Here is a 71300-nt window from a genome sequence, read left to right on the forward strand (position 1 = left end):
GGGAGAGTCCTAAGAAGGAGTCTGTCAAATTGAGATATCACTGACACACAGAAATGTGCACCGAAACATACAGGGACACACACTCAAACACATATACACAAAAAGATGCACAGGGTCACACACATTCAAACATGCACACATGCATGCACAAAGATGGATGTGTGTGCAGATTCATTCATTCAATCAATCATATTTATTGAGCGCTTACTGTGTGCGAGCACTGTACCAAGCGCTTGGGAAGTACAAGTTGGCAACATATAGAGATGGTCCCTGCCCAACAACGGGCTCACAGTCTAGAAGGGGGAGACAGACAACCAAACAAAACATGGACAGGTGTCAAGTTGTCAGAACAAATAGAATTAAAGCTAAATGCATGTCATTAACAAAATTAATTAAACAGTAAATATGCACAAGTAAAATAGAGTAATAAATCTTTACAAACATATATACAGGTGCTGTGAGGAGGGGAAGGAGGTAGGGTGGGGGGGGATGGGGAGGAGGAGAAGGAAAAAGGGGGCTCAGCCTGGGAAGGCCTCCTGGAGGAGGTGAGCTCGCAGTAGGGCTTTGAAGGGAGGAAGAGAGCTAGCTTGGCAGATGTGTGGAGGGAGGGCATTCCAGGCCAGGGGGAGGACGTGGGCTGGGGGGCGACGGCAGGACAGGCGAGAACAAGGTACAGTGAGGACGAGGTACAGATGCAGAGAAGCAGCGTGGCTCGGTGGAAAGAACCCGGGCTTTGGAGTCAGAGGTCATGGGTTCAAATCCAGGCTCCGCCAATTGTCAGCTGTGTGACTTTGGACAAGTCACTTAACTTCTCTGTGCCTCAGTTCCCTCTTCTGTAAAATGGGGATTAAAAACTGTGAGCCCCCCATGGGACAACCTGATCACCTTGTAATCTCCCCAGCACTTAGAACAGTGCTTTGCACATAGTAAGCACTTAAGAAATACCATCATTATCACTATTATTATTATTATTATTATTATGCTGCACTCTCCCCTACTCCGGGTGCTGAGGAAATCCTGGCAAGAGCCCTGGGCCCTTTTCCCTTTTGGGAACTTCCAGTTGAGAAACTGTCTGACTTCCAGCCTCACCTGTAGTGGACAGGGCACAGGCTTGGGAGTCAAAGCACCAGGGTTGTAATCCCGACTCCACCACTTGTCTGCTGTGTGCCCTTGAGCAAGTCACTTAACTTCTCTGTGCTGCTACCTCATCTGTAATATGGGGATTAATGCTGTGAGTCCCATGAGGGGACATGGACTGTATCCTACTTGATTAGCTTGTATCTACCCCAAAGCTTAATTGAGTGCCTAGCACATAGTAAGCGCTTAACAGATACCATTAAAAAATCTGTCCTGACAGCGACGATGGCTTACCCCATTGCTTGGTGGGGAGGGCTCTTCTGCCCAGAAATGAAGAATGTACATTAGGGGTGGGGCAAGAAGCCCCCTTGGACCCTCTGGGGAGGGTTCTGCCAGGGAGGGTGGCACAGTAGAGAAGTAGCGTGGCTCAGTGGAAAGAGCCCGGGCTTTGGAGTCAGAGGTCATGGGTTCAAATCCTTGCTCCGCCAATTGTCAGCTGTGTGACTTTGGGCAAGTCGTTTAACTTCTCTGGGCCTCAGTTACCTCATCTGTAAAATGGGGATTAAGACTGTGAGCCCCCAGGGGGCCAACCTGATCACCTTGTAAACTCCCCAGCACTTAGAATAGTGCTTTGCACATAGTAAGCACTTAATAAATGCCATTATTATGATTATGATTATTATTATTATTATACCAACCCCCTCTGATCTCTGATTCAGGGGAACGCCCTCCACAGAATGGCTTCTCTCTGGCCTGATGCTGGTGAGAGAGAAGGAAATTGATTTAGGAAGATCCACGAGACAAGCTGCAAGGCCCCCCCAAGGTAGATCCTCCCAGGGCCTCAGTTTTCCCCATCTGTCAGATGGGGCTGTAGCATTGAGTGTCCACTCCAGAGGATCCCTGGGAGGGCAGAAGAGGTTGAGCAAGGGAAACGGCAGGGCAAGGGCCAAAGCCGTCTTTTGCCATTCGCTTCCCAAGACCCGCTGGGTCCCCTCTACCCCTTCTTTCCTTCCTCCGCCGCTCCGCCGGGGACAGCCATGTGATGCAGGAGGAGCGTGGGGATGCTATGGAATGTGGCCAGCTGCCGTCCGACCTTCTGCGACAGGTGACGATCGAGCGCGACCCCTTCCATGGCTTTGGCTTTGTGGCTGGCAGCGAGAGGCCAGTCGTGGTGCGATCTGTGACCCCAGGTAGGCGCTCCCTGATGCCGCTTGGGGCCGGGGTCGGAGCCGGGGCTCCTAGGGGTCCTCGGGGTTGGTCATCCAGGATGTTCCCACGAAGCCTGGCCTCCTGCCGACTCCACATGGGAGAAGGGAGATGGACTCTACAACTCTACATGGGAGATGACTGGTCCCCCTGGAGCTGTCAGAGTCCCCGGCTAGGAATGCTGAGGCAGCTTCCCCCAACACCCACCTCCTTCCCAGGCATCTCTGGGATGACCTTAGCCAATGGGACAGGAGGGCAGGGACCGTAGAGTTCATCTAGCCCATCCTCCTGCCCCCTCCCCAAGGCTGCACAGCCTGTACTGCCAAATCCTCTTTGGATCACCTGTTCCAGCCCCCCTTGGCCCGGCGACTGACTGCTACATTGAGATGATCGTGCAAGACATTGGGAAAGAGCTGTTTAACTCAGCTCCTCTGGGTTCTTTCCCAGGGGGAAGGAGTCAGATTAGGGTTCTGGTGGCCTGGGCTCATGGAAGGCTGGGGTGACCCCCTAGAACAAAGTGCAGCCTCTCCTGTTCACCCTGGGCATGTGACATGTGGGCATGTCTTTTAGACTGTGAGCCCACTGTTGGGTAGGGACTGTCTCTATGTGTTGCCAACTTGTACTTCCCAAGCGCTTAGTACAGTGCTCTGCACACAGTAAGCGCTCAATAAATACGATTGATGATGTGCATGCCTGTCTCCCATCTCTCCATCTACTCCCCCTAAAATGAACACACACAGACACACCCCTCCCAGCTCAGCCAGGGCTGCACCCAGTGATGACCGGGGCTATGGTGTGGAGGCCAGCTGGAGAAGGGGTTGTTGGCAAGTCCCTCCCCATCCCCTGCCCAGGCCCTGGCTTGTATCCTTTGGGTTGGCAGGTTAAAGAAGTTCTGGTTCTCCCTGCACCCCCTCCTCTGGTCCATCTCTCCTCCCCATTGTTCCTGACTCACCCTCTCAGTATGGGGGAAGAGATGGAGGGCTGGACACTGCTCTCAACCCTCGCTTCAGCCCTCGCCCCATCCTGAGAAGAGCCCACGCCAGCCCCAGTGCAACTCCACCCCAGCCCCAATCCCAGCCCAGCCCCAGCCCCTCGATCCTTGGCAGGAGGCCCCTCTGAAGACAAGCTCCTGCCCGGGGACCAGATTGTGGCCATCAACGAGGAGGACGTGAGCGAAGCACCAAGGGAGAGATTCATCGAGCTGGTCAGGTAATGGGACCCCCAGCCTCAGGGTCCCCAGACCTAGACTCCCCAGGCCCAGGCCCCCTCAAGCCCGGGCTGCCATCCTTGGCAGCAGGGGCAGGCACTGGGAGGAATGGGGAGCACTTAGTCCCGGACAGCCCCCACTGCTTCACATTTTTCAGCCAGTCAGATGGCCTGACCAGTCTGCAGGATGTACTGAGCGCCTACTCTGCGCAGAATAATCAATCAGTCAATCAATCAATGGTGTTTAATGAGCGCTTACTGTGTGCAGAGTGTGCAAATCCATCAGTCGATCAATGGTGTTTATTGAGCGCTTAATGTGTGCAGAGCACTGTACTAAGCACTTGGGGGAGTACAATACAACAGAGTTTGTAGATACCACCTGCTCCCAAGGAGCTGACAGTCTAGTGGGGGAGAATGGCATTAAAAGAAATAAATGAAAGAGGAAACAACGAGTATAAAGCTTTGTCCGTAAGCCCCGTGGGGAGAAAATGGGTGGGGTGAGCCAGAGGGTACGGGCTCAAATGTACAGGAGACGGAGTAGGGAGGAAAATGGAGATGAGGAGGTGAGGGTGGGGTGTCTCTGGTCCAGCTCTGCAACTCAGCTGAGTGAGTTGCCAGTGAAACGCCAACAAGGCAGAGAGGAAAAGGGGCCAGGGGAAGGTCAGCGTTTGCCAACTGGCCTGGCACTGGCACACAGGAAACTGGCACGAGGTGAGTCCAAGCCTTTGGCTGGTGGAGCCAGGGAGGGAGCTAGCCAGCTGGCCCTTGCCAAAGGCTCCTTCTCCTTTCCCGGAACAGCCTAGAGTGTAGGGGGGAGTCTCCGAGGCAATACCCTGCCCTCAGCATGGAGCCGGAGCCACCGGGGCCTGCTACTTGGCACAGCCCTGGAAGACAAATCAGGATAGTCAGTCGAGTGTCTCTGATTCCAGGGTTCTCCAAACAATCCCTCTGACAGACCCAAACAATGCCCTCTCCCCCCGCCCACCCCACCCAACAACCCACCCCTCTCCACCCCCAAAATAAAACAAGGAATCTTGGGGAGCTGGATTTTCATCACTTCTCTCTTATGATCATGGTGATGAGTACGATATTTTTAAGCACTTACTCTGTGTCAAGCACTGTTCTAAACTCTGGGGTAAATACAACATAATCAGGTTGGACCGTCCCTGTCCCACTCAGGGCTCGCAGTCTATGTAGGAGGGAGGACAGGTTTTGAAACCTTATTTTATAGAAGAGGAAACTGAGGCACAGAGAAGTTAAGCGACTTGCCCAAGGTCACACAGCAGGCCATTGACAGAGCCGGTATTAGAACCCAGTCCCTCTGACTCCCAGGCCCAAGGTCTTTCCACTGGGCCAAACTGTGTCTTACAATCTGTGTTTTGATTTTCCCCAGTTATCAGAAGGAGAGGATGAATATAATTGAGAGGGGATTTTCTGGATGATCAGTCAATCCATCAATCAATCGTATTTAAGTGCTTGGTAGAGTGTTGTACAGACAGTAAGCGCTCAATAAATACGATTGACTGATTAAGCGCTTAAGGTGGGCAGAGCATTGTCCCGAGAGCCTGGGAGAGTACAATAGAGTTAGCAGATATGAACCCTGCCCCGAAGGAGCTTACAATCTAGTGGGGAAGGCAGACACTAAAATAAATTACCAGTAAGGGAAGTGCAGAGAAGAATGATACGTACCCTAATTTCATTCGTTCATTCATTCAGTCGCACTTATTGAGCGCTTACTGTGTGCAGAGCACTGTACTAAACGCTTGGGAAGATAGGGTAACGAATGAGTTCATGGCTATGAAGAATACTAAACTCCTTGTAAGGAGGTTGCTGGAATGCTAGGCCAGCGGGAGTTTCTGGGTATTCCTTGGGGTGCCTCTGAGTCCGACCACCATTACCGGGACTGTCTCTATATGTTGCCAACCTGTACTTCCCAAGCGCTTAGTACAGTGCTCTGCACACAGTAAGCGCTCAATAAATATGACTGAATGAATGAATGAATTACCCCTTCTCCTTCCAAGATTCCTTCCCTATGCTTTTTCAAGGGACTCTCCTGCGGAGGGGTTTGGGTCAATGAGAAGCGGTGTGGCTCAGTGGAAAGAGCCCAGGCTTTGGAGTCAGAGGTCAGGGGTTCAAAGCCCGGCTCCGCCACTTGCCAGCTGTGCGACTTTGGGCAAGTCACCTCACTTCTCTGGGCCTCAGTTCCCTCATCTGGAAAATGGGGATTAAGACTGTGAGCCCCCCGTGGGACCACCTGATCACCTTGTAACCTCCCCAGCACTTAGAACAGTGCTTTGCACATAGTAAGCACTTAATAAATGCCATTATTATTATTATTATTATTATTATTATTACCATTAATGGGGAAAAGGAATGGTGGAGTGAAGAAGAGTCAGAAAATGGTGGCCTTAGGCATAAGCTATTTTGGGGCTCCCAGAAAGTGCTAATAACTACCATCATTAAGGGCATCGGTAATGCATTTTTAACCTTGAAACACACCCCCAGTTCCCAGCTCCTGGAAAGCAGAGTTAATTTATATCAATCAATCAATCGCATTTATTGAGCACTTACTGTGTGCAGAGCACTGTACTAAGCGCTTGGGAAGTACAAGTTGGCAACACATAGAGACAGTCCCTACCCACCAACACCAACTCTCTCCTCAACCCCCTCCAGTCTAGTCCTTCTCACTACTTCTCACCCTTACTACTTCTACTACTTACTACTACTTACCTACTTCTTATGCTGAGAAGCAGCGTGGCTCGGTGGAAAGAGCCCGGGCTTTGTAGTCAGAAGTCATGGATTCAAAGCCCGGCTCTGCCAATTGTCAGCTGTGTGACTTTGGGCAAGTCACTTCATTTTTCTGGGCCTCAGTTCCCTCATCTGTAAAATGAGGATTGAGACTGTGAACCCTTTGTGGGACAACCTGATCACTTTGTAACCTTCCCAGTGCTTAGAATAGTGTTTTGCACATAGTAAGCGCTTAATAAATGCCGTTATTATTATTATTATTATTACCTGGAGGAGGGGGCAGGGCCACGGCGTCCTGTGTGCCATGTGACTGTCTCCTCCGCTTCTCTTCTCTGTAGGAACGCTCCAGAATACATTGTCCTCACTGTCCTGCAAACCCACCAGGTGAGCTGCTTCCTCGTCAATCTGCTTGCTCGTCCGTCCGTCCGTCCGCCCGCTTCTCCCTTGACTTCCTGAGCCGTGGCTTTTGGGGAGGGAAGGGGAAGACAGTAGAAGTGGACAGTGGAAGTGAGGGATGACGCAGCACCACCACCACCCCAGGTCTGGAAATCGAGGTAAAGCTCACCCTCTGCCTCGGCCACTCTGTTCAGACTTTCCGGGAGAGGTGTGATTATGAAGCCAGAATGAGGAAGCAGAGAAGTGAAGTGACTTGCCCAAAGTCACACAGCTAAGTGGCAGAGCCGGAATTAGAACCCGTGACCTCTGACCCCCAAGCCCGGGCTCTTTCCACGGAGTCATGCTTCTTCTCGTAGAGAAGCAGTAGAGACAGGTGTGGAAATTCATTACAGGTAGGGCAAGGGAGAGGACTTTGGAAAGTGGGAAGAGAATCAATCAATCGATCGATCGTATTTATTGAGTGCTTACTGTGTGCAGAGCACTGTAGTAAGCGCTTGGGAAGTACAAGATGGCAACATATAGAGACGGTCCCTACCCAACAGTGGGCTCACAGCAACATGATATAGGGATAGAGCACAGGCCTGGCGGTCAGAAGCACATGGGTTCTAATCCCGGCTCTACCGCTTGTCAGCTGTGTGGCTTTGGGCAAGTCATTTCACTTCTCTGTGCCTCAGTTACCTCATCTGTAAAATGGGGATGAAGACTGTGAGCCCCACCTGGGACAACCGGATCACCTTGTATCCCCTCCGGCACTTAGAACAGTGCTTGGCACATAGTAAGCGCTTAACAAATACCATCATTATTATCATTATTCTCTGTGTCTCAGTGACCTCATCTGTAAAATGGGGATTGAGTGTGTGAGCCCCACTTGGGACAGGGACTGTGTCCAACCCAATTGGATTGTAAGCACCCCAGTGCTTAGTACGGTTCCTGGCGCATAGTAAGCGCTTTACAAATGCCGTTATTATTATTTCAAAGGGTGGAAGGGAGAATGGACGATGAGAAGGAGGGGTGGGAAGGGTCTGGAAAGTCATCATCAGCCCTAAATTTTGAGGTCTGCAGTCTGAGAAGGGAGAAATAGGCCTGGAGTCTGCCCAGCGGTAAGGTGAAGGTTGAGTGTGAAAGGGCAAATCAGGGGTTTGACACCCTCCTCTCAACCAATCAATCAATGGTATTTTTTGAGCAATAACTCAGGTGCAGAGAGCACTGTCCTAAGGTCTTAGGAGAGTGAAACACAAGTGTTGGTAGACATATTCCTGGCACAAACGGAACTTACAGTCTAGAGGGAGAGGTAGACATTAATATAAATGAATACATTTCGAATAGGTAAGTGCTGTGGGGCTGAGGGTAATATCAATCAATCAATGGTATTTACTGAGTGCTTGTTATTTGCAGAGCTTTGTTCTAAGCTCTTGGGAGAGTACAGTGCAACAGAATTGGCCGATCTGTTCCCTGCCCATAATGAGTTTACAGTTTAGAGGGGGAAACCGACATTAACGAGAGTAAATACACAATTTATCATAAATAATTTAAATAGATGTATATAAGTTCTGTGGGGTTGAGGGTGGGGAGAATATCAAATACGCTTAAAGAAGCAGCTTGGCTTAGAGGAAGAAGCCCGGGTTTGGGAGTCAGAGGACGTGGATTCTAATCCCGGCTCTGCCATTTGTCTGCTGTGTGACCTCGGGCAAGTCACTTATCTTCTCTGAGCCTCAGTTCCCCCATCTGTAAAATGGGGACTAAAGACTGCGAGCCCCACGTGGGACAACCTGATTATTTTGTATCTACCCCAGCGCTTAGAACAGTGCTGGGCACATAGTAGGCACTTAACAAATGCCATCATTATTATTATTACAGATCCAAGTGTAGAGGTGACGCAGAAGGGAGAGTCGTGGAAGACCTCTTGGAGATGTGATTTGAATAGGACTTTGAAGGTGGGGAAAGTGGTGATCTGTCATACACGGAGGGGGAAGGAATTCCAGGCAAGAGGGAGGATGTGGGAGAGGGGTCTGTGGCAAGATAGATGAGAACAAGGCACAGTGAGCAAGCCTGCAATAAAGGAGTGTAGTGCGCAGGCTGGGCTGTAGTAGATCAGTGAAATGAGATAGGAGAGGGTGAGCTGATTGAGTGCTTTAAAGCCAATGGTAAGGAATTTCTGCTCCATGCAGTGGTGGATGGGCCTCACTATTGGCTTCAAAGCACCTCATCATGATGCCCCCTCCTACCTCACCTCCCTTCTCTCCTTCTGCAGCCCAGCCCGCACCCTCCGCTCCTCTGCCGCTAACCTCCTCACTGTACCTCGTTCTCGCCTGTCCCGCCGTCGACCCCCGGCCCACGCCCTCCCCCTGGCCTGGAATGCCCTCCCTCCTCACGTCCACCAAACTCTTCCCCTCTTCAAAGCCCTACTGAGAGCTCACCTCCTCCAGGAGGTCTTCCCAGACCGAGCCTCCCCTTTTTCCTCTCCTCCCCATCGCCTTCCCTCCCCCTGCTCTACCTCCTTCCCCTCCCCACAGCACTTGTGTATATTTGCACATATTTATTACTCTATTTTTTATTAATGATGTGTATATATCTATAATTCTATTTATCTATTTTGATGGCTTTGATGCCTGGCTACTTGTTTTGCTTTGTTGTCTGCCTCCCCCTTCTAGACTGTGAGCCCGTTGTTGGGTAGGGACTGTCTCTATCTGTTGCCGAATTGTACTTTCCAAGCACTTAGTACAGTGCTCTGCACACAGTAAGTGCTCAATAAATATGATTAAATGAATGAATGGGCAATCACTGGAGGTTCTTAAGGAGTGGGGAAATACAGACTGAATATTTTTTTAGAAAAATGATCCTGGCAGCAGAATGAAGTATGGACTGGACTGGGGGGAGATAGGAGGCTGGGAGGTCAGCGAGGAGGCAGATGCAACAGTCAAGGTGGGATAAAGACAGGGCCTTGTGATCCTAAAGCCCTGAGAAGTGAATCTGCTGTGGCTGATTTGTGGAAGCAGATTTAAATGGCTACTCAGGTCCTCTCTCCTCTGCAGGGAGCGCAAAGTGCTGGGGAGTGCTCAGATGTGGGAAGGGCTCGTCCTGGGGTGAGCAAGCAAGGCACAGCCAGAGAAACTAGACTGTGAGCCCGCTGTTGGGTAGGGACCATCTCTATATGTTGCCAACTTGTACTTCCCAAGTGCTTAGTCCAGTGCTCTGCACACAGTAAGCACTCAATAAATACAATTGAATGAATGAATGAAACAAGGGGCAGAAAGCGGTCCTCCCAAGTCTCCCAGCCCAACAGCACTTAAGAACAAATCTGTAATTTATTTATTTATATTAATGTCTGTCTTCCGCTCTAGACTGTAAGCTCATTGCGGGCAGAGAATGTTTCTGTTTATTATTGTATTTTGCTCTCCCATGTGCTTAGTAAAGTGTTTTGCACACAATAAATGCTCAATAAATGCGATTGACTGATTGACTGTCAAGTCCACAGTCCTAGCCATCTGAAGAGTTATTTTACCGGAGCTGGAAGATGAGATCCCCAAACAAACAAAAGGAAACCCTTCTTCCTCACCCAGCAGGGGCGAGCATATAATAATGATATTGATGGTATTTGTTAAGTGCTTATTATATGCAAAGCACTGTTCTAAGCGCTGGGGAGGTTACAAGGTGATCAGGTTGTCCCACGGGGGGCTCACAGTCTTAATCCCCATTTTACAGATGAGTTAACTGAGACACAGAGAAGTTAAGTGACTTGCCTAAAGTCACATATCTGACAGTTGGAGAAGCAGGATTTGAACCCATGATCTCTGACTCCAAAGCCCGGGCTCTTTTCCACTGAACCACACTGTTTCTAATAATAATGGTATTTGTTATAGAGGAGGTAACTGAGGCACAGAGAAGTTAAGTAGCTTGCCCAAGGTCACACAGCTGGCAAGTGTCAGCTTGTCAAGCCTGTCAGCTTGATTAATAAATGCCATCATCATCAAGTGGCTGAATCAGAATTAGAATCCACAACCTCTTACTCCCAAGACCACACTCTTTCCACATATGGAATCTGTCAGCCAGGAAATTAGAAGATAGTAACGGGTTCAGAAGTGCTCTGAATCAATTCATTCAACCATTCACTCAATCGTATTTATTGAGCACTTACTGTGTGCAGAACACTGTATTAAGCGTTTGGGAAGTGCAATTCAGCAACAAATAGAGACAATCCCTGCCCACAGCGGGCAAGTGATCCAAAATGGGTCACTAGAAGGGACAGTTAGGGATGGAGAGGGAAAATCTTTAGGCAGGTCCAAGTGTTTGGAAAGAGTTAACTAGGTTCAGGGATAACAGGCAAATAGTGTGGCCTAGCAGAAAGAGCACGGTCCTGGGAATTAGAATCGGTCCTGGACTATGAGCCTGTTGTTGGGTAGGGACTGTCTCTACATGTTAACGATTTGTACTTCCCAATTGCTCAGTACAGTGCTCTGCACATGGTAAGTGCTCAATAAATACGATTGAATGAATGAATGAATGAATAATAATAATAAGTCTGTGACACCGGAGCTCGGATATCTTCAGCAGGACATAACTGGGAGAATCATGGCATAGTGGATAGAGCACAGGCCTGGGAGTCAGAAGGACCTGGGTTCTAATCCTGGCTCTGGACTTGTCTGCTGTGTGACCCTGGGCAAGTCACTTCATTCCTCTGGGCCTCAGTTACCTCATCTGTAAAATGGGGATTCAGACTGTGAGCTTCATGTGGGACACAGACTGTGTCCAACCTGATTAGCTTGCATCTACCTGCTTAGAACAGTGCCTAGCACATAGTAAGCACTTAACAAATAATAATGATGATATTTGTTAAGTGCTTGTACTTCCCAAGCGCTTAGTACAGTGCTCTGCATGCAGTAAGTGCTCAATAATGTGATTGATTGAATGAATGAATGAATGAATGTTCTAAGTGCTAGAGTAGATAAAAGCTAATCAGGTTGTCCCACGTGGGGCTCATAGTCTTGATCCCCATTTTACAGATGAGGTAGCTGAGGCACAGAGAAGTTAAGTGACTTGCCCAAAGTCACACAGTTGACAAGTGGCGGAGCTGGGATTAGAACCCATGACTTCTGATGCACAAGCCCATGCTTTTTCCACTAAGCCATGCTGCTCTTATTATTAATCCTCCCATCTATAAAATGGGAATAATATGAAGTTTCCTTAGATGATGAACCCGGTGTGGGATGGGGGCTTTGTCCCTGATTCCAACTTGTACTTCCCAAGCACTTAGTACACTGCACACAGTAAGCGCTCAATAAATCATAATTCAAGACCCAGCTTCTTCGAGAAGTTTTTCCTCAGTTATCACTGCCCATCTCCCCCTTCTAGACTGTGAACCCATTGTTGGGTAGGGATTGTCTCTATATGTTGCCAACTTGTACTCCCCAAGCGCTTAGTACAGTGCTCTGCACTTAGTAAGCGCTCAATAAATATGATTGAATGAATGAATGATTATATTGTATCTACTTCCAGGGCTTAGCACAGTGCTTGGCACAGAGTAAATGCTTAACAAATACCTTGATTATTATGATTACTATTATTACTACTACTACTACTACTATTAATTAGGGGGCTTGTCCTCCCTCCACACATCTGCCAAACTAGCTCTCCTCCTCCCTGAAAGCCCTACTGAGAGCTCACCTGCCTCAGGAGAAGCAGTGTGGCTCAATGGAAAGAGTGCGGGCTTTGGAGTCAGAGGTCATGGGTTCAAATCCCGGCTCTGCCAATTGTCAGCTGTGTGACTTTGGGCAAGTCACTTAACTGCCCCCGGCCCCAGTTACCTCATCTGTAAAATGGGGATTAAGACTGTGAGCCTCCCGTGGGACAAGCTGATCACTTTGTAATCTCCCCACTGCTTAGAACAGTGCTTTGCACATAGTAAGCGCTTAATAAATGCCATCATTATCATTGTTATTATTATTCAGGAGGCCTTCCCAGGCTGAACCCCTTTTTTCCTCTTCTCGTCCCCATCGCTCCCACCGCCCTACCTCCTTCCCCTCCCCACAGCACTTGTATATAGTTGTACAGATATATTACTCTATTTTACTTGTACATAGTTACTATATTTATTTTACTAATGATGTGCATATAGCTATAATTCTATTTATTCTGATGGTTTTGACACCTGTCTACATGTTTTGTTTTGTCGTCTGTCTCCCCCTTCTTGACTGTGAGCCCGTCGTTGGGTAGGGACCGTCTCTATATGCTGCCGACTTGTTCTTCCCAAGTGCTTAGTACTGTGCTCTGCACACGGTAAGCGCTCAATAAATACGATTGAATGAATGAATGAATTGAGTGCTTTAAAGCTGGTGGTAAGGGGTTTCTGTTTGATGCAGAGGTGGATGGGCAACCACTGGAGGTTCTTGCGGAGTGGGGAAACATGGTCTGAATGTTTTTGTAGAAAAATGATCCGGGCAGCAGGATGAAGTGTAGACCGGAGTGGGGAAAGACAGGAGGCAGGGAGGTCAGCAAGTAGGCTGATACAGTAATCAAGGTGGGATTCATTCATTCATTCATTCAATCGTATTTACTGAGCGCTTGCTGTGTGCAGAGCACTGTACTAAGTGCTTGGGAAGTACAAGTTAGGGATAGGATGAGTGCTTGGATTAACGTGGTAGCAGTTTGGATAGATGGAATCTGGTTTGGATATTCCCTCCAGCTGAAATTTCCCTCTTCTGTGCCCGATGAGAATTCCCCTGCCCTGCCGCACTGTCCCCCCAGCACCAGCCAACCTGAGCGAGTGGGGCAGAGACGGGCAGACAACCTGTGCCACAAGGAGAACTCTAACCGATCTCTGTGTTGCTTTCCAGTCACCCAAATCTGCCTTCATCAGCGCTGCCAAGAAGGCCAAGCTGAGGTCCAACCCTGTCAAGGTCCGGTTTTCTGAGCAGGTCACCGTGGGCCAGACAGACCTAGTAAGTCCTGCCTTTGCCCTGGCCCTCGAGGGCATTCCCTCCGTGCCTTCAGCCTGTTCCTTCCGAGTTGTCTCTGCTCCATCCAAAGGAGATGGAGAGTTTGGGGTTCTCAGGGAGGGTTTGGTCTTTGTGGGTTTCAGAGGGACTGTTTCCCCAGTGAGGGGTCATCCTGGGTTTTGTTCTGGCAAGTGAGAACCCCTCCCTGACCTCCAGGTCTGTAAACCTGTGGCTTGGGAGAGGCAGACCAGGACCAATATGCCTGCTTGGGGGGCTGCCAGGCCCAGTAGCTGTGAGGAAAACTAGCCCACCCTGCGAGTCCTGGGCTGGCTGGGAAACAGGTAGCCATTGGCCACACCCACCTCTCCAAGCTCTAGTCTTTACTCTCTGGGCCCAGCCCTGCCCCTATTTCTCAATGTGGACAGCCCATCCCCATTATGCAGGACTCATGAGTCCTGGCCAGTGGCAGTGGAGGGTGCAGGGGCAGGGTGGGGGCCCTTCCCAGAAGACTTGAGGGAAGCCAACGACAAGATCACCAGAGGATCCTGACCTTGAGCATCAGCATGACATCACTGGGGTGGCCCCAGCTGGAGATGGGCCAGAGGGAATTCTGGTCCATTTGGGTCCCTCTTCTAGACTGTGAGCCCACTGTTGGGTAGGGACTGTCTCTATATGTTGCCAACTTGTATTTCCCAAGCGCTTAGTACAGTGCTGTGCACACAGTAAGCACTCAATAAATACAGTTGAATGAATTTGGGTCAGACCAGTGGGCAGGAAGCCAGGTCTGCCCATCCCAGGTCAGTGTCTGACACAAACAGACAAGTGGCACACATCGGGCATCCCCACACCTCACCTCAGTGCGAGACTTCTACAGACAGGCTGCTCTCTACCCAGTCTAGGCTGGTGATGAAGGGCAGTGGCCACAGGCTGCCTGAATCTCTCTCTAATAATAATAATAATGGCATTTAATAAATCCTTACTATGTGCAAAGCACTGTTCTAAGAGCTGCGGAGGGTACAAGGTGATCAGGTTGACCCATGTGGGGCTCACAGTCTTAATCCCCATTTTACAGATGAGGGAACTGAGGCCCAGAGAAGTGAAGTGACTTGCCCAAAGTCACTCAGCTGACAAGTGGCAGAGGCGGGATTTGAACCCATGACCTCTGACTCCAAAGCCCGGGCTCTTTCCACTGAGCCACGCTGCTTCTCTCTCTCTCCCCCTTCTCTCCCTCTGTCACTTTCTCTGTTTCTGACTCTGCCTCAGTCTCTACTTCTGTCTGTTTCTATCTTCTCCGTCTCTATCTTTATTTCTCCCTATCTGTCTCACTCTCTGTATTTCTGTCTCTACCTGTTTCTCCCTGTGTGTGTCTCTCTCTATGTTTCTGTCAGTTTCTGTCTATCACTGCCTCTGTTTCTTCCCGTCTGTCTCTCTCACTCTCTGTATTCTGTCTGTCTCTTCCTTACCTCCACCCCACTTTCTCCATTTCTGTCTCAGTCTCTCTCTGTTGCTTACAATCTCTGTGGGAGCCTTTCAGAGGCAGTGTCCAGTCCTGTGTTCGAGACAGAAGAGGCAGACTTCTCCTCCCGTCCCTTGTCAGCCTGGGCACTGTTCCTCCTTCTGATTCTCACCCTCCAGAACACATGGATGAGTTCCTGGCCTTGCCCGGGTCCCCGCCTGATAATCCCACTCTGCCATGAACATTCTCCCTTAATTCATTCATTCAGTCATATTTATCAAGCGCTTACTGTGTGCACAGCACTGTACTAAGCGCTTGGGAAGTACAAGTTGGCAATATATAGAGACGGTCCCTACCCAACAGCGGGCTCACAGTCTAGAAGGGGGAACAGGCCTTAATGGCCTAAAGGCCCTAATAAACCCTCCCTTCTGGGTCAAATGAACCAGGACATGCTTCTTGCTAGCTCTATTTTTAAGCAAAAACAATTAGACCATTATCAGAGGTCCAGGCGGTCTCCCTCATGGACACAGCAGTGCCTCTTGCAAAACCCAAAATGCCTGGAGGGAAGAAGAGAGGTTGTGGTGGGTCTGGGCCAGCAGTCTCTTCAGGCTGGGAGGAGGAGGGGAGATTCTTGGGTTTCCATTCCCTGCAGATGTTCCCAGAACTTCCTTTTTTTTCCAGAGGATTGTCCATTAAGCGTGTAGGGTTAGAGAGCATGAGGGGACAGAATTTCCACTGACCTGCTCTTTCTGTGTCTTCTCATCTCACCATCAACACCCCTCTCCTTCTCCCTCCTTCTCCATATCTTCTGGGACCCACTCTCCCTGCTTCCCACCCTACTCCCTCCTCTCCCTGCCACTGGCCCTTGTCACATCTCTTTGCCCTCCCTTCAATCTTCAACTCCACCTGTGGCCACCCACTCCCCCCGCCCACCCCTCCTGGCTCTCTGGGGAGACTTTCGCAGGACATGCTGAAGAAAGAGTCTCTCCTCCTCATTCCCAACGTCCTCAAGGTTTTCCTGGAGAATGGACAGATCAAGTCCTTCACGTTCGACAGCCGAACCACGGTCAAGGTGAGGGGCTCCTTCCCCTCTCCAATCCTGACTGGCTTCAGTCCCTGACCCTCTATTCCCACTCTTAGGTAGTGGCTTGGGGCTGACATAGGACAGCAGGGGGGTGGGTTCGTGTAAGTTTGGGGTTCACAAAAGTCTGCACGGGAGTGTTGGGTCTGATTATATTTGTGTGTGTGCAATGTATGCATGGGAATTTACATGCAATCAGGTTTAGAGGCATGTCTGCATGTTGGGAAGGCACTCTGATGAACACTTATTTACTTTTCTCCTCATCTTCCGTTTTCTGCCAAGGAATCCTCTGCTTCCCTCCTCCCTGTTATAGTTTCAGAAATGTGTCTTCTCCAGCAAACATGGCAACAGCACTCCCCACCCACCCCATCACTTCTTACCTCCTGGCTTTGGTTCTGGCTCTGGCTTGGAGGGGAGAAAGCAGGCAACTGTTCCCTTTCAGGTTGCCAGGAAGCTTGTAGCGGGGAGCCCCTGGGTAGGTTGGCAGCTCAGAGTCGGGGACATTAGGCTTGTTCCTCTAGTTAGAAATCACTGGCTTCGCTCTTCATGGGCCCAGGAGGCCAAATGGAAAACACAAAGCCGTCTGTCTGCCCCTCACTCAGAGGCATCACCTGGGTCTCCCAGAGGGACCAGCTTTCACCCAAAACATTTGGTTGGCTAAAAGATCCAGGACCTTCCTTCAAGCAAATGAGGGGACTATTAGTTGTCCCTGCCTGCTCTGGGGACCTGCTTGCCATCTTCCTTGAAGCCAAAATGGCCTTTGGCATACCAGGACCTGCATCTAACACAGTCTCTTGGGGCATCTGGGTGCTGTCTCCTCCCCTCCAGGACAGCCCTTAGCTGGCTCCTCAGCAGGCTCAGGAGCAGAGGCTTCTTGGGGATTGATGCAGGGCTGGCCTCAGTCACTTGGGCACCCTGAGACAGGAAAGACTTCACCCTTCCCTCCCATTCAGTTCAACATCATTGGGTTTGGCTGCGTGGGAACACGGTGTTTTAATCAATGATTGCACATGCAACAGGGTGTGATGCATCAGACCAAGGTCCATTCGAACCCCAGAACATTGAGTGTTTCTCCAAGGGGACCAATGATGCCCCCCAACCCTACTGCCTTGCTCTAAGACTATTGCATTCCCCTCCCAAGGGGAACACAGGCATTGCTTCTAGTAGGCATAGTAAAAGCATTTATTAAGGATTTACTATATTCAAAATGCTCTACTAAGTGCTGGAAAAGAAGCGTACAGATGAGTTGTATGGTCACTGGCCCCCAAAGGACTCACAATCTGGGAAGGAGATGGCGGGAGGGGAGGGAAGAAAGGTGAACAAACATGAAAGTAATGGGTGATGAATAAACACCAAAGGAGCTGCAGCTTCACAGCTCAGACCAACCACCCCAGAAGCCACAGCTGTGACCATGGTGATGCCTTCTCAGTGTTTTAAAAGTTGAATTGCAGAAGCTGCCTTTGCCTCTGTTTTGGTCCTTCCTGGGCTAGAGCAGGAGCTTCTGAGGAGCAGATAATTCAGCCCAGATATCCTCTGTACCTGTTGGCCTCCCTCTCTCTCTTTCTGTCTCTGTCTCTGTCGGTCTCTCTCTCTCTCCCCGCCTCCCCCAGCCTATCGTTCTCTCCCTAATTCTCTGGTTCTGGTCCACTCCCTTCCTGTGGCTCATTGTGTCCTGCCCCTTCATTGGCTGCCCCTGGATGGACCGGTTAACCACCGTATCTCCCCCTTCTCTGTAGGACGTGATGGTGACTCTGCAGGACCGCCTTTCCCTCAGGCACATTGAACACTTTGCCCTGGTGCTGGAGTACTCCGGCCCAGAGGACAGCCAAAAGTTCCTGCTACTCCAGGACAAGCAGCCTCTGGCCCACGTAAGCCTCACCCGCGGCCCACCTCTGTGCCTCCTCAATCAATCAAACAATCAAGCAGTTGATGTTATTTATTGAACACTTCCCATGGAAAGAACTCTGTAGTATGCATCTGAGAGAATATAATTCATTAGAATTGGTAGATAATAATAATGTCATTTATTAAGCGCTTACTATGTGCAAAGCACTGTTCTAAGTGCTGGGGAGGTTACAAGGTGATCAGGTTGTCCAACGGGGGGCTCACAGTCTTAATCCCCATTTTCCAGAAGAGGTAAGTGAGGCCCAGAGAAGTAAAGTGACTTGCCCAAAGTCATACAGCTGACAATTGGAGGAGCTGGATTTGAACTCGTGACCTCTGACTCCAAAGCCTGTGCTCTTTCCATTGAGCCACGCTGCTTCTCCAGTGTGGTCCCTGCCCTCCAGAAGCTTACAATCTAGTTGGGGAGTCAGACATTAAACTACATTAAAAATGGGGAAAATGGCAGAGTATATGTACATAAGTGCTGTTGAGCTGGAGAGGGGTCTATCAAAGTTCTTAAAGGGTACAGACCTAAGGGTACAGGTGGCCCAGAAGGGAGGGTTAATCAGACAGGGAAGTGAGAGGTTATTTAATAATAATAATAATGGTATTTGTTAAGGGCTTACTATGTGCAAAGCACTGTTCTGAGTGCTGGGGGGATGCAAGGTGATCAGGTTGCCCCACAGGGGGCTCACAGTCTTAATCCCCATTTTACAGATGAGATTACTGAGGCCCAGAGATGTGAAGTGACTTGCCCAAAGTCACACAGCTGACAAGTGGCCGAGCCAAGAAGCAGCATGGCTCAGTGGAAAGAGCATGGGCTTGAGAGTCAGAGGTCATGGGTTCAAATCCCAGCTCCACCAATTGTCAGCTGTGTGACTTTGGTCACTTAACTTCTCTGTGCCTCAGTTACCTCATCTGTAAAATGGGGATTAAAATTGTGAGCCCCACGTGGGACAACCTGATCATCTTATATCCTCCCCAGCACTTAGAATAGTGCTTTGCACAGAGTAAGTGCTTTATTCATTCATTCATTCATTCAATCGTATTTATTGAGTACTTACTGTGTGCAGAGCACTGTACTAAGCACTTAGGAAGTACAAGTTGACAACATATACAGACGGTCCTTACCCAACAGCAGGCTCACAGTCTAGAAGGGGGAGACAGACAGCAAAACAAGACATATTAACAAAATAAAATAAATAGAATAAATATTTACAAATAAAATAGAGTAATAAATACAAATGCCATTATTATTATTAGAACCCCTGACCTCTGACTCCCAAGCCCTTGCTCTTTCCACTGAGCCACACTACCTCTCTATTTGTGGAAAATGTCTCGAAAGAGACCGATTTTTGAAGGCTGACTGTTTCTCATCCCTCTGCCCTGCAGCTAGTCAGGCTGGATGCTTAATCAGTGATGAAAGGCCTCAGGTGAACACCGTTTAACCACCCCTGGACTGAGGGCTTCTTGCTCCACTCTGGTGGAGTCACAGAAAGTACAAGGCACAGTCTCAGTTGTTGCCTTCCACGATTCAGAATCTCTTGGAGGAAGACAAAATTCCAAAAAGACCCCAGTCCTGTGGTTTTTGTCAAGTGTTACTATGTGCCAAGCACTATACTAGGAGCTGGAGTAAATATATAAGATCAACAGGTTGGACAAAGTCCTTGGCCCACGTGGAGTTTGTTGTCTAAGTGGGAAGGAGAACAGGTATTGAGTCCCCATTTTACAGAGGAGAAAAGTGAGGCACAGAAAAGTTAAGTGTCCTGCCCAAGGCCACACAGCAGGCAAGTGGCAGAGCAGAGATTAGAACCCAGGTCCTCTCACTCCCAACTAGACTATGCTCTTTCTGCCACTCTTTTAAACCACAGCATTTAACCAATTTTAAACAACGAACAGAGATAAAAGGGAATCCTTGGAAGGAAGGCAAGGAATGGAGAGCTGAGATGTGTCTACTTATTTCTAGGCTATGACAGGCCTGTCTGTCCTAATAGTATTAATAATAATGATACAATTGTACCAAGTACTGTGCTAAGCACTAGTATGGACATAATACAAGCAGATCATATCCCCTCCCCATCTATATCCCACTCCCTCATTTAAGAGCCCCCACTTTTAGGTCACACTCCACAACTCACACCTAGCTAGTCCTCCATTGGCCATCCTCTGCTGCCCTCTCATCAATCTCACCTTTTCCTAGGTGGGGAAACTGAAGCTCTGAGGTGGGTGGAGGACCTTCTGGACCCCCAGGGAGACAGGAATCGGAGCAGATTTGGGAAGAAAGTCCGGATGTCCAAGCTGGTCCATGGCCTACTGAGTCTTGCTGCCCCGCTGAAGGAGGCTTGGGCTTGCTAAGTGGAAGTTTGGTGCCGGTTGGGCTGTAGAAGGAAAGAAGCGAGGTGAAGTAGGAGGGGGCGAGGTGATGTGGAGAGCCTTGAAGCCGAGATTGAGGAGTTTTTGTTTGATTCATAGGTTGACAGGCAGCCACTGGAGATTTTTGAGGAGGGGAGTAACATGTCCAGAGCGTTTCTATACAAAGACGATTCGGGCAACAAAGTGAAGTATAGACTGAAGTGGGGAGAGACAGGAGGATGGGAAATCAGAGATGAGAGATGAGATCGGAGACCAGAGAGATCAGGGAATTGCCACAGTTGTCCTCTTCCTCAGCACAACACCAGATGCTGGGCGGGTCTGGGACACCTCAGCAGCCAGTGGCCAGATCACCTTGCCTGGACTACTGCAGCCTGGCCGGTAGTCAGAAAACCTGGGTTCCAATCCCTGCTCTACCACTGACCAGCTAGTGTGACCCTGGGCAAGTCACTTAACTACACATTATACTCTCCCAAAAGCTTTGTACAGTGATTTGCACACAAAAAGGGCTAAATAAATGCCACTGATGGATTAACTTACCTGCACCTCAGTTTCCTCAACTGTAAGATAGAGTGAAAATACCTTTTCACCCTCCCCCTTAGTCTGCGAGCTCCAAGTGGGAAAGGGACCCTATCTGATCAGTTAATCTTGTATCTACCCTAGTCCTTAGTACAGTGCTTGGCATGTAGTAAGTGCTTAACAAACACTATTATTATTGTTATTATTTTTATTACTGTTACTTCAGAGGGGTAGGGAGGCTTGGAAGGGGCTTCAGTGGCATTCTTCCCAACTTCCCTCCCTCGCTCCTTCCAGACCTTCCTCCCAGAGCTGGAGGAAAAGTAAAGGTGACACCCCTCCTGCCCCCTGACTCCTTTCCCTCCCCAGGCAGGGTTGCGTGGGCTCGTCCTCCGCGCTGCTCTGGGTCTCACCCCCTCTTCCCCTTCCCCGTCACCGCTCCACCCCCATGGCCCAGGTGGTGCAGCGGACCCACTACCAGGGCATGAGATGCCTGTTCCGGGTGAGCTTCTTCCCCAAGGACCCCGTGGAGCTGCTGCGCCGGGACCCCGCTGCCTTCGAGTACCTCTACATCCAGGTAGGAGTCCCTGGGGCATCGTGTCCCCTGTCCCTCCCCTGCTCTCACTCCTTCCCCCACCCCTGACTTCCACCAGTGCCCAGTCCCCACCCCTGCCAAGCACTTAGTATAGTGCTCTGCACACAGTAAGCCCTCAATAAATACGACTGAATGAATGAATGAATGCCATAGCTCCTACCCCCAACATTTGCCCCCATGCCCAGTCCCAGCTCCCTGCCACAGGCCCCTACCCCAGCCCCTCACCTCTGCCTCCTGCTGCAACCCATCCACAACCCTCCTGACCCTCCACTAGGCAGATTCTACAAGGGAGCAGGGGCAGAACCTCAGATATAGGTGGTCCCCAGGCCTCCATTTTGCCTCCTGAAGAGCCACAGGCAGCCAACCCTCGGATCGTCCCACTGCCGCTCATGTAGAAGCCGCAGAAGGACTTGCGGCTGGGCGGGGGCACGTCTGGAGAGACTGACCCCTCTGCCATCCGGAGAAACAGTCCCAGATGGGGAGCCGGCCCTGGAGCCAGTCCTCTCACACCCTGACCAGGCCCACCCTGGGATGCTCAGACGAGGGCTGGGGTTGAGGAGCTGTGGGGCACGGGCCCAGGGCAAGGAGAAAAGGAATGGGAATGTAGATGGGGATCTATGCTTGCCTCTCCCTCTCCACAGCTTGGACATCCACCCCACCCTGTCCCTGAAGCCCCCTCCCAGCCCATCCCCCTTCCGCTCAGGGGCCGGGGCAGCCGTTCAGGGTTCCATGCCTCTGGGCACCTCTCTCCCTCTTCCTCCCCAGAGCCGGAATGATGTGATCCGAGAACGTTTTGGGACAGATCCCAAGCCGGAAACGCTGCTGGGCCTCTCGGCCCTCCACATCTACATCACTGTCTCAGCTACCAGGCCCAGCCAGAAGGTCTCTCTCAAGAACGTAGAGTGAGTGCAGTACGGGCCCTCCCATCCAGACCCAGGAGCCTGACTTCCCAGGACTCCCAGGGCAGCTGGGGAGTTTTAGGGGTGGGGAGAAGGAACAGTGGTTTTGTCTCTGGGAGGTGGAACCCCAGGGGAGGATGGCAGGAGCCTGGGTGAGTTGGGCCCAGGGGCAACGTGAGGCTTCTTCAATGTATAAGGGGCCTGGGCCCGGGCTCCACTTTTCCTCTAGAACAATGTATAAGGGGCCTGGGCCCCGGCTCCACTTTTCCTCTAGAAAGCAGGATGGGCAGAGCAGGGGACACACAGCAGAGGATGCAGAGCAGGAGACACATATCACCTTCCCCCTACTCACTGCCTCTGCCCCCTGTCTATCTCTCACTCTTTCCCTCCTTCTCTTCTGCTTTCAGGAAGGAGTGGGGTCTGGAGCCCTTCCTGCCTCCCTCCCTCCTGCAGAACATCAAGGAGAAACGGCTCCGGAAATCCCTCTCTCAGCAACTGCAGGCACACCAGGCCCAGGCTCCCAGCTGCGGGGGCCACAAGGTACCTGTGGCCTCCCCTACTCCCCCTGCCCCTCTCAGGGGGCCCCGGGCCACAGTGCAGAGGTCTGGGGAGCAACGGAAATGGAATAAGAGCTGCCACAGGGGTGAGAGTTTGAACTGACACCGCCTCTTGCTCACCACTCCTGCCTCATCCCTGGGTGTGCTCCCCTGACAGCAGCAGTAGGGTGGGGGGCACCTTCAGGGGGGCCGAGGCTGGGATCACTGTTCAGAGAAGATGCAAATCCTCCTGACCCACATGCAGGCTCCTTCTGTGAAGCAGGGATTTCCTTTCCTTTGCACTCTCTGAGGACAAGTCTTTCCTTTCCCATGATCATCCTCCTTCTGTGAGGACAGGACTTTCTTTTCTCATGATCCGTTGGTTCAACATCGCAGGCTGTGTCCCTCCCACAGGCCTCAGCCACCCAGGCGAAGCTCCAGTACCTGAGGACTCTGAACGAAGTCCCCACCTTTGCTGGAGTTCTGTTCAACACTGTGGGGCTGGTGAGTGCGGGGTGGGTGAAGGAGGAAGGTGATGATAACGGGGTGGGGAGGGGAGTAACAGTGGAGAGAAGAGAGAGAAGAAATCCAATGGCTTTTCCAAGCAGAGTTCCAAGGTTGATACATTGTGGAGACCTGTTAGTTGGGTAGGGACCGTCTCTATTCTGTTGCTCACTTGTACTTCCCAAGCACTTAGTACAGTGCTCAGTGCTCTGCACACTCAATAAATATGATTGAAAGGATGAATGAATTGGAAACATCATATAGTGCTTCTTGGCTGGTTGCTTAGGAAACCACCCAGGCCTGGGGTTCTCCTAAAAGCCCTCAGGAGCCCTCTGAGACACCTCTTGGCTTGAAGCTGTGGGAATGACGTATGTGGAAGCAATAAAGAATAAAAGAGAGTTGGATGAAAGGGAAAAATAGAAAACAAGAAAATGGAGGACAAGCGACCTTTGAGATAGCACAAGGATAGTAATAATAATAATAATAGCATTTGTTAAGCCCTTACTATGTGTCAAACACTGTTCTAAGCACTGGGGGAGATACAAGGTAATCTGGTTACCCCACCTGGGGCTCATAGTCTTAATCCCCATTTTACAGATGTAGTAACTGAGGTACAGAGAAGTTAAGTGACTTGCCAAAAGTCACCCAGCTGACAATAATAATAATAATGATAATAATGATGGCATTTACTAAGCGCTTACTATATGCAAAGCACTGTTCAAAGCACTGGAGAGGTTACAACGTGATCAGGTTGTCCCACGGGGGGCTCACAGTTTTAATCCCCATTTTACAGATGAGGTAACTGAGGCCCAGAGAAGTTAAGTGACTTGCCCAAAGTCATACTGCTGACAGTTGGCAGAGCCAGGATTAGAACCTACGACCTCTGGCTCCCAATCCCGGGCTCTATTCACTGAGCCAAGCATGCTTAGAGAGCTTCTTAGACAAGTAGCATGGTCTTGTGCATGCAATAGGGGGTCAGAAGGCCTGGGTTCCAATCCTGGTTCACCACTTGCCTGCTGGGTGACTTTGGACAAGTCACTTAACTTCTCTTAGTCCCAGTTTCCTCATCTGTAAAATGGAGATTAAATACCTGTTCTCTCTCCCCGTCAGACCTTGAGCCCCGTGTGGGACGGGGACACTCCAATTGTATTGTATCTACACAGCATTTAGTACAGTTTTTGACACATAAAAACCATTTCTATTATTTTTACTACTAATAATAATTGATTATAATCATTTTAATTATGTAATATATTTATTATGCAAAGTATTATATAATGTGATATTGTGTTGTTGTTTTACTATAGTATATAATATACGAAAATCCCCAATTATAATGAATTATTATTAATAATAATATTAGGCATCTTAGAGTCCAAACATCTTAGAAGAGACTGACATCAGCTTGATAGAGGTGGGGGTAAAGAAAGGAGGTGCCAACTTTTCATTTTGAATGTGGGGGTGAGAAGAGGCAGGAATTTAATAGGAGGAGCAAGCAGATCAGGAAAGCTGCCTGAAGGAGACATGGGAGAGCAATGGTGGGCATATAGCTCTGAAACTTGACAGCGCGACTCATGGCCTTCACCAAAGTGATTATCAAATGCCCCGGTCTTGAGCTGCAGCAACCATGGCTAGCAGCAACCTGAATTTCAGCTCCGGCTCTCAGAGCTCAGGGAAAGAAAAAGCTTTCTTAGGGCTTATGTGGATGTGTTCCATATTCTTGTCTTCATATCCTCCTTTCCTCCCTCCCTCTCTTCCTCCCTTCCTTCTTTTCTTCCTCCCTCTTGTCCTTCCTTCCGCCCTTCCTTCCTTCCTTCTCTCCCTCCCCTCCTTCCTTCCCTTCTTCCTTCCCTTCCTTCCTTCTCTCCCTCCCTCCCCTCCTTCCTTCCCTTCTTCCTTTCCTTCCTTCCTTCCTCCTTTTCTTCCTCCCTCTTGTCCTTCCTTCCATCCTTCCTTCCTTCCTTCTCTCCCTCCCCTCCTTCCTTCCCTTCTTCCTTCCCTTCCTTCCTACCTTCCTTCCTTCTCTCCCTCCCTCCCCTCCTTCCTTCCCTTCTTCCTTTCCTTACTTCCTTCCTCCTTTTCTTCCTCCCTCTTGTCCTTCCTTCCTTTCTTCCCTCCCTCCCTCCCTCCTCTCCTTCCTTCGCTCCCCTCCTTCCTCCCCTCCCTTCCTTCCCTCCCTCCCTTTCTTCCCCACAGCCTGGCCCTCTAAATTGAGCTAAATTTCTCCAGTCTGGAGTCTGCTTTTCCTTTTAGGTTGGCTTTCTCTGGAGCTGAATATTTCATGGGCCCATCGATTGGGAGATGCATTTTTAAAGGGCCTCTGCTGTCTACAAATTTCCCTGTGGGGCAGGGGGAGGGATCCCACCACCCTGACTGTGACCTACTCCTGCCATGCAGGTGGGCAGGTCCTAATCTCATCTCTCTTCCTCCTTTCCCACCTCCCCCTGCCCCTCATTTTCTGGGCGGGCATCCTCTCACTGACCACCAGGATGAGAAGCAGCCGGCCACCATGCTGCTGGTAGGGCCGCGGCACGGCATCAGCCACGTCATTGACCTCAAGACCAACCTGACCACGGTGCTGTCAGAGTTCAGCAAGGTCAGCAAGATCCAGCTCTTTCGGGAGAACCAGGGTGTGGCCCGGGTGGAGACCAGCATCCTGGATGCCAAGGTAGGCCCTGGTGGGTCAGGGGGCTCGCGGCTCCCACGGGCCTGAAAGAGAGGAAATGCAAGGAAGAAAACATGGGTGATGAGTGGTGGCGTGGGGAGCTCAGGCCCTGGGGAGAGCCCTCCTGAGGTGTGTGACCTTGGAAAGCGGTCACTTAACTGCTCAAGACTTTAGTTTCCTCATTTGTAAAATGGAAATAAAATACCGTTCACCCTCCCTCTAGGCGATGAGTCCCTGTAGGACAGAGACTTGGTCCGATTTTCTTATATTGTACTTACCCTAGTGCTTAGTGTAGAATAATAATAATAATAATAATGATGGTATTTGTTAAGCACTTACTATGTGCCAAGCACTGTTCTAAGCACTGGGGGGATACAAGGTGATCAGGTTGTCCCAAGTGGGGCTCACAGTCTCAATCCCCATTTTACAGATGAGGGAACTGAGGCACAGAGAAGTGAAGTGACTTGCCCAAAGTCACACAGCTGACAAGTGGTGGAGCCGGGATTTGAACCCATGACCTCTGACTCCAAAGCCCGGGATCTTTCCACTGAGCTACGCTGCTTATATAGTCAGGGCTTAACAAATATAACGTTTTGAAATTATTATTATTATTGTGATTATTATTATCGGTTCTGATTCACTGATGTCCTTCAGTAGCTTTTCTCTCGAGCTCCTAGCACTTAAAGATAGGCACAAGACTGGCGATACCTAGTCAGACCTAATTCACATCTGTTAACGAATAACTCTGTCTGAGGGAAGTGTTTCCTGCACTGTTTAGCTTCCAGGTGGTTTTCTAGCAGACATGTGGCTACTTCTGGAGTGGGGATGGTGGGCAGCAGAGCCAAACAGTGGTTTTAGGAGCAGAAAGAATTATCAGACCTAAAAAGACCTGGCCCGGGTCTCCTCCTATCTCCTCTCTCTCCCCATCCCTTCCCCCAGCGCCCCAGGGTTTCAGGATCTAATGGTAATAATAATTATTATGTTATTTGTTAAACACTTACTATGTATCAAGTCCTGTACTAAGTGCTGGGGTAGGTACAAGCTCATCAGGACCCACATGGGGCTCACAGTTTAAGTAGGAGGGAGAACGGGTATTGAATCCCCATTTTGCAGATTAGGGAACTGAGGCACAGAGAAGTCAAGTGACTTGTCCGAGGTCACCCAGCAGGCAAGTGGTAGAACCGAAATTAGAACTCAGGTCTCCTGACTCTCCAGCCAGGTTAAACCACCCGTTTTTCGAGATGGGGTAGCCCTTCCTTGGCCGAGGGCATTACTCTCTCAGGTTAGGGAAGCGTCTGCCCGAGGAGCAGAAGCAATAGGAGGGCTGGCGCCGTACAAGATGCAATTGAGTCAAAAGCCTCAGGATAATTGGCTTCGTGTCTCCCAGCAGGGCTTACCGCCGGCCTGCACTTAGCCGAGATCTAGATGCGACACGGGGAAACAAAAGGGGAGAATGAATTGAACGGTCACCGGACCGTTCCTGTTCTTGGAATCCGACTATCGATTTTGGTACCTTGAAAGGGCTAGGGAGCCTTAGTCCACAGTGTAATGGACTCAAATAAAAAGCCTTTGATTGACCAAAGGTGACTGTCCTTTCAATCCTTCCACCGATTGAAGGGCACAGCAGCCCCCCTCCCCTCCCAAAATCCCACGGGAAGGCAAGGCAGATAAGGGGCTCTCCCAGAGCACCCCCATGAGACTCCCAACCATGCCCTGCCCTGTCCAAGCCGTTAGTGCGGTGCTTGGCACTCAGTAAGTACCACTATTCGGTAGATCTCCGACTCGGATGCTGGAGCGGGACTGGACCGCCCCCTCCACTCCCTCCATTCCCTCCTTCTGATGTCAAATGACCCCTACAGGGTTGTTAAAATCCAGCCATACTCCACCCCTGAGGGGGCTGCATTCCACTGGTGGAGGATGTGTTAAGTTCCCGCTGCACTTTGGGATTCAGGGAGATATCAAAGGCAAGGTGTTGCTATCACTGTTTCAAAGGCAAGAGGAGAGAAGTGAGATGAACTGATCTGAAAGCCGAGATCACAGGCAGCCAGATCCACGCTGTTGGTGCCACTGAGCCATCTTCAGGGTTGGGCTTGGATCAGGGAACGGGTGTGGAGTCCAAAGCCAGGGCTGTCTGCCTAGGCAAAATCACCACCAACTCCCTGCCAAGCTGAGCTGGCCTAGTGTTCCTGGTACCTTTCTCCTTTCCATACCGCAGACAGGGATAAAAGGAAGGCCCGGGACAACCTCTATGGGCCTCCACCTTTGCTCCTGGGTGATTAGAAGATACTGATCTCTGGTCCAGGCATGAATGGGAGGACAGCGGAGAAGGGAAAAAGGGGGAATGAAGGACCGAATGGTCAGTACCAGACCCTGACCCTATTGCTGATGAGTAGTTGGGCATGGCCTATATGCCTGAGCTGGTCAGACAAACTCCCGAGCACAGTGGTTGGAAAGATTTCCCAAACTCAGGGGCAGGCAGGTCTGCCAGGAACACAGAAGATACCCCAAGAGGCTAGGGACCGAATGCTGGAGCCCCATGGGGCCAGGCTAACCTACAGCCTGTTGCCAGGAGCAAAAAGCAAAGCAGACATCTCAGCTCTGCTTCTGAACCCAGGGAGGACAGGCCACATTAGCTTTGTGCCAATCCCACGGAGGGGACACTCTCCAGCCTGCAGAGGTGGGAAGGCCAGAGCTCCAAAGGGATGCTGGGGATTAGTAGTAATAGTATTTATTGAGCCCTTACTGTGTGCAGAGCGCTGTTCTGTGCACTGCCAAAGAATATATAGGAGGGAATATTGAGCACAAATGGGTGAAGCTGAGCAGGCCTCACCTCCTCCACTGTCTGGTCCCTTCCCCTGCTCCTCCTCCCTCCCAACCAGTCAGCTTAGACTCAGTGCTTTGAAGACAACGTCCTGGGGACACTGGTTGGGAGGAGGAGGGGGTGAGGGAGCGACTGGGGGATGGAACCCAGTGGTCAAGAGACAGAAGTGTGAAAAATATCTATTTTAGAAGTGGTCCTCCAAGTATCACCTTGCTCTTGCATTGCACAGAATCATTCCTTCCTCCTAGAGCCCAAGGAATTGGCTTGTCACCGTCCTGAGGGTCTTCACTTCCCCAGAGGGAGGAGAGGAGCAGGAACATTTATTCTCACTTTCCTGACAGACTCAGGCTCTTTCCCAGGCCTCCACCACCCTGCCTCCCAAGCTCGGCACCCTCTCCTGCCCTCAGCCCAGTCTCTTCTGTTTCCCACATTCACTGCCCTTCTCCTCCGCCTTCTTCTCTCCTTTCTCCCCAGCCGCTGGTGTTGCTGATGGAGTGGCCAGAAGCCACCAACTTTGCCTGCCTGATTGCCGGATACTGCCGCCTCCTGCTTGACTCCAAGAAGATGATCTTCTCCAAGCCCGCCAGTCAGCCCCCGGTGCCCCCCGTGCCCCCAGTGATCAAGGCAGGTATGTTTCAGTCTTGTTCTCCGTGGACGCCTGGCCCCTTCCTCCCGGCACCCCCAAGGGCAAGGTTCTTCCTGCTTCCGAGGAACCGTCCCAATTGGGGACCTCTGCCTTTTGTCCATTTCTGTCCAGCAGGCTTGAGGGCTACCTACCCAGCTGCTGAGACTAGGATGAGCACAGACATCAGGCTCACAGGGACAGGCTCACCCGAACAGCTGCGGTCTGCAGGGGTTCTACTGTGCTGCTTCATTAAAATGTTCACTGGAATCTCACCCTGGGCAGCTCACCTCCTGCACAACCTGATATGTTTTCATAACCTTCTCCCCACCCGCTGCCACAGGATGATGTTAAACCTTTTCACAGTTATCTGTCATCCTCTTCCTATTCCCATCTGCTGGTTTGTGCTCTGGAGAAGCAGCGTGGCTCAGTGGAAAGAGCCCGGGCTTTGGCGTCAGAGGTCATGGGTTCAAATCCCGGCTCCGCCATCTGTCAGCTGTGTGACTTTGGGCAAGTCACTTCACTTCTCTGGGCCTCAGTTACCTCATCTGTAAAATGGGGACTAAGACTGTGAGGCCCCCATGGGACAACCCGATCACCTTGTAACCTCCCCAGCGCTTAGAACAGTGCTTTGCACATAGTAAGCACTTAACAAATACCATCATTATTATAAGGAGCGCATCAAAGGGGCGGCCAGTCCCATCTGTTAGGGCGATCAGTCAGTCAATCAATCATTTGTTGAGTGCTTACCGTGTGCAGAGCACTGTACTAAGAGCTAGGGGAAGCACAGCATGATAATATAACAGACACAATCCCTGCCCACGACAAGCTTACCGTCTAGCGTGAAACAGAGAAGGACAGGACTCCTAGGCAAGTTGTTACCAGTGCTGGAGAACAAGTGAACCAGCGAAAAAGGCCTTCGAGCCCCACAGTCTTGGGGCCAAGTGTAGGGAGAGAGAGGTCTCGGCGGGGTCACTAGCCACCAAAGAGTCAGCAGACAGCAGGGGCTGGGGGTGTGGCCATGTGAACCCTCACCAGCTAGGACCTTCCCTGCCATTAATCCTCCCACCAAGTTTTGCTAGTTTATCACCTCCTAGACCTTTCCTCTGGAATTTAAACCACAAAGAACAACCCCAGTCCCTTGTCTCTTCAACATTAATCCTCACTCCACACTCATGCACTGGGGACTTCCTCACCACCCTCATCTTAATTGTGATGACAGACTTCTGTCAGCAGGTCAGACTTCTTTCAGTGTCAGACTCCACAGCAGGTGCAGAGACGGAGCTTGGGGAAGATCTAGCCCTGGAAGGGGAGGGGGAGGAGGAAAGGAAGGAGACATAAGGCAAGAGGGGGAAGGGGAAAGGGAAGGGGGGTGAGAAGGAGGGAGAAGAAAAAGCAACAGGCTGAGTGTCTCCCTCTGATCCAGATGTAATGGGACTGTTCAAAGAGGCTTTGGTTTAACCTGCAGCAAACACGAATTGGGTTAGTTGTGAGATAGAACTTCCTGATAGCAAGGATAGAGGCTGTGGGAAAAAGCAGCTGAGGAAGGTGGTAAGTCCTTGAGATGCAGTGTGGCCTGGTGGATAGAGCACGGCTTTAAGAATAAGAAGGACCTGAGTTCTAATCCTGATTCTGTCACTTATCTGCAGTGTGACCTTGGGCAAGTCACTTAACTTCGCTGAACCTCAGTTACCTCATCTGTAAAATGGGGATTCAGACTGTGTGCCCTATATGCGACCCATACTGGGTCCAACCTGATTAGTTTGTATTTACACCAATGCTTAGTACGGTGCCTGGCACATAGTAAGCACTTAACAAATATCATTTTTTAAAAAAGAGCCTTAGAGATCACATATATTTTGAATGTCCAGACCTGGGTTAAGGCCACCCCATTGGAACAGGAGGATGGACCGACTGACCCCTCCCCCCAGAAGGTCTTTTCCACTCTGACCCTAATGGTCTCTGGTCAAACTCAGGCCAGTGGTATTACTGGGGATGTCTTTCTGGTAAGATGAGAGAGTGAAAGATGCTAAACAAGTCAGGGAAGACTGAATCTGAACTGAGTGTTTTGGTTCTAATCAGTTTGATCTGCAGCCTCTGCGGGCAAATTTCAGCATGGTTGGGTTTTATGTTCCTTCTGTTTCTTGCACCAAATGATACAAAGTCTCTTTTAATCAAAGACTCATTTCTCTTCTGTTTCCCTGAGGGCAAATCTGTAAGTTCTGGAGAGCAGTCAGAGTGTAGCAGGGAGAGGCCGCCCAGACCAGAAGAATATCGGAGCTGGGCTGCCTGGCTCCATGGGTGGTTCACGCAGCCCCAGCTTCGCCTGCAGAGCTCAACCGGCATTCACGCTGGGCCTTTTGGCTTGTGGGCAAATAAATGGTCTTTCAGGAATTTGAGCTGAGGCTAAGGGGCTGAGAGCTAGGGCTAGGGAATGGGGGCTGGAGGGGCTGAGGGCTAGGCCTAGAGAACTGGGGCTAGGGGCTGGGCCTAGAGAATAAGGGCTGAGGGCTCAGGGCTGAAGACTGCAGCCAAATTCCTGCAAAAAATTGGTGCTGATGCATGGGTGGCCATATTTGAAATAATCATAATAATTGTGGTGTTTGTTATGCACTTACTGTGTGCCAGGCACTGCAGTAAACGTTGAGGTGGATCGGGTTGGGCACAGTCCTTGAGTCCATCTGTAATCCCCATTTTACAGATGAGGGAACTGAGGCCCAGAGAAGCGAAGTGACTTGCCCAAGGTCACAGCAGACAAGTGGTGGAACCGGGGTTAGAACCCATGACCTTCTGATTCCCAGGCCTGTGCTCTATCCCCTAGGCCACGCTGCTTCCAAGGATAAATGCACGGGCCGGGAACTGAACCAGGGCTTCCCACGTGGCAGGGGAGAATTCTACCACTGAACCACCAATGCAGGATGCTGCTGCTCTCCATCCTCCAGAGGGAACTGTAGGATCTTGGGAGGATCTTCAGGTTATCCACAGTCTCTCTTCCCCTTTCCCTCACCACCCCACCTACTGTAGGGTCTTAGGAGGATCTTCAGGTTATCCAAAGCCTTTCTTCCCCTTTCCCCCCACCATCCCACCTACTCTCCTGAAACAGTAGCTCAGACTCTGCACCAGCTCCCAAAAGACCCGCGTTTTCCCAGCTCCCAGAAGCCCTGCATTTGGTGCCTAGAACTAACCTCTGGCACAGGCAAATTTTGGAAGAGATCTAAGGTGCTGTCTAGGACATCTGCTGTCTCAAGTTTCTCTCCTCTGATTCTCTCTTTGACCCCCTCCGATCTAGCTTCCCTCCCTTCCACTCAACAGAAACCACCCTCTCAAAGATCGCCAGTGATCTCCTTCTTGCCAAATCCAACGGCCTCTATTCCATCCTAATCCTCCTCGACCTCTCAGCTGCCTTTGATGCTGTCTACTATCCCCTTCTCCTGGGAACATTAACCAATCTCAGCTTCATTAACACTGTCCTCTCCTACTTCTCCTCCTCTCTGGCTGCTCATTCTCAGTCTCTTTCATGGGTTATTCCTCTACCTCCCACCCTCTAGTGGGTGTCCCATAAGGTTCCATTCTGGGTCCCCTTTTATTCTCCATCTACAGCCACTCCCTTGGAGAACTCATTCGCTCCCATGGTTTCAACTACCACTTCTATGCGTATGATTCACAAATCATCTCCAGCCCTGATCTCTCTCCCTCTCTGCACTCTTGCATTTCCTCCTGCCTTCAAGACATCGTTTTCTTGGATGTCTGCCATCACCTCAAATTTACCGTGTCAAGAAACAGAACACCTTATCTTCACACCCAAATCCCGTCCTTCCCCTGACTTTCCCATCAATGTGGACAGCACAACCATCCTTCCTGTTTCACAAGCCCATAACCTTTGAATTATCCTTAATTTCTCTCTTATTCAACCCACATGTTCAATCTATCACTAAATCCTGTCGGTTCAAACTCCACAACAACACTAAAATCCATCCTTTCCTGTCCATCCAAATGGCTACCATGTTAATCTAAGTATTTATCCTATCTTGTCTTGATGACCTTCCTGCCTACTGCCTCTCCCCACTCCAGTCTTCACTTCACTCTGCTGCCCAGATCATTTTTCTACAGAAACATTCAGGCCATGTTTCCTCACTCCTCAAGAACCTCCAGTGGTTGTCCATCCACCCTTACCATCAGCTTTAAATCACTCAGTCCCCTTGCCCCCTCCTAACTCAGCTCGCTGCTCTCCAACTACAACCCGGCCCATTCACTTTGCTCCTCTTAAGCCAAACTACTCACTTGATCTCGTCTATCTCACTGCCAACCTCTTACCCACATCCTTCTGGCCTGGAACGCCCTTCCTCTCCCTATCTCGCAGACAATCTCTCTGTCCCCCTTCAAAGCCTTATTGAAGGCACATCTCCTCCCCTGACTAAACCTCCTTTTTCCTTTTCTTCGGCTCCCTTCTGCATCCCCCTGACTTGCTCCCTTTATTCATTCCCTCCTCCCAGCCCTACAGCACTTATGTACATAACCATAATTTATTTATATTAGTGTCCATCTCCCCTCTAGACTGTAAGCTTGCTATGGGGCAGGGAATGTGTCTCATATTGTTATATTACTCTCCGATGTGCTTAGTACAGTTCTCTGCACACAGTAAGTGCTCAATAAATATGACAGATTGATTGAGAGCTGCAGGCTAATCTGGGCCAGGGGGCAAAGTGCCTTGGCATTGCATTGACCTTGGTTAGCAGGGTTCTCTGAGACAAAGACGTCCTTCAGTGTGTTGTTAGCCTTCAGAAAGAGGGAGGGAGGGGTGCTTCACAAAGGTAGGGCTATTGTATTGTTGCCAACTCGTACTTCCCAAGCGCTTAGTACAGTGCTCTGCATACAGTAAGCGCTCAATAAATACGATTGAATGAATATAGAGGCCCAAGGAGATAGACTGCCCCCCTCTCTCCTAAGCACCTAATCAATCAACTTCATTGAGGGTTTTCTGTGTACAGAGCACTGTACTAACTGCTTGGGAGAGTACAATAGAGTTAGTAAACACAATCCCAGCCTCAAGGAGCCCACAGTTTACAGGACTACAGGTAGGAGGAAATAATTTGAGTGTGATTAGAGACGCAGCATGGCTCAGTAGGAAAGAGCCCGGGCTTTGGAGTCGGAGGTCATGGGTTCAAATCCCAGCTCCGCCAATTGTCAGCTGTGTGACTTTGGGCAAGTCACTTCACTTCTCTGTGCCTCAGTTACCTCAACTGTAAAATGGGGATTAACACTGTGAGCCCCCCGTGGGACAACCTCCCCAGCACTTAGAACAGTGCTTTGCACATAGTAAGTGCTTAGTAAATGCCATTATTATTATTATTAAAAGATATGTCCAAAAGTGCATCTACTCAAGTAAAAGCCAAGAAGACCAAGTGCAGGAGGCTTTCTGAGTTGGAAGATTAGAGGCTGGGTTAGCGTCTAAACAGCAGAATGGCCACTCTTGCCCTTCTTGGGGGTAGGCTGGAGAGCTAGTTCTCACCTCAGTCGGTAGCCTGTGGAGAAATAATAATATAGTAAAATTGTGGTGTTGGTTAAGCAATTACTGTGTGCAAGCACTGTACTAAGTGCTGGGGTTTGTCAATGTAAGCTGCTCCAGCACAAGCACAGAGTCTAAGAGAGAGGGAAAAGAGAGTATTATATCCTAATTTTATAGATTAGGTAGTCACTGATGAATAGAGAAGTTAAGGGACTTGTCCGAGATCGCACAACATGGAAGAGGCAGAGTTAGGATTAGAATCCAGGCCCTCTGGCTCGCAGGCTCTTTCCACTTCAGTTCAATCAATCAGTGGTACTTATTGAGCACTTGCTGTGTGCGGAACACTGTACTAAGCATTTGGAAGATACCACTGATTGCTTGACTGATGGGGAATTCCCACCTGTTGCTGCTGCTGAGTCTCCCCCAGACCCAGCATTTAGAAGAACTGTTGACACAAATAAGGGCTTAACAAATACCATCATCACTAGTACTATATTCCTCAAGGTCTGGGCTTCCCTCCCCGGCAACCTCTCTGACCTGAGGGGATTAGTCCAAGCTCCCCTCAGATGATGATGATATTTGTTAAGCGCTTACTATGTGCCAAGCACTGTTCTAAGCACTGGGGGGGATACAAGGTGATCAGGTTGTCCCACGGGGGGGCTCACAGTCTTAATCCCCATTTTACAGGTGAAGGAACTGAGGCACGGAGAAGTGAAGTGACTTGCCCAAAGTCACACAACTGACAAGTGGTGGAGTCGGTATTTGAACCCATGACCTCTGACTCCCAAGTCCTTGCTCTTTCCACTGAGTCACGCTGCTTCAGATCCTGCCAGGACCAAAGTTCACTGGGCCCCCCGGGCCCGTGGGGCAGACAGCTTCTTGCCCTGTCAGGAAGGAGCACTCCTCTCGGGGCCCGGCATTAAGGGAAAAGACCGATGTCTCAGGTCTATCCCCTGGGACGGGCAGGTTCATTCAGTCTTATTTATTGAGCGCTTCCTGTGTGCAGAGCACTGTACTAAGCGCTTGGGAAGTACACTGTCATGCGGAGAAGTGTGCCGAGGGATCCCAGCTCCCTCCCCTACTCCAGCTGCAGTAGAAAGGGCCGAGGCCTTGGTAGCTGGCAACCAGTTGACATCAGTGCTTAGAACAGTGCTTTGCTCATAGTAAGTGCTTGATAAATGCCATTATTATTATCTCCACGTGCTGCTATTCCCAATGTGGCTGCCGCTGAGCAGAGAGGGCAGCAAATAGTGGCTGCCCAGAGGTCACCCTAACCTGTCCGTTCTCTTTTGCGCTTAGATTACCCGCACGGGGCCCTCCGCCCCCCATCCGGGGGTCCTGGGGGGCAGAAAGAGAGCGGGCACGTGGGCGGCGGGGGCTCCAGCCCCAGAAAGCCAAGCCCCCAGGCCCCTTCACCGGCCAACTCCGAGCTGGTCGGTTTCTGCTACGTCCACATGCGGGAGCAGAGGAAGGAGAGGGCGAGCCGGCCGGACGTCAACGAGAACCTGATCTTCTTTGAGGGGACGAGACCCCGTACCAAGTCAGACCCGACCCCCAAAAGCTCCGGGAGGGGCTGTGACAGGGCGACCTCCGGCCCCGAGCGGGAGCCGTGGACCAGCCGGGCCCGGGCACACACCCTGGACAGCCACCTGTGCCCAGAGGCCCTGCACTTGTACTGCGAGTCCTGCAAGGCCGAAATCAAGAGCCGCCTGGTCGGCCGCCGGGGCCAGGGTGGCGGACGCGGGGGTCCCTCCCGCGACAACATGGTGGATCTGACCTCCATCCCACCCCCGGGCAGCGAAGAGGAGGATGAGGAGGAGGGCGGGGAGGAGGAGGAGGAGGAGGACGAGAGCACGGCGCTGCTGCCCGCCCTGGCCGCGCCGCCCCCGGGCTTCCGTGACAACAGCTCGGACGAGGATGACCCCAAGCGCCGGGCGGCCCAGGGCCGGGAGCCGGGCCGGCGCCTGCGGGAGGAGATCCCGGTCACTCTGATCGACAGCGTGCAGACCCGGACCGTCCGGGATCACGCCCGGGAGCTGGACGACGCCCTGGTGTCAACCCTGCAGGCCCTGGAAGCCCTGGCAGCCTCGGAGGACTGCCCGCACCCTCCGCCCCAGCAGACAGCAGGTAGTCGGTCCCCTGTCTTCCCCCCACGCTGCCTCCTCCCCTCCCTCACCCTCTGCCAGGGTCCCCAGGGCTCGCTCACCTCCTCTCCAGTGGTCTTGGAGGCCTCAGTTCGCTGTACCGGACCCATTGTTCTCCAGATACCCCAGATTGGAATGGAAACCAACAAGTCTGGGCCTCCTGGGAGCTGCCTGCAGTAGACTGGACCTCCCTGGGGCCAGGCCCAGAAGCTGACTTGTACCTGGCTGACATCCAGAGAAGCAGCGTGGCTCAGTGGAAAGAGCCCAGGCTTAGGAGTCAGAGCTCATGGGTTCGAATCCCGGCTCTGCCGCTTGTCAGCTGCGTGACCTTGGGAAGTCATTTGACTTCTCTGTGCCTCAGTTCCCTCATCTGTATAATGGGGATGAAGACTGTGAGCCCCACGTGGGACAACCTGATGCCCTTGTATCTATCCCAGTGCTTAGAACAGTGCTTTGCACATAGTAAGTGCTTAATAAACGCCATTATTATTATCATTATCCCCTTGGTACTCCCTAGGATCCCTCCCAGGGGGCATGGGGCCACTCTGGCTCCATCCTAGAGCAGTGGAGTTTCCCCAGACAGAAAGGTGATGAATCTGGGACTCAGCCAGAGGTTCCAAAGCAGTGTCACTAGGCCGCATGAATCTCCCCAGTCCCCAATTCCCTCTCAGGAAGCCCCGGATCCCCAGGCCCAATCCAATCCCTGGAGTTAACCCCGGCCCAAAGTCCAAGGCCTTGAGGGTCCTACTGGCAGATGAGTCAGCTTAAGATGCCAAACAGTCGGTAGAGATGCCAAGTCCCTGTCTGGCTGCAAGGGAGCAGGGGTTCATGATGAAGTCAGTGGACCCTCCCACCTGTGGCTCCCACCAGATGACCTGCATTTACCCGCTTCTCCCTGAACCCATCCAGGTGAAACAATTAATCAGCAGTATTTACTGAGCTCTTACTGAGTGCCGAGCACTGTACCTAACACTGGGGAGAGTACAATGCAATAGAGTGGGTAAACACCATCCCTGCCTTCAAGGGGCAGCACCACCAATTCATTCATTCAATCATATTTATTGAGCATTTACTGTGTGCAGAGCACTGTACTAAGCGCTTGGGAAATACAAGTTGGCAACATATAGAGACGATCCCTACCCAACAGCGGGCTCACTTGTCAGCTGTGTGACTTTGGGCAAGTCACTTAACTTCTCTGGGCCTCAGTTACCTCATCTGTAAAATGGGGATTAAGACTGTGAGCCCCCCGTGGGACAACCTGATGACCTTGGATTTCCCCAGTGCTTAGAACAGTGCTTGACACATAGCAAGTGCTTAATAAATGCCATTAAAAAAGGGGGGCTTACAGTCTAGCCGAGGAGACAGACCATGGATAGTCCTGATAGGCAGAGAACGTTTCTACTGACTGTTGTATTGAACTCTCCCGAGTGCTTTGTACAGCGCTCTGAACACAGTAAGAGTTCAATAAATGCCCTTGATTGATTGATTGATTAAAATACATCCCAGGTGGAGGAAACAACCACATTTGAAATATAGAGCCTGGAGCTATGCTCCTCCCTGGGACAAGGGGGCTGGGAGAGCATCTCTCAGGTGACAATAACACTTGTTCGGTGCGTGACCTAGATCAGCCTTTTTCCTCAGGGAGACCAGAGGTGTACGTGCCCCGGACTCTGCCTCCTCTGCACCCCTCCTCTCCAACCACCCCGGGATGACCCCCTGAAACCCTTTCCTGCAGAACTCCCACTTCCCAGCTCCAGCAAACCCTCCCCTCCCAATCCTCCACCAGAGACCCAGCAGGATTGGCTGGCCCGAGATGGCCCAGCAGTTGTATAAAAACACGGGCCAGCAGAGAGACTTCTTGCAGGCGGGGCCCAAGCGAATGATACTCTGGCTGAGTCACCTAATATTAAAGTGCCCAGAAATCCTCACTCTCTACCCCTCTTCTGGGGACCCCAAACCTCACCCCTGCCACTCCCAATTCCAGGCCTAGAGGACGTAGCCCGTCTGAGCCGCAGGTGGCCCTTCGTGTTCCCGATGGGAGCCCACTCTCATAGATGGTCCTGTCTCCCCAGCAAGAGACAGCAGAGAAGCAGCATGGCTAAGTGGAAAGAGCACCGGGTTTGGAGTCAGAGGACGTGGGTTCAAATCCCAGCTCTGCCAATTGTCAGCTGTGTGACTTTGGGCAAGTCGCTTCAGTTACCTCATCTGTAAAATGGGGATGAAGACTGTGAGCCCCACCGTGGGACATCCTAATCACCTTGTAACCTCCCCAGCGCTTAGAACAGTGCTTTGCACGCAGTAAGCGCTTAATAAATGCCATTATTACTATTATTCATTCATTTAATCGTATTTATTGAGCGCTTTCTGGGTGCACAGCACTGTACTAATCGCTTGGGAAGTATAAGTCGGCAACATATAGAGACGGTCCCTACCCAACAGCAGGCTCACAGTCTAGAAGGGGGAGATAGACAACAAAACGAAGCATGTAGATGGGTGTCAAAGTCGTCCTTCCTTTCTCCCATCTTCCTGAACCCCCCTCCTCCTATCCTTCCTTCCCCCATCTCCCCTCCCTATCTCCCCACCCCTCTTTCCCCGTTCCCTCCTCCATCCCCGCCCCCAACCTCCCTGCCCACCTCCTCTCCCCAGGTCTGATCGTTCTGGCCGCCATCACCCCTGAGTCATCGCTGGACTCCGGCCACGAAACCAACTCCTCGGAACTGACAGATGTGTCGGAGATGATGTCGGCCATGAAGCAGCACCAGAATGCGGCCTACTTCCTGGCCCAGCACATCAACAAGGAGGGTCTCCTGGCCCGGCGGGACCTCCCCTTCCGCATCCAGAGCTGCGCGGCCCAGACCCTGCTCGCCTCCCCCTACGCGCTCGGACCCCAGGAGCCCAGCCCGGCCCTCAAACCGGCCTTGCCCAGGCAGAGCCCCAGCCCGGCGGGCCACCGGAGACACGCGGAGCAGCAGCAGCATCAGCAGGAGCAGCGTTACGCTCTGGCTTTGCAGCGCGTCCTCTCCCCGGGACCGCACCCTCCGGTCCTCGGGGGGAAAGGTCTGGGTCACCCCACATCTGCCCTGGGTGAGGATCGGTGCTCGGTACCCCAGGAGGTGAAGCCGAGCCCCGAGCGGGTCCCGAGCCCCACGAGTCCAGCCGTACCCCAGGCAGGCATGCAGCACGTGGCCCACAGCAGGGGCCTGGCATCCCCAGGGCTGGCCGTGGCGAGTGCGCCCAGGGACGACAGAAGGCTGGGCTCTGGCGGCCCTTCCAAGGCCGTCCAGGTGAAGGGGAGTGTGAGCCCGGCTGACCCCACTGAGAACTATCTCCAGCCCCCACAGCAGCCTCCACGGCAGCCTCCACCACAGGCTCCACGGCAGCCTCCGCCACAGCCACCGCCACAGCCTCCACCACAGTCGCAGCAGCATCGTGCTCCCGAGGCTTCTCTGAGCCCAAAAGCCCCACTGGGCCTCAGGACGAACGGTGGTGTCCACTTCTCCCCGGGGGAGGATGGGCCAGCCTCCCTTCTCTGTCCACCGTCTGGAGGCAGGAGCCCAGTCGAAAAGGGGGCGGGCGGGGAGGGCGAAGGGAAGGCGGCGGTTGGCAGCCCCCGCCCCACCCTGCAGAGGCCCAGGACCCCGGTGGCCGAGCCGGGGGCCATTGGGGAGGATCCCCGGACCTCCAGCAGGAGGGTGAGCACGATGCCCTGCCGGACGGGGCCGGAGAAGGCTCCCGACGGTCCCCACCCAGACCCGGGGCCGGAGCCGGGACCGGACCCGGCCAGGCCCAGGGGCCCCCGGGCGCCCTTCCGGCTGCGGAGCCTGTTCTCGGCCACGTTCCCGGCCCGGCTGCGGAGAGAGACGGACGAGCGCCAGGCGCAGCTGCGGAAAGTGAAGCAGTATGAGCTGGAGTTCCTGGAGGAGCTGCTCAAACCTCGAGGCCGGGAGGACCCGGCGGGCTCCCACCTCCTGCGCCCCGCCGGACCGGGCCCGTGCACGTGTCAGCTGCGCTGCAGCCCGGTGGAGCAGGTGCCCGGCGTGTCCCGGGAGCAACGGCGCAGCTGCGACTGCAAGAGGCTCTGCCGAGGGGGTAGGCCGCCGCAGCCTCAGCCGCAGGCCGGCCCGCCGGAGGGGCCGGCGGGGCAGCCCGCCCGGGCCCGGGGCCTCAGCCGGCCCGGGGAGTGGGACGGGCCCGGGCAACTGGACCGGCGCGCCCGGTCCAGCAGCCCTGAGCCTCGGAGCCCGGAGTCCTGCCTGGCCACGTGTGCCCCACGTGGCGAGTGCGTGGCCGCTCCGCACTACCGGAAGCTGCTGCGCCGTTGCAGCCTCAGCGAGCCGGACCGGGGCGACCAGGCCTCTCTGACCTCCGACGTGTACCAGCAGCCTCTTCCCCCGGAGGACGGGGACGGGGTCACTGCCCCGGGGGCCAAACTGCCCAGGGCCGCCCTGCTGCCTGACGAGGCCGGTGGTGAGTCGGACCCTGGACAGCCGTCGGACGAGGCCCAGGAGGGCGACCGCTGCTGCTCCATCCGCGCCTGCTTCTCCTCCCGCAAGGGCGACGGGACGGGTGACCCCGATGCCGTAGCCGGTGACGGGAAGGACGAGCTGGCCTTCGCCCTCCCCGTGCGGGTCCTGCCCGCCGGGCCCAGGGGTGACCAGGCGGGGCCCCTGACCAGCCGGCCCCTGCGGGCGCTGCCCGCAGCCACCTGCCACAGCCCCGAGCCCGGGCGCACGCAGGAGATCGACCTGAGGACGGCGACCCTGGAGAGCAGCCTGGCCAAGATCGGCGCCCTGCGGGGCCACGCTTACGCCCTGCCCGACGGCTTCCGGGCCGCGCAGCTGGACACCGGCGAGCTGCTGACCGTGCTGCGCCAGTGCGTGGCTGGGCCCGGGCCCCCGAGGAACCGGGCGCCGCACCGGGGCTCACAGCTGGCCGCCTGCAAGCAGGACCTGGCCCTCAATTTCAAGGAGTTCCGGGCCGCCTGCCGCCGGGTGGCCGCGGTGGACAAGAGCCCCACGCGGATGTTGGCGGCCGTCACGGGCAGCTTCCAGGTGCTCAGCGGCCTGGTGGAGACCTTCGTCCGGCTGGTGCACGCCGTGCGCTCCGAGGCCCAGCGCCGGGCCCTGCTGGCCAAGGTGGAGGAGGTGGCCAGGAACTACACCTCCCTGCTGCGGGCGGCCGAGGACTCCACCCTCCGGACCCTGGGTCAGCAGCGCCTGGCCGCCGCGGGACCCACCCCGCCCGGCCACCCGCCACCCGGCCTGCCGCCTACTGCGATGGACTCGCTCACCCGCTCCCTCAAGACCCTCATCAACAAGTAAACCCGCCACCTCCCCGCTCTGGTCCTCGCATCCACGCGGCCCTGGGCGTGGGCCGTCCGCGGTCCATCCGTGGCTCCCCCCAGCCCTGCCTGTGCGGGGAACGTGAGTTGGGGGGCGGACCAGGCGGGGGACCCCCAAAGCCTCTGCGGGCCGCTGCAGCCTTGCGGGATCCCACCCGCTCCCACTGTGATTGGGGGCTTTCCCCCGGCCCCACCAGCGGGCCTCTGTCAGGCCTTCTGTCTGGCCTCAGCTCATGCCCCGCAGGCCTCACCCGGCGCTTGGCCTCCTCCACTGGCCTTTACCCATGCTGTCCCTGGTGAAGGAGGGTAGCGGGTAGCTGCGCCTTCCAGCTAGTTGGGCCTGCACCGTGCCCACCGGGAGGAAGAGGAGATGTAGGGACCAAAAGTCCTGAGTCACCTTCTGAGGCAGAAGGAAGTGAGGCTAGGCGGGATTGACGGTCCCCAGTGACCTCGCTTGACCTCGCTTCCCCTTTGAGCCTGGGCCGGGATTTACAGCCCCTTAAAGCAGCAGGTTCTTCCCGCGCCCTGACCCGATCCGCCAAAGGCGCCGACTAGAAGTTCGGCATCTTAGACGTCCTCCCAGGGGTCTGAACGGGCCGGCCCAGCTCAGCCCAGTCCGGCCTCTGTTTTCGCTTTAGCAGAAGGGAGGCAGCCCGTTCTGCCCACCCTCCCAGAGACGTGTTATCTGGCCTTGATTATAATAACAGTTATGGTATTTGTTAAGCGCTTACTATGTGCCAAGCACTGTTCTAAGCACTGAGGTAGATACAAGGTAATCAGGTTGTCCCACGTGGGGCTCACCTTGGCATCGGGGTCATTTGCTCTGAACCCCCGGGGTGTCCGGGGAGCTGGGTCCCACGTTCAGTCATCCGCCTTCCCCGGCCGAGCGACCGGCTTTCTCCAAGAAGAAAATGAGCGCCTTAACTGGTGTGTCTCAGGCACCAGTCCCTTCCGCCCCCCGCCCCCATCCCTGGACACCCTGGTAGGGGTACCCCCCTTTGATCATTCCCCTGATCCTCTATTCCCCGCCCCGCACTTAGGAAAGTTGAGAAGCCCACATTTTCTCTTCTGTAGCCTTGGGATCATGTGGGGTGCAGTCCCTGAGATTGGGGGCTGAGGTCCTTGGGGGGCTGCTGTCTTTTCCAGGGATGGGTCCTCCAGCGCTCCAAGGGAACAGACTGAGAATTTCATCACTTCCCAGCCAGATCTCTCTGGCTCCCCAACAGAGGCCCAGTGAGCTCTCTGACACTTTCATGAGTTTGGTGGGGTTGCGTTTCCTCCGCCCCCGTCCTCCCTGCAACCACCACCTTCCTGACCTCTTGTCCCCGGGATAGGGGGAGGCTGTGGGGAGGGGAACCCCACAGTTGATCCTCTCCCCCTGCCCCCCGGGCTCCAGGGAGCAGAATGGACTGAGAGGCAGCTGAATTAACCCATGGTGGAGCTCCTCACTGCAAGACCCTGAAGGCCCAGCGCTGGCATTCCTGGTTCCACCCTGACAGTTCTCTTCCCCACTCCCCAGTCATGTCCCCCACCCCCTCATGCCCCTTCTCCTCCTCATTTCCACCTCCTCCTCCTCCTCCTCCACTCCTATGCTCCTTATCCCCACTCTTTTTCTCCTCCCCATTCATGCCCTTCCTCCTCCCACTCCTGCCCCTGCTCCCCACTCACACCTCCTCCTCCCCTTCCTTGCCCTTCTTTCCCAGAAATGCCTCCTCCTCCCCACTCATGCCCTTCCCACTCCCAACTCCTCTCTCTCCTCCCCCTGACCTCCCCCACCCTCCTCCTCTTCACCCATGTCCGCACCCCTCTGGCTCCCCTTTCTCCCCCCAGCTCACAGCCTATTGAAGAGGAAACATTTTTTAATGTCTGTATATAGTATATATATAAATAAAATATACAAATTCTATATATTCAAATTTATGTCTTGTTTTACAACAAGAAAGATTAAATATATTAATCTTACTACCCCAACTTGCCCTTGGTGTCTCTTTTTGTTGACATGTTGGTTTGAGAGGAGTCCTGAAGACCGCCCCCCCACCAACCCCCACAACCCCATCGCCTCCCACACCTCTTCCAATCTTTCCATTAGTGGTATTCAGCACTTACTGGATACAGAGCACTGGACTCTATTTTATTTTATTAATGATGTGTATTTATAATTCTATTTATTTTGATGGTATCTGTCTACTTGTTTTGTTTTGTTGTCTGTCTCCCCCACTAGACTGTGAGCCCGTTGTTGGGTAGGGACTGTCTCTGTTGCTAAATTGTCCTTTCCAAGGGCTTAGTACAGTACTCTGCACACAGTAAGCGCTCAATAAATACGATTGAATGAATGACAAAGTTATTGGGAGAGTAAGATCAGTCAGTCAATCAATGGGATTTATTGATCATGTACCATGTGCAGAGTATTGTACTAAGCACTTGGAAGAATACAGTGCAACAGATAGAGTGAAGAGGCAATCCTCCAAAGGGTAGAAAGCAACACCAGTTCAGTCAGGCTTGAGGACCAAACAACCCATGAAGGCCAAAGCTTTAGTGGGAATTAAATCCTACTCCCTCTTACCTAGACTGTGAACCCCATGTGGGAAAGGGAACATGTCCAACCTGATAACCTTATATCTACCCCAGCGCTTCGAACAGTGTTTGGCACAGTAAATGCTTAACACACACCATTAAAAAATAGCAACCGGATAACTTGTAGCCATTAAGACATCAGATCTAAGTTAAAGCCAACAATAACATTCAAGAGCTAATTTTATTGGCTTCTCATTGCCAGACGTTTAACCGGCCGTAGAATAAACGATTAAAAAAAAAAAAAAGCCAACACAACTTGGACTATTTCAGTCTTGCCTAAATCTCCCAGGCTCCAATTTAAGCCGCGTTTTTAGTGTCAACATCTGCGAAGCAGACCAGAATACAAGAATCCTATCTCAAAGCTGAAGCTGTTTTGATTTGTTGTCTGTTTTTCCCTTCTAGACTGTGAGCCCGTTGTTGGGTAGGGACCGTCTCTATATGTTGCCGATTTGTAATTCCCTTTCTGGGGGCCTCTGTCCTCCCTCAGGCTGATCCCTGGGTTGAGGGCTTGTGGAGCAGGGAGGCTGTCGAGAGAAGCAGCATGGCTCGGTGGAAAGAACCTGAGCTTGGGAGTCAGAGGTCATGGATTCTAATTCCGGCTCCGCCACTTGTCAGCTGTGTGACTTCGGACAAGTCACTTCACTTCTCTGTCATCAGTTACTTCATCTGTAAAATGAGGATTAAGATTGTGGGCCCCATGTGGGACAACCTGATTACCTTGTATCCCCCCCGCACTTAGAACAGTGCTTGGCACATAGTAAGTGTTTAACAAATGCCATTATTATTATTATTATTATTATTATTATTATTATTATTATTATTGCTGGGGAATGCCAGTCTCTGAACAGCAATAATAATAATAATTATGGTATTTGCTAAGTGCTTGCTATGTGCCAGGCACTGTACTAAGCACTTGGGGGAATGCAAACAAATCAAGTTCCACACAGTCCCTGTCCCACATTGGGTTCACAGTTTTAATCCCCATTTTACAGATGAGGTAACTGAGGCACAGAGAATAATAATGAGAGCATTTATTAAGCGCTTACTATGTGCAAAGCACTGTTCTAAGCGATGGAGAGGTTACGAGGTAATCAGGTTGCCCCACGGGGGGCTCGCAGCTGGCTCAGTGGAAAGAGCCTGGGCTTTGGAGTCAGAGGTCATGGGTTCAAATTCCGGCTCCACCACTTGTCAGCTGCGTGACTTTGGGCAAGTCACTTAACTTCTCTGGGCCTCAGTTACCTCATCTGTAAAATGGGGATTAACACTGTGAGCCCCACGGGGGACAACCTGATCGCCTTGTCAATTCCCCAGCGCTTAGAACAGTGCTCTGCACATAGTGAGTGCTTAACAAATGTCATTATTATTATTATTATTATTATTATTATTATTATTATTATTATTATTAATCCCCATTTGACAGATGAGGGAACTGAAGCCCAGAGAAGTGAAGTGACTTGCCCAAAGTCACACAGCTGGCAAGCGGCAGAGCCGGGATTTAGACCATCTGACTTCCAGGCTTGTGCTCTACCCACTGAGCCACGCTGCTTCTCTACTGTTGGCCTGGGCACAGTGGCAAAGCTTCCAGCACTGGAGTTAGGAGGAGAGATGGGGGCTTTGTTAGAGGGGAAGGGGGGTTGGGTGAAAAAGAGAGAAGGGGGCTTTGCTGGGGCAGGAGAGTGTGGAGGAGGCCAGAGGGTCTTTGTGGGAGGGGAGCAGAGAGGAAGAGAAGGGGGCTTCGATGGAGGGAAGTAGGAAGAGGAGAAGGAGGAGGGGGAGGAGCAGTTTTCCTGCAGCTTCCAGGTGGGTTTTCCAAGGAGTTCCCAGGCTGACATCTAGTGGACCGTCAGAGCCCACGAAGGACAGGGAAACCCCTCCTTGCCCACAGGCCCTCCAGGACAAGGCCAACTCCAGAAACATTCATTCATTCGTTCATTCAATAGTATTTATTGAGCACTTAACATGTGCAGAACACTGTACTGAGCACTTGGAAAGTACCATACAGCAATAGAGACAATCCTTACCCACAACAAGCTCACAGTTACCCTTCCTAGTCAAATCCACCAAACCATCACTCTTCCCCCTTCAAAGCCTTACTCCCCTTTTAGACTGTGAGCCCACTGTTGGGTAGGGACTGTCTCTATATGTTGCCAACTTGTACTTCCCAAGCGCTTAGTACAGTGCTCTGCACACAGTAAGCGCTCAATAAACATGATTGATTGATTGAAGGCTCACCCCCTCATTCATTCATTCATTCGATTGTATTTGTTGAGCACTTACTGGGTGCAGAGCACTGTACTAAGCGCTTGGCAAGTACAAATCAGCAACATATAGAGACGGTCCCTACCCAACAACGGGCTCACAGTCTGGAGGCCTTCCAGGGCTAAACCCTGCTTTTCCTCAGCTCCCCCTCCCTTCTGCGTCACCACAACTCGCTCCCTTTGTTTCATTCATTCATTCATTCAATCGTATTTATTGAGCGCTTACTGTGTGCAGAGCACTGTACTAAGCGCTTAAAGAAGTACAAGTTGGCAACATATAGAGACGGTCCCTACCCAACAGCGGGCTCATTTTGTTCTTCCCCTCTCTCCCCACCCCAAAGCACTTATACATATATATATATATATATATATAGTGCTTGACACATAGTAAGCACTTAACAAATATTATTATTATATACCTATAATTCTATTTATTTGTATTAATAATAATGATGGCATTCATTAAGCACTTACTATATGTGAAGCACTGTTCTAAGCAGTGTGGGGGGGATACAAGGTGATCAGGGCTCACAGTCTTAATCCCCATTTTACAGATGAGGTAACTGAGGCACAGAGAAGTGAAGTGACTTGCCCAAAGTCACACAGCTGACAAGCGGCGGAGCCAGGATTAGAACCCATGACCTCTGGCTCCCAAGCCCGGGCTCTTTCCACTGAGCCACGCTGCTTCTCTTATTAATGCCTGTTTACTTGAATTGATGTCTATCTCCCCCCCCACTAGATTGTGAGCCCAGTGTGGGCAGGGATTGTCTCTCTTTATTGCTATAATGTACTTTCCAAGCACTTGGTACAGTGCTCTGCACACAGTAAGCACTCAGTAAATAAGATTGAATGGACGAATGGAGGGGAGACAGACATCGCTGTGGGTAAAGGGTCAGCAGTGAAATAGATGAGATCGAGGTACAGTGAGAAGTTTAGCATGAAAGGAGCGAAGTGTGGTGGTTGGGTTATAATAATAATGGCATTTATTAAGTGTTTACTATGTGCAAAGCACAGTTCTAAGCGCTGGGGAGGTTAGAAGGTGATCAGGTTGTCCCATGGGGGGCTCACAGTCTTAATCCCCATTTGACAGATGAGGGAACTGAGACACAGAGAAGTAGACTGTGAGCCCACTGTTGGGTAGGGACCGTCTCTATATGTTGCCAACTTGTACTTCCCAAGCGTTTAGTACAGTGCTCTGCACACAGTAAGTGCTCAATAAATATGATTGATTGATTGAAGTGACTTGTCCAAAGTCACACAGTCGACATTTGGCAGAGCGGGGATTTGAACCCATGACTTCTAACTCCAAAGCCCGGGCTCTTTTCACTGAGCCACGCTGCTTCTCCTATGCATAGCTCATAGCTTATTTATTGAGCTATGCATAGGGGGTAGGGGGGAGAGGAGCACAGCATTCTTGTGTCTAAGAGGCAGTTCTACCGTCCGGTGTCAGAAGCGCCAATTGTGCCTGTAGCCCTCCTCAATGAGCCAGAAGGGAGTGGGACAGAGCTGAGGGAAGTCCACCCAGCCCAGACCACGTGGCCACTAATAATAATAATAATTGCGGTATTTGTTAAGCGCTAACTTTGTGTCAGGCTCTGTCCTAAGCGCTGGGGTGGATACAAGCAAATCATGTTGGACACAGTACCTGCCCACCTGGGACTCACAGTCTCAATCCCCATTTGACGGATGAGGGAACTGAGGCACAGGGAAGTGAAGTGACTTGCCCAAGTTCACATAACAGACAAATGGTGGAGCTGGGATCAGAACTCTCAGCCTTCTGACTTATAGGCCTGTGCTCTTACTACTCCATGTTGCTTAGCCCCCCACCATCCCACTCCCATCCCATCCCCTTCGGAGCCCTACTGAGAGCTCACCTCCTCCAGGAGGCCTTAGCCTATTGATTTTATTTCGTTAATATGTTTGGTTTTGTTCTCTGCCTCCCCCTTCTAGACTGTGAGCCCACTGTTGGGTAGGGACCGTCTCTCTATGTTGCAACTTGGACTTCCCAAGTGCTTAGTACAGTGCTCTGCACAGAGTAAGCACTCAATAAATACAATTGATTGATTGATTTTATTGTTAATATGTTTTGTTCTCTGCCTCCCCCTTCTAGACTGTGAGCCCACCGTTGTGTAGGGACTGTCTCTATATGGTGCCAACTTGTCCTTCCCAAGCGCTTAGTCCGGTGCTCTCCATACAGTAAGTGCCCAATAAATACAATTGATTTTACTTGTACATATCTATTCTATTTATTTTATTTCGTTAATATGTTTTGTTTTCTGTCTCCCCCTTCTAGACTGCGAGCCCACTGTTGGGTAGGGACCATCTCTATATGTTACCAACTTGGACTTCCCAAGCGCTTAGTACAGTGCTCACGATAAGCACTCAATAAATACAATTGATTGATTGATTCTGAAAGTTACTTAATAGAAAGAGCTCTGCACTGGGAGGCAGGAGACCTGGGTTCAAGTTCCTACTCACCACTTTCCCGCCTTGCAGCTCTGGGCAAGTCACTTAACCTACCTGTGCTTCAGTTTCCTCATCTGTAAAACAGAGTTAAAATACCCCACTCTCTCTCTCTGTCTTAGATTGTGAGCCCCAAATGAGGTCTGATCTGATTATCCTGTATCTCGCCTCATCCCACCCCACTTAGCATATATTAAAGCACATAATAAATTCCATCATTCATTTTTTTTATAGTATTTGTTAAGCACTTACTATGTGCCAGGTGCTGGGTTTTTTTATGGCATTTATTAAGCATTTACTATGTGCAAAGCACTGTTCTAAGCGCTGGACAGGTTACAAGGTGATCAGGTTGTCCCACGGGGGGCTCACAGTCTTAATCCCCATTTTACAGGTGAGGTAACTGAGGCACAGAGAAGTGACTTGCCCAAAGTCACACTGCTGACTGTTGGCGGAGTCAGATTTGAACCCACGACCTCTGACTTCAAAGCCCTTGCTCTTTCCACTGAGCCATGCTGCTTCTCTACAAGATTGTTCTATACAAGATAAGTTTGGACACAATCCCTGTCTCCTTTAGGGTTCACAGTCTTAATCCCCATTTTACGGACGAGGTAACCGAGACACAGAGAAATTGTCACTGGCCCAAGGTCACACAGCAGACAAGTGATTGAGCCAGGACTAGGACCCAGGTCCTCTGACTCTCAGGCTTGTTCTCTTTCCAACAACTAAACCACTCTGCTTCTCCATTAAATGTCTTAGATGTCTCAAGGGCAACTTCAATCAGACTAGCCCCTTGGGAGGAGGTGTTGGATTGCAGATGAGTGGGGTGTGAGTGTGTATGTCCCTACCTGTCCTTATTTTTGCAAGACTCTGTCCCCACCCATGTCCTCCCTGCTGACCCTGCAGCATATGAGAAACCACCTTCAGCTGGCCGTCTCAAACTGCTGTGACCAACTCATTGAGGATTCGCCCTTTGCCAACCAGAGTAGATGAGGCTGATCATTAATTGAATTGTGCAGCCGCTTAAGTAATGAACCTTGAAACACACCTCAGATGAGAAGAAGCTGGAAACCAGAATTCTGCACAGTAGGAATACTACCTCTCCAGGACATCTCCAATAAACTCCCCTCTTCTTCCTCACCCTGCCACACTGGAGTCTCAAGCAGTGAAAGAAAAGGGGGTTAAACAGGCTCGGGCTAGGCTACTGGGGAAGGGCCAATTAATTAGTCATTCAGTGGTAATTACTGAGCACTTACTTTGTACAGAACATTGTATTAAAGCTACTGGGAAGCAGTGTGACTTTAATGCAATAGAGTTATTATAATAATAATTATTATTATGGTATCTGTTAAGCACTTACTATGTGCCAGGCACTGTACTAAGCACTGGGGTGGATACAAGCAAATCAAGTTGGACCCAATCTGTGTCCCACATGGGGCGTACAGTCTGAATTTCCATTTTACAAATGAGGCATCAGAGGGACAGAGAAGTTGAGTGACTTGTCCAAGATCACACTGCAGACAAGTGACAGAGCCAGGATTAGAACCCAGCTCCTTCTAACTCCCAGGCCCAGGCTCTACCCATTATGCCATGCTGCTTCCCTTGACATAATCCCTGTCCTCAAGGTCCTTACAGTCTAGTGGGAGAGACAGATATTAAATCGCAGGTAAGGGAAGCAACTAAACAAAGTTATGTACATTCATTCTTTCATTCTTATTTATTGAGTGCTTACTATGTGCAGAGCACTGTACTAAGCGCTTGGGAAGTACAAGTTGGCAACATATAGAGACGGTCCCTACCCAACAACGGGCTCACAGTCTAGAAGAAGGAGACAGACAACAAAACAAAACATGTGGACAGGTGTCAAGTCATCAGAACAAATAGAATTAAAGCTAAATGCACATCATTAACAAAATAAATAGAATATGTGCAAGTAAAATAAATAAAGTAATAAATCTGTACAAACATATATACAGGTGCTGTGGGGAGGGGAAGGAGGTAGGGCTGGGGGGGATGGGGAGGGGGAGGTGGTACATCAGGTGGTTGGGCTGGGGTGAGGATTTAAATGCTAAGGTGGGTAGGACTAAAGGCAGGGGGGAGCCAGTAGGGAGGAAAAAGCATGACAAGCAGAGTGGCCTAGTGGATAGAACATGCGTCTGGGAGTCAGGAGGACCTGAGTTCTAATCCTGACTCCACCACTGGTTTGCTGTGTGACCTTGGACAAGTCACTTAACTTCTGTTTGCCTCAATTACCTCATCGGTAAAAATGTAAGACTGTGAGCCCCCACATGGGAATTGGAAGTGATTATCTCATATCTATCCCAGTGTTTAATACAGTGCCTGGCTCATAGTAAGTGGCCCAGAGAGGATCAGTGAATTGCAGAGGTCATACAGAGAAGCAGCATGGCTTAGTGGAAAGAGCACAGGTTTGGGAATCAGAGGTTGTGGGTTCTAATCCCGGCTCTGCCACTTGTCAGCAGTGTGACTTTGGACAAGTCACTTACCTTCTCTATGCCTCAGTTACCTCATCTGTAAAATGAGGATTAAGATTGTGAGCCCTCTGTGGGACAACCTGATTACCTCTTATCTATCCCAGCACTTGGAACAGTGCTTGGCACATAGTAAGCGCTTAACAAATATCATCATTGTTATATTACAGCAGGCTAGCTGGGACTAGAACCCAGATCCCCAAACTCCCAGTCCAATGCTATTCAATGGGTCATAGTCTGCCCCAGACATGCTGTGTGAACCTGGAAAAGAGGTTGCACCTCTCTGCCTCATCTCTAAAATCAGGCTTAAACCCCCTTTTCCCCAGTGAATTTCAAGAGATGCTGTGTAGAGAGCAAGGAGACTGCCAAGGATTGGGTCCTGGGAAAGAAGTTACCAGGACCAGGGTCAACCAACTCCTTAGCTTAACCCATGAGGGGCACTGGCAGAGGGGAGGAGAAAGAAGAGGGGTGGGGGAGAGAAGAAGAAGAAGAAGAAGAAGAAGAAGAAGAAGAAGAAGAAGAAGAAGAAGAAAAGAAGAAGAAGAAGAAAAGGAAGAAGGGAGAAAAAGAAGAAGAAAAGAAGAAGAAGAAGAAAAGGAAGAAGGGAGAAAAAGAAGAAAAGAAGAAGAAAAGGAAGAAGGGAGAAGAAGAAGAAGAAAAGAAGAAGAAGAAGAAAAGGAAGAAGGGAGAAGAAGAAGAAAAGAAGAAGAAGAAGAAGAAAAGAAGGAGAAGAAGAAGAAGAAAAGAAGAAGAAGAAGAAAATGAAGAAGGGAGAAGAAGAAGAATAAGAGAGAAGAAGAATAAGAAAGAAGAAGAAGAAGAGAGAGAGACTTCTCCATATCAGAGGGAGGATACTGGATGTGGTGAGAAAAGGATAGAAAGATGTCCACGGAAATTACCTCCGGGACCACTTAGTGGCACAGGTTTCCTTTCCCACCTAGAGGAAATCCAAGACCCTATATTCATAATGATAATAATTGTGGTATTTGCTAAGCGCTTAGTATGTGCCAAACACTACACTAAGCACAGGGATAGATGCATGATAATCCGCTAAGACACAGTTCCGGTCCCTCATTCAGCTCAATCTAAGTGAAAGGATGAAAATGTATTGATTCCCTTGCTTTACAGATGAGGAAACTGAGGCACAGAGAAAGTAAGTGACACCCTTTAGACTAAAAGCTCACCCTTTGGACCGTAAGCTCGTTGTGGACAGGGAATGTGTCTTTTTATTGCTGTATTGTACTCTCCCAAGCGCGCTTAGTAGAGTGCTCTGCACACAGTGAGCGCTCAATAAGTACGATTGAATGAATGAATGAAAAAGGTAACACACAGCAAGCAACTGGCTGAGCTGGAATTAGAACCCAGGCGCTCTAACTCCCAAAACCAGGCTCTTTCCACTAGGTCATGCTGCTTCTCTACTCAATCAATCAATCAATCAATCGTATTTATTGAGCGCTTACTCCTACTCGTTTAGTTCTATCTAGACTATATATGTTGCCAGCTTGTACTTCCCAAGTGCTTAGTACAGTGCTCTGCACACAGGAAGCGCTCAATAAATACGATTCATTGATTGTAAACTCTCTGTGGGCAGGGAATGCATCTGCTTATTGTTATATTGTACTCTCCCAGGCTCTTAGTACAGTGCTCTCTTCATAGTAAGCACTCCATAAATACAATTTACTGACTGACTGACTTCTCTAGTGAGAAGCAGCGTGACTCAGTGGAAAGAGCCCAGGTTTTGGAGCCAGAGGTCATGGGTTCAAATCCTGCCTCCACCAATTGTCAGCTGTGTGACTTTGGGCAAATCACTTCATTTCTCTGGGCCTCAGTTCATTCATTCATTCATTCAATCGTATCTATTGAGCACTTACTGTGTGCAGAGCACTGTACTAAGCGCTTGGGAAGTCCAAGTTGGCAACATATAGAGACGGTCCCTACCCAACAGCGGGCTCACAGTCTAGGAGGGGGAGACAGACAACAAAAAAAAACATATTAACAAAATAAAATAAATAGAATAAATATGCACAAGTAAAATAAATGGAGTAATAAATGTGTACAAACATATAAACATATATATATGTTTGAGCCCCCTCCTTCTTCTCCCCCTTCTCCCCCTTTCCATCCCCCCCGCCTTACCTCCTTCCCCTCCCCACAGCACCTGTATGTATGTATATGTGTTTGTATGTATTTATTACTCTATTTATTTTATTTGTACATATTTATTCAATTTATTTTATTTTGTTAATATGTTTTGTTTTGTTCTCTGTCTCCCCCTTCTAGACTGTGAGCCCACTGTTGGGTAGGGACCGTCTCTATATGTTGCCAACTTGGACTTCCCAAGTGCTTAGTACAGTGCTCTGCACACAGTAAGTGCTCAATAAATATGATTGAATGAATATATATATATATATATATATATATATATATATACATATACAGGTGCTTACATATATATATAAGAGCCCGCCTTATATATAAGGCGGGGGTGATGGGGAGGAGGGGGAGAGGAAGGAGAGGGCTCAGTCTGGGAGTTACCTCATCTGTAAAATGGGGATTAATACTGTGAGCCCCACATGGGACAACCTGATTACCTTGTAACCTCCTCAGCGCTTAGAACAGTGCTTTGCACACAGTAAATGCTTAATAAATGCCATTATTATTATTATTGTTATTATTAGTTGGCATTGGAAGCCAGTGTTGACTCCACAGAGCTGAGTGACCTTTACTAACCCATGCTCAGGGGCCGTAGACATGGTGTACCCCTCTCTGGGGGGTGGCTTTGTTTATGATCCAGGGGGCTGGGATTCACCTGAAGCAAAGCTCCGGGAATACGCTTGACGCTTTCTTATATTTAACATTCGGGTACTCCTGGCATCAACCCAAATTAACATTCATGGTTTGGTAATTAAACACGGAGAATGCCCTGGCTAATAACCGTAAAACACGGGGACAGCTCACCAGGCAGAATGTGCCCTGCTGTTCTCATCTAATTGTTTGATTTCTTCTGCCATCAGGAAGAAGTAAGGGAGGCGATGCTAAGATTTTTTTTTGGTAGTGGGGTTTTTTTAATGGGATTTGTTAAGGGATTACTGTGTGTCGATGACTGAGCTACATATAAGTTAATCACGTCCGACACAGTCCCTATCCTACATGGGGCTCTTCATCTAAATATTAGGGAGAATAGGTTTTGAACCGCCATTTTACAGTTGAAGAAACTGAGGCATAGAGAAGTTAAGTGACTTGCCCAACGTCACAAAGCAGGCAAATGGCAGAGTTGGGGTAGAACACAGGTCCTCTGACTCCCAACAGAATATGTAGAGAAGCAGCGTGGCTCAGAGGAAAGAGCCCAGGCTTTGGAGTCAGGGGTCATGGGTTCAAATCCTGACTCCACCAGTTGTCAGTTGTGTGACTTTGGGCAAGTCACTTAACTTCCCTGGGCCTCAGTTACCTCATCTGTAAAATGGGGATTAAGACTGTGAGTCCTCCCTGGGACAACCTGATCACCTTGTAACCTCCCCAGCGCTTAGAACAGTGCTTGGCACATAGTAAGTGCTTAATAAATGCTATTATTATTATTATTATTATTATTATTATTATTATTATTATTATGTTCAATCCCCAGAAAGCTTCTCTGCCCCGAGAGGCTGGTCTGTGCATGGAGGGGGATGGAACCCAGATACCCAAACTCCCAGTCCAATGCTGTTCAGTGAGTCAGAGTCTTCCCCAGACATGCTGCATGACCCTGGAAAAGTAGTTTTCTACTCTCTGTTCTTCCTGTCTCTGTCCCATCCAGGAATCACAATCCTCTATTCCATTCTAATCCTACTCAACTTCTCAGCTGCCTTCAACACAATCAACCACCCCCTTCTTGAAACACTGTCCACCCTTGGTTTCACTGACACTGTCCTCTCCTGGTTAATTAATAATTAATTAATAATGGCATTTATTAAGTGCTTACTATGTGCAAAGCACTGTTCTAAGCACTGGAACTGGTTCTCCTCTTATCTCTCTAGCTGCACATTCTCAATCTCTTTCCTGGGCTCCTCCTCTGCCTCCCACCCCCTAATTGTGAGAGGTCCTTCCAGGCTCAGTTCTGGGTCCCTTCTATTCTCCATCTCCACTCACTCCCTTGGAGAACTCATTCGCTCTCTTGGCTTCAACTATTATCTCTAAGCGGATGATTCCCAAATCAACATCTCCAGCCCTCATCTCTCTTCTCTGCAGTCTCGTGTTTCTTCCTGCCTTCAGTACATCTCTACTTGGGTGTCTCACCGACACCTCAAATTTAACATGTCTAAAATATAACTCCTTTTATTCTCACCCAAACTCTGTCCTCCCTATGACTTCCCCATCACTGTAGAAAGAACTACCCTGCCTTACACGCCCTTAACCTTGGCGTTATCCTTGACTCATTTCTCTCATCCAACCCAAATATTAAATCTGTCACCAAATCCTGTTAGTTCGACCTTCACAGCATCACTAAAATCCTCCCTTTCCTCCCCATCAGAACTACTACCATGATAATCCAAGCAATTATCCTATCCTGCCTTGATTGCTGCATCAGCCTCCTTGATGACTTCCCTGCCTCCTATCTCTCCCCTCTTCAGTCAATACTTCACTTTGCTGCCCAGATCATTTTTCTACAAAACCATTCAGTCCATGTTTTCCCGGTCTTCGAGAACCTCCAGTGGTTGTCCATCCACTGTCGCATCTAACAGAAATTCCTTTCCATCAGCTTTAAAGCACTCAAACAACTTGCCCCCTTCTACCTTACCTCCTTGATTTTCTACTACATCCCAGCCCACACATTTTATTCCTCTAATGCCAACCTACTCACTGAACCTCAAGCTCATCTGTTTCGCCAACTACCCCTATCCCAAGTACTGCCTCTGGCCTGGAACGCTCTCCTCCTTCGTATCCTGTAGACAATCACTCTCCCCAACTTCAAAGCCTTACTGAAGGCACATCTCCTCCAAGAGGCCTTCCCCAACTAAGTCCTCATTTCCTCTTCTCCCACTCCCTTCTGCATCACCCTTGCCCTTGGATTTTCACCTTTTATTCATCCCTCCCTCAGCCCCACAGCACTTATGGACATACCTATAATTTATTCATTTATATTAATGTCTGTCTTCCCCTTTAGACTCTAAGCTTGTTTTGGTCAGGGAATGTGTCTACCAACTCTGTTAGTAGTCTATCAAGCACTTAGAACAGTGCTCTGCACACAGAAAACACAATAAATACAATTGATTGATAATAATGATAATAACTGTGGTATTTGTTAAGCATTTTCAATGTGAGTGGCACTTTACTAAGCACTAGATTAGATTCAAGATAGTCAGGTCAGACAGTTCCTGTCCCACATGGAGTTCACAGTCTAAGTAGGAGAGATAAATATGTCATGCACTGTTCTAAGCACTGGGGTAGATACAATATAAACAGATTGGACACAGTTATTGTCCCACACAAAACACCATAACAAAGTATCTAAGCCTTGAATTCCCTGACCATTTGGAAATGGGAACTTCTTGGATCAGCCTGTGTTTTGTGGCCAGATCTCTGGTGGACTGTAAACTCCTTCAGAACAGGGGCCGTGTCTATGAACTCTCAAGACCTTAAATGTGTTGTGCACTCAGTCGAAGCTTAATGAATACTTCTGATTGTGTCAATAATAAAACCAAAGGGACTAGTCCAGGCTACATGTCAAAGCAGATACTTGCCCCAGCTTTCTTATGGGCAAGGACTGATTAAATTTAAGCCCTGTGGCTAATAGACCTCAGGGAACTGAGCCCTGAAGCCATGTTACAGAATTGGGTCCAGCTGAGGTGAGTTGCTTATAATCACGATGGTATAAAATGGATGCAGAAGGGGGGTTGTTTTTACTTTTTGTGACTTGTGAGTCAGAGGGAGGTTGGCTGCTCTCTAGTAGCTAGTGGCTGGCTTGTGGTTTTCTCACAAGACACATGGTGTTGCTTTCTGGCAGGATGCTGAGAGGTAAGGTCCAAGGTCTTTTGACTATATAATGATGGTATTTTTTTAAGTGCTTCTATATGTCAAACACTGTTTTGAGCACTGGGGTAAATAAAAGATAATCAGTTTGGACACTTTCTCTATCCCACATGGGGCTCCCAGCCTTAATCCCCATTTTATAGAGGAAGTAACTGAGGCCTAGAGAAATTAAGGGAGTTGCCCAAGGTAACTCAGCAGACAAGTAGTAGAGTTGGGATTAGAACCCAGGTCCATATGTTCCCTCCCAAACCCTGTCCTCCCCCTGACTTTTCTTTCACTGTAGATGGCACTACCATCCTTCATCTCACACAAGCCTGGAACCTTGGTGTTATCCTTGCCCTCTCTCTTTCAACCCACATATTCACTCCATCACTAAATCCTGTTTGTTCTACCTTCATAACACTGCTAAAATCTGCCCTTCCCTTTCCATCCAAACTGTAACCACGTTACTATAATCACTTATCCTCTCCTTCCTTGATTATTGTATCATCTCCCTGCCTCCCCACTCCAGTCCATACTTCACTCTGTTGCCCATTTCTACAAAAACATTCAGAACATGTTTTCCCGCTCCTCAAGAAACACCAGTAGTTGCCCATCCATCCCTGCGTCAAACAGAAACCCCATGCCATTGGCTTTAAAACATTCAATCATCTTGCCCCCACCTAGCTCATCTTGCTTATCTCCTACTACAACCCAGCACTCTTTGCTCCTCTAAATGCTAACCTTCTCATTGTTCCTCAATCTCATCTATCTTGCTGCTGACCACTTTCCCACTTCCTGCCTGTGGCCTGGAATGCTCAGCCTCCTCAAATCCAACCGACAATTACTCCCCACATCTCTTTCTTTACCCCCACCCCCACCAACTCCCCTGTTCAAAGTCTTATTGAAGGCACATCTCCTCCAAGAGGCTTTCCCTGAAGGAAGCCCCCCTTTTTGCATCGTCCTGACTTGCTCCCTTTATTCAGTCAATCAATCAATTGTATTTATTGAGCACTTACTGTGTGCAGAGCACTGTATTCCTTTCCCTGCTCCCAGCCCCACATCACTTATGTACATATCAGAAACATATTAATATCTGTCTCCCTCTTTAGATTGTAAGCTCATTGTTGGCAGGGAATGTCTGTTTATTGCTATATTGTGCTCTCCCAAACACTTAGTACAGTACTCTGCAAACAGTAAGTGCTCAATAAACATGAGTGACTGAATGCATGCCCATTTTGTTATTAATAGGGTTTCTTTTATTTGTGTATTCCCTTCCCCTAATTTTTTGCATGAAAGTGAAAAGGCCACCCCACACCTCATCTTGCCCATACTTAGTAAGTTACTGCATACTGTGCTTAACAATAGCTTATAAACTGGGTTAGGTTTGCTGCTCTATTCTGAGATCACAGGTTGTATCCATTCTCCCTTCCTGTTGACTCGTAATGCATGCCACTGGTCCTGGTAGGGATGGATGAGATTGTGATGACTTGACACCTGTCCACATGTTTTGTTTTGTTGTCCATCTCCCCCTTCTAGACTGTGAGCCCGTTGTTGGGTAGGGACCGTCTCTATATGTTGCCAACTTATACTTCCCAAGCACTTAGTACAGTGCTCTGCACACAGTAAGCACTCAATAAATACGGTTGAGTGAATAAATGAAAGTGTGGATGGCTCAGAGCAAGCCATCACTGCTACTGCAGAAACAGCTCCAACCTGTGTCCTGCTATTAAGATGTACGTTTTCCTCTAGCTAGTTGGTGTCTGTAAGCTTGTTGTGGGGAGGGAATGTTTCTGTTTATTATTGTACTCTCCCAAGCACTTAGTACAGTGCTCTGCAAACAGTAAGTGCTCAATAAATATGAACAAATGAGTTTTTCTACCCAAGTGACGGTGGTTGGGGGCAGCTAGCAAAGATGCATTATGGGGTCTTCACGGAAAATGTACCAGAGAACTTCTCAATGAGACACTCCCTACACCAAAGACACAATCACAACATTTGCAGAGTTGCCTATGACACCTTTATGTATTGTGGGTGTCTGAGTGGAGTTCAAAGTGATACTGGTTCATGAGATTTAGGTGTTCCTGTCTCTGTAGCAGTCACCCACATCCTCCTCTTACAATCAATCAATCGTATTTATTGAGCGCTTACTGTGTGCAGAGCACTGTACTAAGCGCTTGGGAAGTAAAAGTCAAGTACAAGTGCTTACACCCTTTGTGGGTTAGCTAGCAAGCACCTTCCGCCTTTAGGGTTTGCTCCTAAGCCTCCTCTGATCAGTCTGAGAGTGACCCATATGGACCTCATCTGAATTAAACTCATCTTTGCCCATCAGCAAGACACAGATGGTGCCCAAGGGCAAACAGGACTCTTCTCTATTCCCATTCCCCTCACCCACCTGGGTCTCCGTCATAATAATAATAATAATGATGGTATTTGTTAAATGCTTACTATGTACCAATCACTGTTCTAAGCGCTGGGCAAGGTAATCAAGTAATCCCATGTGGGGCTCACAGTCTTAATTCCCATTTTATAGATGAGGTAACTGAGGCCTAGAGAAGGGAAGTGACTTTCCCAAGGTCACACAGCAGATAAGTGGTGGAGCTGGGATTCTAACCCACATCCTCTGATTTTCAAGCCCGTGCTCTTTCCACAAAGCCACACTGCTTCTTGGGTCAGGGTCAGTGGAGTTGGAAGGCAGACATCATTAACTCTGAGCCCCGGGTGGGAAAGGGATCAAGTCTGATCTGATCATCTTGTATATAACCCCATATAGAACTTGGCACATAGTAAGTGCTTAATAAATACCATAACTACACTTATTAGGTCCCACACCATGCTGAGTTTTTTTCCTGATTAATTTTCCTTCTCTTCAGGTTCATTTGTAATTATTGAGTGCTTACTGTGCACAGAGCACTATACTAAGCACTTGGAAAGTACAATTCAGCAATAGAGACAATCCTGGCCCACACTGGGCTTACAATCTAGAAGTGGGGAGACAGACATCAGAACAAGAACCAAGTAAAAACAAGTAAGAAGACAGACAAACAAAAAGTTAAAAATATCCTCCCCTATCATCTCAGCACTTTTGTACTCTTATAAGTGGTTATTTACTTTGTTGTGACCCTCTCCTCTATTGGATTGCAAACTTCTTGAGAGCAGGCATCATTTCCTATGTTTGTTGTGCTCCCCTAAGCACTTAGTACAGGGCTAAATACTGCTGATCTTACAATCAGCTCTCTCATTAGCAGCTTTTCAGGTTTTCAAAGAAAACTTTATGTCTGCTCACTTTTGGCCTCCCCACCTCATTTTTGGATGCAATCAACCTTATTTATTGAGTGCTTACTGTGTGCAGAGCAGGATACTAAACACTTGAGAGACTACAATATAATAGAATTGGTAGACACCTCCCTGCCTACAATGAGTTTACAGTCTTGAGGGGAAGATAGATATTAATAAAAATCAACTAAGGATATATACATCAGTGCTGTGGAGCTGAGGGAGGGGTGAATAAAGGGAGCAAATCAGGGTATGTAGAAGGAGTAGGAGAAGAGGAAATGAGGGTTTAGGCAGGGAAGGCTTCTTGGAGATGTGCCTTCAGTAAGGCTTTGAAGGTGGGGAGAGTAATTGTATGATATGAAGAGGGAGAGTGTTCCAGGACATGGGTGAGAGGCCGGCAGTGATATAGATGATCTGAAGGTACTCAAATTGGCCCATCTGTCTTCCATCAGTAATAATGAATAATGATGCTATTTAAGCACTGTCTTAAATGCTGGGGTAGATGAAAAATAATCAGGTTGGACAAAATCCCCATCCACATGGGCTAATTCATTCAATCGTATTTATTGAGCGCTTACTGTGTGCAGAGCGCTGTACTAAGGGCTAACAGGCTGAGTATGGGGGAGTAGAACTTAATCCCCATTATTAAGGAAGAGAAAACTCAAGGATCATTCCACTCCTGATAAATAAGTGAACAACTAACATTTTAAAGGGTGGGAAAGGAAATGAACTGGAGCAGACGCTATAAATCACTTCATAATACAAAAGAAGGATGATATCTTCACGACACAGATATGAGACACTCAACTGGGCTGTACAGTTGCGCTACACAGAGATAGCAGGATCTTCCAACTGCACTGTTCCCAGGTAATGCGCTCTAGGGCTCAGATCCCTAGTCTTTTCTTTGTCACAATAATAATAATAATAATAATAATAATAATAATAATGATAGCATTTATTATGTGCTTATTGTGTGCAAAGCACTGTTCTAAGCACTGGGGAGGTTACAAGGTGATCAGGTTGTCCCACGGGGGGCTCTAATTGTGGTATTTGTTAAGCACTTTGCCAGGCCCTGTACTAAGCGCCGGGAGGAGCGGGCGGGGAGATAACAAGCAGTTGGACATAGTCCCTGTCCCATGTGGGGCTCACAATCTCATTCCCCATTTACAGATGAGGAAACTGAGGCCCAGAGATGTGAAGTGACTTGCCCAAGGTCACACAGCAGACAAACAGCAGAGCTGGGTTTAGAACCCATGACCTTCAAGGCTCTCAGGCCAACGATCTATCCACTGTGCCATACTGTACCCTCCCTCAGTTCCAGTCGTAGACATGCGTTCAACCCCTGCACTTAAAATTATTATATTTTTAGTATATACAATACAGTTATATATAGTGATGTATATATGTTGCCAACTTGTACTTCCCAAGCACTTAGTGCAGTGCTCTGCACACAGTAAGCGCTCAATAAATCCGATTGAATGGATGAATGAATTGTAAAGTTATTATACAATTATTATCATTCTCATTAATTCAGCCCTTATTTGATAATAATTGTGGTATTTAGCGCTTACTAGGTGTCAAGCATTGTTTTAAGCCCTGGGGTCTTATGCTTTCGTGTCGTTTCTGACCCATAGCGACTCCGTGGACCCATCTCTCCTGGAATGCCCCACCTCCATCTGCAATCGTTCCGGTACTGGATCCGTAGAGTTTTCTTGGTAAAAATACAGAAGTGGTTTACCACTGCCTCCATCAGTGTGGCTCAGTGGAAAAAGCCCGGGCTTTGGAGTCAGAGGTCATGGATTCAAATCCCGGCTCTGCCAATTGTCAGCTGTGTGACTTTGGGCAAGTCACTTCTTCTCTGGGCCTCAGTTCCCTCATCTGTAAAATGGAGATTGACTGTAAGCCCTCTGTGGGACAACCTGATCACCTTGTAACCTCCCCAGCACTTAGAACAGTGCTTTGCACATAGTAAGCGCTTAATAAATGCCATTATTATTATTATTATTATTATTAAACTTGAGTCTCCGCCCTCAACTCTCTCCCCTGCCACTGCTGCCCAGCACGGTTGAGTTTTGACTTGTAACGGATCGCCTTCCACTTGTTAGCCACTGCCCAAGTCAGGAATGGAAATGCTTCTGCTCGATTCTTCCTTCTGTAGATGAGACTGCTAGACTACTGGAAACTCTCCAGGTGCGATCCCGAGAGGGGTAGTTACAAGACCCAGCGCTTAGAACAGTGCTTTGCACATAGTAAGCGCTTAATAAATGCCATTATTATTATTACAAGATAACCAGGTCAGACACAGTCCCTGTCCCACATGGGGCTCACGGTCTTGATCCCCCATTTAACAGATCAGGTAGCTGAGGCTATATACATATATATATATATATATGTATATATTTATTACTCTATTTATTTATTTTACTTGTACATATCTATTCTATTTATTTTATTTTGTTTTATTTATTTTATTTTGTTAGTATGTTTGGTTTTGTTGTCTGTCTCCCCCTTTTAGACTGTGAGCCCACTGTTGGGTAGGGACTGTCTCTATATGTTGCCAACTTGTACTTCCCAAGCGCTTCGTACAGTGCTCTGCACACAGTAAGCGCTCAATAAATACGATTGATTGATTGAGGCCCAGTGAAGTGACTTACCCAAGGTCACACAGCAGCCATGTGGCAGAGCCGGGGTTAGAATCCATATCCTAGGACCGTGCTCTTTCCACTAGGCCATGAAGTCAACTCAAGATGCTGGACACATCCCCCACTGATACCCCCCCTTCTAGACTGTGAGCCCACTGTTGGGTAGGGACCGTCTCTATATGTTGCCAACTTGTCTTCATTCAGTCAGTCATATTTATTGAACGCTTACTGTGTGCAGAGCACTGTACTAAGCGCTTGGGAAGTACAAGTTCCCTAACTTCCCTGTGCCGCAGTTTCCTTGTGTGTAAAATGGGATTAATAATGATAATTATGGTATTTGTAGCTCTTACTATGTGCCAAGCACTGTTCTGTTAATTAAAATACTTGTTCTCCTTCATCTAGGCTTTGAGCCCCCAGTGGGGCAGGGACTGTGTCTGACATTAATTTCTATGTACCCAAGAGCTCAATGTAGTGTTTGGCATATAGTAAACATTTAACAAATGCTGTAATTACTATTATTGCCAATGACCGGTTTCTGCTGAGGATGGTGAGAAATGGTGCTCTGTAGACAGTAGCATGCTTAATGAATAATGGATGAGGCCCCTTCATTATCCTCCTGTCCCCTAAGGGAACACATCCAGTTGATTATTTCAGTTAATTAAATCTAGCATCCTTTTATGCGTTTGTGTCGGTGCCTGTTCAGATTATAAGCTTCAAGCTTTGTACATTGCTTGGCCCCTAGATAATAATAATTATGGTATTTGTTAAGCGCTTACTATGTGCCGAGCACTGTTCTAAGCACTGGGGGTAGATGCAAGGTAATCAGGTTGTCCCATGTAGGGCTCCCAGTCTTCATCCCCATTTTTCAGATGAGGTAACTGAGGCGCAGAGAACTTAAGTGGCTTGCCCAAGGGCACACAGCTGACAAGTGGTAGATCCGGGATTGTACATATCTATTCTATTTATTTTGTTAATATGTTTGGTTTTGTTCTCTGTCTCCCCCTTCTAGACTGTGAGCCCACTGTTGGGTAGGGACCGTCTCTACATGTTGCCAACTTGTACTTCCCAAGCGCTTAGTACAGTGTTCTGCACACAGTAAGCGCTCAATAAATATGATTGATTGATTGATTGATTAGAACCCACATCCTCTAACTCCCAAGCCCGTGCTCTTTCCACTAAGCCACGCTGCTTCTCACTCTGCTTAATGAATACCAGTGATGGATTTCATCACTTTTCATCTCTTTTCATTAAGCCACGCTGCTTTTCTTCCTGTTGTGTCCTTTCTTTATTGATCACCTTCTCCAAGGAGAATAAGAGAGGTGGGAGGCTTCTTTCCAGAAGGGATGTGAGAAGCAGCGTGGCTCAATGGAAAAGAGCACGGGCTTTGGAGTCAGAGGTCATGGGTTCAAATCCCGGCTCTGCCAATTGTCAGCTATGTGACTTTGGCAAGTCACTTAACTTTTCTGTGCCTCAGTTACCTCATTTGTAAAATGGGGATTAAGACTGTGAGCCCCCCGTGGGACAACCTGATCACCTTGTAACCTCCCCAGCGCTTAGAACAGTGCTTTTCACGTAGTAAGCGCTTAATAAATGCCATTATTATTATTATTATTATTATTATTATTATTATTATGTGGCCTGGGTTGAACGGAACCCCACAGCTTGGGTGCTATTCTTGAGTTTTAGACTTTGTTGTCCAGAAGAACTCAGCCTCTCTGTGCCCAAGTTAATTCCCAAACTGAGCCCAAAGGAATCAATCAATCATTTGAGTGTTTACTGTGTGCAGAGCACTGTACTAAGCACTTAGAAGAGAACAATAGTTGGTAGACGCATTCCCTGCATGCAAAAAAAACCCTACAAACTAGGGGGGGAGATGGACATTAAAATAGATTATAGGTATGTACATTTGTGCCGTGAGGTGAATAAGGGTACATACCAATCCAAATCCAAGGGAGAGAGAGTAGGGGAAAATGAGGGCTTTGTTGAGATTTTATTAAGGCTCTGAAGGTGGGGAGATCTGTCAGATGTGAAGGAAGAAGGAGTTGACAGTGAGGTACTGGAGATTTCTCTTCTAACCCCATTCTAATGACTGTACTTCAAAGTGAGCATCCTGACTGTAGTAGGAGAGCAACCAGGTATGATAAGGGGGAGATGATTGAGAGCTTTAAAGCCAATGGTAAGGAGTTTCTGCTTTTAATAATAATAATGATGATGATGATGGCATTTAGTAAGCGCTTACTATGTGCAAAGCACTGTTCTAAGCGCTGGGGGGGATACAAGGTGATCAGGTTGCCCCACGCGGGGCTCACAGTCTTAATCCCCATTTTACAGATGAGGGAACTGAGGCTCAGAGAAGTTAAGTGACTTGCCCAAGGTCACACAGCAGACATGTGGCAGAGTCGGGATTCGAACCCATGACCTCTGACTCCAAAGCCCGGGCTCTTTCCAGTGAGCCATGCGGTCACCTTTGGACATCCAATATTTGGCCCAAACCCACAATGCTTATATACAAAGCTTTAAATTATGTATTATAAATTTATATATATTATCATCTGTCTCCCCTTCTACACTGTATGTGTGTTATAAGCAGGGAATGTCTACTAATTTTGTTGCATTCTCCTAAACGCTTAGTACAGTGCTCAATAAATACCACTGAATGAAGTGGATGGGCGAACACTAGAAGCTCCTTCAGTGGGGAAACATGGACTGAACCTTGCGTTTAGAAAAATAATCTGGGCATCAGTGATTGTAAACGTCTTGTGGGCAGGGATTGTGTCTTCCAACTCTACTGTAATCTCCCAAGAGATTAATACAGTGCTCCTCTCTCCCCCTACCCCCTATGCATAGCTCAATAAAAACCATTAACTGATTGATTGCCACTTGTAAAGGGTGGAATAGTGTGGGAAAGTAGCAGTGTGGCATAGTGGGAAAAGCATGGGCTTGGGAGTCGGAGGACATGGGTTCTAATCCCGGCTCTGCCACTTTTCTGCTGCCACCTTGGGCAAGTCACTTAACTTCTCTGTGCCTCAGTTACCTCATCTGTAAAATGGGGACTAAGACTGTGAGCCCCTCCTGATTACCTTGTATCGACCCCAGAGCTTAGAACAGTGCTTGGTATATAGTAAACGCATAACAAATACCATCATTATTATTATTCTGCCATTTCCTTGCTGTGTGATCTTGGGCAAATCACCTAACTTCTCTGGGCTTTAGTTCTCCTATTTGTCCTCCTCTTTAGACTGCGAGCCTCATGTGCGACAGGGACTGTGTCCAACCTAATATACTTGTGTCTACCGTGGCGCTTGGAACACACTTAATATCATCGTTAGAGCTTTTCCAAAACCCTACTTCTGTCCTGACCCCCTTGACTGGGCTTGGGAGTCAGAGGTCATGGGTTCTAATCCCGGCTTCCCCACTTGTCAGCTGTGTGACTTTGGACAAGTCACTTCTTCTCTGGGCCTCAGTTACCTCATCTGTAAAATGGGGATTAAGACTGCGAGTCCCACGTGAGCCCACTGTTGGGTAGGGACTGTCTCTATATGTTGCCAATTTGTACTTCCCAAGCGCTTAGTACAGTGCTCTGCACAAAGTAAGCGTTCAATAAATATGATTGATTGACAACCGGATGACCTCGTATCCACCCCAGTGCTTAGAACAGGGCTTGGCACATAGTAAGCACTTAACAAATACCAACGGTATTGCTATTATTATCATTATTATTATTATTTCTGGAGCAAAGCCACAGCCAGGACATAAATTAAAGGAAAAATAACCCAGAAGGGGCTTAAACCATTTGCTCTCTTCTGCTGCCTGAACAGTGTACTTCTATGTTTATTCATGTTATTTACCCAGCACTTAGCACAGGAGCAGCACTATATGAGCACTGGGGTAAGAATCTGGATTTCTAAGGAAGCCGACCAAAGTCCACGGGGGCTTATAAAGGGCAGGAAAAGACAGATCTCCTGGCTAAGAAATCCTGGGACGAATTGAGAGTGGAGGGAGGAAACCTGACAAAGCCATATCCTGCAAAGTCTTTCATCTCTCCCCACCATCAGGAAGGGTGAGAGTCCCAGGACTAGAAATAACTCCACTCCAGTGTACGCTCACAGGAATACTAATGGGAAAGGATTGTCCGTTTTCTTATTTATTCATTCATTCAATCGTATTTATTGAGCGCTGTGCGCAGAGCACTTTACAAAGCCCTTGGAAAATGCATTTTGGCACCCTTATCTGGGTGCTTGAGTCATTTCAGCTCTAGCGAATGTTCTTATCCTCTCTCTTCCTTTGTGTCTTTACATCTGCATCTTCACTACAAATCGTTTAGAAGCAGCGCGTCTCAGTGGAAAGAGCACGAACTTTGGAGTCAGAGATCATGGGTTCAAATTCCGACTCTGCCACTTGTCAGCTGTGTGACTTTGGGCAAATCACTTCACTTCTCTGGGCCTCAGTTCCCTCATCTATAAAATAGGGATTAAGACTGTGAGCCCCACGTGGGGACAACCTGATTACCTTGTATCCCCCCAGTGCTTAGAACAGTGCTTGGCACACAGTAAGCGCTTAACAAATGCCATTATTATTATTATTATGGGTTCAAATTCCGACTCTGCCACTTGTCAGCTGTGTGACTTTGGGTAAGCCACTTGACTTCTCTGGGCCTCAGTTCCCTCATCTATAAAATAGGGATGAAGACTGTGAGCCCCATGCGGGACAACCTGATTACCTTGTATCCCCCCAGTGCTTAGAACAGGCTTGGCACATAGTAAGCACTTAACAAATGCTATTATCATTATTATTATTATTCTCTTGCCCACCTCCCCCACCCAACCTTTTCCTCACTTCTTCCTTACTCTATACTTCCCCTTGAGAGCCTGGATGGAAGCCAAAACTGCTGTTTAAAGAATATCCTTTCCCTTCCCTTCTTATAATTTTGGGCTTTATTTAACGACAACTAGATTAATGGCAACATGGTGCAAAAAGCCTACTCTTTGGGAGTTTACGGGTATGGTTCTGTTGTACCCTCCCAAGCGCTTAGTACAGTGTCCTACACATAGTAAGCGCTCAATAAATGCCATTGATTTATAAGAGTGGGTCTTCTTTGTACCTCCAGGCAAAACTGTCTGGTTCTGAACAGTGAAGCAGGTAAACTGGGCCTACTATCGCCTAGTTAAAAAAGCTTTCTCACTTCTTTCAAGTGACTGCTCTTAGGCTAATTTCTGGGAGAGGATGCAAGATTCTTGAGTATCGTACACTGCCCTAAAGATCTTGGATGACATTATTTTCCCAAAGCTTTCTTTGGTGCTTAGATCCTGCTTTGAACCTGATGTGCGGGCAGGGCTCTCCTCTCCTCTCCTCTTTAGCTCCATGTCACAATCTTCCCCTCCGTGTTGTGCTAATGCAATGAGGCTGAGCAGATTTGGAAACAGATCTTAACAAGTATTTATTTTATTTGTACATATCTATTCTATTTATTTTATTTTGTTAGTATGTTTGGTTTTGTTCTCTGTCTCCCCCTTCTAGACTGTGAGCCCACTGTTGGGTAGGGACTGTCTCTATATGTTGCCAACTTGTACTTCCCAAGCGCTTAGTACAGTGTTCTGCACACAGTAAGCGCTCAATAAATACGATTGATTGATAGAAGGGGGAGATGGACAACAAAACAGCTTCAGCTTTGAGAGAGCCTTCTTGTATTCTGTCCTGCTTCTCAGATGCTGAGCCTTAAAAGTGTGGCTTAAATTGGAGCCTGGGAGATTTAGGCAAGACTGAAATAGTACAAGTTGTGTTGTTGTTTTTTTTAATCGTTTATTCTACAGTTGGTTAAATGCCTGGCAGTGAGAAGCCAATAAAAGTAGCTCTTGAATGTTCTTGTTGGCTTTAACTTAGATCTGATGCCTTAATGGCTACACGTTATCTGGTTGTTATTTTTTAATGGTGTGTGTTAAGCACTTACTGTGCCAAGCACTGTTCGAAGCACTGGGGAAGATACAAGGTTATCAGGTTGGACACATTCCCTTTCCCACATGGGGCTCACAGCTCAGGTAAGAGGGAGTAGGGTTTAATTCCCACTGAAGCTTTGGCCTTCATGGGTTGTTTTGTCCTTTATCTTACTCTCCCTCACTGTCCCAAGGTTGAGGTCTGGAAAGATTTCCAAAGATTTCAGGTGCAGGGCCACTTTGGGTGGATTTGAAGGTAAGGAACCTCTCCCATGTCTCAAAGGGTCAAGGTAAGAAGGTGGCTTAACGGAAAGGCCGTTCCGTTGTACTTCCCAAGTGCTTTGTACAGTGCTCTGCACATAGTAAGCGCTCAATAAATACGATTGACGATGATGATGATGAAAGGGCACAGGCCGGGGGTTAGTGGACCCGGGTTCTAATCCAGTTCTACCACTTGTCTGCTGTGTGACCTTCAGCAGGTCCCTTTTCTGCCTCAGTTCCCTCATCTGCAAAATGGAGATTGAATACCTGTTCTCCTTCTTACTTGAGCTGTTAATCAGCTTTGGGCACTGATTATCTTGTATCTACCCCAGTGGTTAATCAATCAATCAATCATATTTATTGAGCGCTTACTGTGTGCAGAGCACTGTACTAAGTGCTTGGGAAGTACAAGTTGGCAACATATAGAGACAGTCCCTACCCAACAGTGGGCTCACAGTCTAAAAGGGGGAGACAGAGAACAAAACCAAACATACTAACAAAATAAAATAAATAGAATAATAAATATGTACAAACATATATACATATATACAGGTGCTGTGGGGAAGGGAAGGAGGTAAGATGGGGGGGATGGAGAGGGGGACGAGGGGGAGAGGAAGGAAGGGGTTAATACGGTGTTTGGCACATAGTAGGCAACTAACCAGTACCACATTTACTACCTATCTACCTTGTTGAACTTTCTCAAGCACTTAGTACAGTGCTCTGCACACAGTTCTCAAATATCATTTATTATTGTTGTTGAATTTAAATGACTCATCAAATGTCACACAGTAGGCACATGGAACCCAGGTCCTTTGATTCCTAGACCCCTGCCTTTTTAACTAGACCACACTGCTCCATTAACCCTCGGTAAATCAATCAATCAATCAATTGTATTTATTGAGCACTTAGTGTGTGCAGAG

At 49.4% G+C, this 71300-nt stretch overlaps 1 protein-coding gene across 3 annotated transcripts; it reads left to right on the forward strand.

The window, feature by feature from the left end:
• The first annotated feature begins 2119 nt into the window (after positions 1 to 2119).
• FRMPD3 (FERM and PDZ domain containing 3) lies at positions 2120 to 44063 on the forward strand. Of its 3 annotated transcripts, none has more exons than XM_038748611.1 (14): positions 2120 to 2267; positions 3390 to 3492; positions 6576 to 6621; positions 13464 to 13568; positions 15986 to 16093; positions 17839 to 17970; positions 21330 to 21449; positions 22233 to 22369; positions 22774 to 22906; positions 23317 to 23406; positions 25895 to 26074; positions 29367 to 29520; positions 36320 to 37147; positions 39811 to 44063. In XM_038748611.1, exons 1-14 carry the CDS (start codon positions 2120 to 2122, stop codon positions 42483 to 42485), a joined length of 4959 nt encoding a protein of 1652 aa, XP_038604539.1. In that variant the 3' UTR covers positions 42486 to 44063. The 3 variants fall into 3 exon arrangements, with proteins under 3 accessions (XP_038604539.1, XP_038604541.1, XP_038604540.1); XM_038748613.1 differs by having other exon boundaries at positions 2151 to 2182; XM_038748612.1 differs by lacking the exons at positions 2120 to 2267; positions 3390 to 3492; positions 6576 to 6621 and having other exon boundaries at positions 13519 to 13568; positions 15976 to 16093.
• The last annotated feature ends 27237 nt before the right edge of the window (positions 44064 to 71300 follow it).

This window comes from Tachyglossus aculeatus, chromosome 6 (assembly GCF_015852505.1).
Source record: "Tachyglossus aculeatus isolate mTacAcu1 chromosome 6, mTacAcu1.pri, whole genome shotgun sequence".
NCBI classification, from domain to species: Eukaryota; Metazoa; Chordata; class Mammalia; order Monotremata; family Tachyglossidae; genus Tachyglossus; species Tachyglossus aculeatus.

What these genes read in the sequence shown, in the direction of transcription:
- FRMPD3 (XM_038748611.1), top strand. Translation starts at nt 2,120, where the DNA reads ATGCAGGAGGAGCGTGGGGATGCTATGGAATGTGGCCAGCTGCCGTCC. An exon ending in TCGAGTACCTCTACATCCAG is followed by an intron (nt 21,450 to 22,232) that starts GTAGGAGTCCCT and finishes CTTCCTCCCCAG; the next exon opens with AGCCGGAATGATGTGATCCG. An exon ending in CCAGCATCCTGGATGCCAAG is followed by an intron (nt 26,075 to 29,366) that starts GTAGGCCCTGGT and finishes CTTTCTCCCCAG; the next exon opens with CCGCTGGTGTTGCTGATGGA.